The sequence below is a fragment of the Neltuma alba genome, unplaced genomic scaffold (genome assembly GCF_004799145.2).
Source record: "Neltuma alba isolate B1F8T4 unplaced genomic scaffold, ASM479914v2 tig00004504_pilon, whole genome shotgun sequence".
NCBI classification, from domain to species: Eukaryota; Viridiplantae; Streptophyta; class Magnoliopsida; order Fabales; family Fabaceae; genus Neltuma; species Neltuma alba.
The window spans coordinates 1-71691 of NW_021633736.1; the positions used below are offsets into that span (position 1 = coordinate 1).

At 34.9% G+C, this 71691-nt stretch overlaps 6 protein-coding genes and 1 pseudogene across 7 annotated transcripts; 4 read left to right on the plus strand and 3 right to left on the minus strand.

Moving 5' to 3' along the window:
- Nucleotides 1–7977: 7977 nt before the first annotated feature.
- On the plus strand, nucleotides 7978–12794 carry LOC114744972 (lipoamide acyltransferase component of branched-chain alpha-keto acid dehydrogenase complex, mitochondrial-like). 2 transcript variants are annotated; one of them, XM_028933103.1, is made up of 8 exons: nucleotides 7978–8408; nucleotides 8959–9102; nucleotides 9453–9578; nucleotides 10228–10646; nucleotides 10829–11076; nucleotides 11565–11653; nucleotides 12306–12533; nucleotides 12612–12794. In XM_028933103.1, exons 1-8 carry the CDS (start codon nucleotides 8223–8225, stop codon nucleotides 12723–12725), a joined length of 1554 nt encoding a protein of 517 aa, XP_028788936.1. In that variant the 5' UTR covers nucleotides 7978–8222; the 3' UTR covers nucleotides 12726–12794. The 2 variants fall into 2 exon arrangements, with proteins under 2 accessions (XP_028788936.1, XP_028788937.1); XM_028933104.1 differs by lacking the exon at nucleotides 7978–8408 and adding an exon at nucleotides 8598–8725.
- Nucleotides 12795–14416: 1622 nt separating this feature from the next.
- LOC114744965 (protein GAMETE EXPRESSED 2) lies at nucleotides 14417–21731 on the plus strand. Its single transcript, XM_028933098.1, has 17 exons — nucleotides 14417–14504; nucleotides 14608–14928; nucleotides 15308–15646; nucleotides 15908–16234; nucleotides 16500–16706; nucleotides 16793–16878; nucleotides 16951–17095; nucleotides 17463–17771; nucleotides 18193–18317; nucleotides 18678–18895; nucleotides 18982–19209; nucleotides 19582–19811; nucleotides 20050–20288; nucleotides 20527–20683; nucleotides 21089–21252; nucleotides 21420–21520; nucleotides 21590–21731. The coding sequence occupies exons 1-17, from the start codon at nucleotides 14417–14419 to the stop codon at nucleotides 21729–21731; spliced, it is 3426 nt and encodes a 1141-aa protein (XP_028788931.1).
- A 418-nt stretch (nucleotides 21732–22149) lies between these two features.
- Nucleotides 22150–24920, plus strand: LOC114744964 (probable acylpyruvase FAHD1, mitochondrial). The gene is made up of 7 exons (XM_028933097.1): nucleotides 22150–22396; nucleotides 22599–22764; nucleotides 22993–23045; nucleotides 23644–23706; nucleotides 24095–24145; nucleotides 24263–24380; nucleotides 24558–24920. The coding sequence occupies exons 1-7, from the start codon at nucleotides 22157–22159 to the stop codon at nucleotides 24671–24673; spliced, it is 807 nt and encodes a 268-aa protein (XP_028788930.1). The 5' UTR covers nucleotides 22150–22156; the 3' UTR covers nucleotides 24674–24920.
- A 1506-nt stretch (nucleotides 24921–26426) lies between these two features.
- LOC114744971 (RING-H2 finger protein ATL2) lies at nucleotides 26427–27630 on the plus strand. The gene has a single exon (XM_028933102.1). The coding sequence runs from the start codon at nucleotides 26572–26574 to the stop codon at nucleotides 27388–27390; it is 819 nt and encodes a 272-aa protein (XP_028788935.1). The 5' UTR covers nucleotides 26427–26571; the 3' UTR covers nucleotides 27391–27630.
- Nucleotides 27631–29793: 2163 nt separating this feature from the next.
- On the minus strand, nucleotides 29794–34240 carry LOC114744969 (condensin-2 complex subunit H2-like). Its single transcript, XM_028933101.1, has 11 exons — nucleotides 33884–34240; nucleotides 33701–33800; nucleotides 32863–32975; nucleotides 32342–32484; nucleotides 31827–32256; nucleotides 31570–31742; nucleotides 31336–31494; nucleotides 31153–31251; nucleotides 30841–30942; nucleotides 30552–30710; nucleotides 29794–30424 (listed from the first exon to the last, which is right to left on the minus strand). Exons 1-11 carry the CDS (start codon nucleotides 34071–34073, stop codon nucleotides 30053–30055), a joined length of 2040 nt encoding a protein of 679 aa, XP_028788934.1. The 5' UTR covers nucleotides 34074–34240; the 3' UTR covers nucleotides 29794–30052.
- Nucleotides 34241–36461: 2221 nt separating this feature from the next.
- Nucleotides 36462–38521, minus strand: LOC114744966 (pectinesterase/pectinesterase inhibitor-like). Its single transcript, XM_028933099.1, has 4 exons — nucleotides 38144–38521; nucleotides 37744–38038; nucleotides 37291–37662; nucleotides 36462–37189 (listed from the first exon to the last, which is right to left on the minus strand). Exons 1-4 carry the CDS (start codon nucleotides 38519–38521, stop codon nucleotides 36462–36464), a joined length of 1773 nt encoding a protein of 590 aa, XP_028788932.1.
- Nucleotides 38522–47231: 8710 nt separating this feature from the next.
- LOC114744967 (IRK-interacting protein-like) lies at nucleotides 47232–51659 on the minus strand (annotated as a pseudogene).
- Nucleotides 51660–71691: the final 20032 nt, after the last annotated feature.

The following is a 71691-nucleotide window of genomic DNA, read 5'->3' on the forward strand; positions in this document are numbered from 1 at the left end:
GCATCTTTTTGATTAAAAAAGGGGAATTTCTTTTGGTCAACAATTCAGGGGTGAAAAGTGTATATTCCATCATCATCATCAAACACAAACACAGAAAAATTGGCTAGCTACCACCATATTGTTGTGATACTACTATTTATATTCAAATGCTTCCTGGTTGTGGTCAACTCGTTGGTTTGAACGTTGCTTGCTTTGTGTAAATTAGAGTCTCTAGCAGCTAGCTATTTTGAAAAATGAGTCATATTCATTGAATTAACCATTCTAGTATGGTATATAGAGCACATATATAAATATATAATCATATAGATAATATCTACGGTTTTTAATATAAAAGCTATTTAACTTTAATTTAGTTTTAAATATAAAATCTTAATCTATTTTGTCTCTCATATTTATTTATTTTTTAAGTAGTCCCTATAATAATTACACATATTAAAGGTTTCATGTTATAGTTAATATATATAATTAGTAATGGTTATTTTAAAGATGATATTACATATTATTACAAATAAACTAATAATAAATCTTCTTAATCTACAAACTAGTCAACTAGTTTTATATATTAAGAACCAGATGAAATATAAACAATTAATTAATGTTTGATGGCTTCCGAAGCCAAAAGATGAGTATTGAAATTGGCAAACACTGTTGATGCATGAAGAGAAACAGTGGGTGTTAGGTTCAGCAACATCAATAGGGTATCAGGGTCCATATGACTGTGACACACACAAACACACACAATTTATATACACACACTACCTCTTCTGGTCTTATATAAGATTTTTATTGCAGTTTACAAATAAGTTTTTAAAATTAGGACCGGAAGTAGTATATATATATAATATATATAGCATGTTAACTCACCGTCGTAATTGGTTTAATTTGGGATTAGTCAAAATTCTTTAATGTAATGAGGACTGGCTAGCTGTGAATATATGCCTTACGAATGTATGGTCCTAATTAATTACGAGATGGAAATCACAAGGAAGGGAATACGCTGTGAAATCAAAAGATTATCCACAATAATGATCGAGGGCCTTTCATCCTCTTCTCACGAGGTGGCTAACCATAATAGAAACCATTTGTTCAGTCAAAAGATTATTATTATTATTACTGAAATTAAAGCACCGTCATCGTATCTTTTGATTTTCAATTCACATCATATTTGAAGAGATGTCGATATTGCAGAATTTGGAGTAATGATTTGAAAAGGAAAGGTGTGTATGTTAACATGCAAGCACGCATGTTAATAATTAATGATTTTTGTTTAATGCTAAAATAAGATTTTAATTCACTTGTGTTATAAATTTATAATTCTTTTCCTAGACGCGTCCTATTGAGTGTGTATATATATTAAGAAAGTTTGCACTTTTCATTAAGGAAAGGGGACATTTGTCGCAAACTTTAAAAACTAATTAGTCTTCTAACTCTTATATTTAGAATCAGTGGAAGTAATATATGTAGGTAGATGATGTGATTTCAAGGGGCAAAATGGTTCAAGATTGACGGCAACAAAATTCTCAGTTTCCATGGATCAAGACAGAATCAACGGCTTTAATTTGTCAAAGGTGCTACTGGGATCACTGTTTTCTCACGTTCTCTTGGTTGGCCACAACGTTGTACATTCAATCTCGTGGCCAGCTGGGGACTATCGGCACAATTAGAGGTGGGAACAAGTCAGGCCAGGCCAGGCCAGGCTTTCCTTTTAATAGGCTAGGCCTGTCTTGTAACAAACCAGCTTGAGCCTGGCCTGTGGCCTGTTTAAAGGCTTTTTTCAGTCTAAGCTTGACCTGTATAAAGACCTGGCCTGGCCTGAAGCCTGTTAAAAAGCTTTTTTTTTTTTCAAAAATATTAACAAGCTAAAAATAGGCCATAGAACATAAATAAATTTCAAAATTATCTAAAATACAACACAAAATCTAATAATATCTAATTAATCAACAATATAATACCAAATGAAACAAGGGACCAAGGTTCATCACAATTACAATAATCTTGACCAAATAAAAGTATAGCCGTCCGTCCAGTTTCTTCTTGTTTTTTTTCCCCTGACCAGCGTAGTTGCTTCTTGTTTGAACACCTTGAAAAGAAGAAATGAAATGTATAATATATTGACAATGAATCATAAACTAGCAATGAATCATAAAGCACATATTAGCAATTTAGCATATATCAGTTGAATGACTAAAAATGCTTCCAACCTTCTAGGAAAATGAGTAAGAAACCTGATAATCAAAAGTTAACAAAATACCAACAACACTAAAATTCCTAATTTTCTGTAGAAAAATTCTGATAAAATCTGATCCAGTGGCACAATACAAGTACTGTAGAATCTATAAACAAGGCACGCCTTAAAAAAACAAGAAGAAGAACAATGAAAAATTATAAAACATAAGCACAGCACTGTATGATTAAAATTTTGATAAAATCTGTACTCTCCATATATATTATACATATATTCATGGCGGTGACTTCAGATTTCTCCCACGACTATATATATATATATGTGGGGGAATATACACATGGGACCTTGTGTGTGTGTTCATGGCGGTGACTTCTAATTTCAACGATTTCTTCCATGAATATAATAATCACATTCAGATTTCAAATTTCTGCCATGAATAATGAAATCATGTCACCAGTCGATCGCTTTTATTTATTGGAATACGATGGACGAGAGAAAGTAGTGGTCTAGTTAGGGGTGTTCATGATGCCCAATAGCCCGGATGCCCGCCAGGCCCGCCAAAAAAACCGCCCTGCCCAGCCCAAAAAAAAGTGGCCGAAGAAAAAATGGGCATGTTGGACAGGGCTAATCACGGGCAGGGCTGGGCCACGGCACGGCATGCGGCCTTGCCCATTTGGCCCTGCCCAAAAAAATATATGTATTTGTGATTATTTATATTATAATATGTATTTTTTTTGCTAGAATTATAATAAAATAGTGCAATATTAAGATATTATATTCAATACAAAGGAAATTGCTTCATAAGACTCTAGATTTTTGAAAGTTTTAGTTATTTTAGAAAATACCACCTTTTTTTTAACTTTTCTAAATTACTTGCTAGTGTACTATAATTGTCTTTTAAATTTTTCATGTTGATATTACTTCATATATCATGAAATTATACTAATTTGAATGTGACATATAGAACACTATAGATTATATTGAATCATAAGTTAATAATATAATTGAATATGTTAACGTAGCTTGTATCGTGGAGATTGATGCAAATCATTGAACTTTAAGGCTTTAATTTATAATTTTTATTGTCTTGTTTTTAAAAAATAAGGATTTATTTAATTCCTGGAGTGAGTATAGATTTGTTAAAACATATGGTAGTATTTTAAATTTCAAGACTTGAATTGTTAACATTGGGCAAAAAAGCCCGCCTGCCCAGCCCGCATTAGCCCTGCCCAAAAAGTTCTAGGGCTTCTAGTGGGCAGGGCCGGGCAGCGGGCTGCATTTACAGCCCGCATATCTTTCGGGCTGGGCATCGGGCAGGGTCCTGCCCTGCCCAGCCCTGCCCATGCACACCCCTAGTTCTAGTTATCAAAGTTTAGTTTGTAACAAAAAGCTTACCCATTGACGACGTACGAGCTAAATGAGGAGTGAAGAGAGGAGAGATTAGGTCTAGAAATTGGGATAGTGTGCGAATGGCCGACCGCGGGAGCTCGGGCTGGAGATGAACGACGGCAATGCTGTGGCTTGTGAGGTCTGACCGTGTGAGTTGGAACTGGAGATTGTGAACGACACTGGTGAGACTTGGAGAATGGAGAGCTCGACTGCTCGAGTGGCGGCTAGAATGAGCTAAGGAGTTAAAAGATAGATAAGGAAAACCTAACGGACTAGGGCAAAGTAAATGTATGAGTTTTTTACTTTTTTTTTTGGCGAACTTTGGGTTTAAAATAGTAAATCTTGCACGACACTTCACAAAAACACGCGGCGAGGCAGCGGCAAGGTGACACCATCTCACCTCCAGGTCACGGGTTCAAGGCGTCTTTTGACAAACCTGAACATAAATACAAAATATTACAAAGGCATAACAAACCTGAACATAAATACAAAATATTACAAAGGCATAACAGGCTCAGGCCGCCTGACAGGCTTTATAGCCTTTTTATAAGGCCTGAGCCTGGCCTATTAAGTGAAATAGGCTATGAAAGAGGCCTAAGCCTGTGTCTATATATTACAGGCCTAGCCTGATTAGGCCCAAAACAGGTCAGGTCAGAGGCCTCTGACAGGTCACCTGGCCTATTTCCACCTCTAGGCACAATAACGAAGACAAGCTCGAAGGCTGTATATGGATGAAAAATCTAACTTGGATCGTTCCAAACAGAAAAGAAAAACAATTGGGTCTTTAATTCAAGGCCCACATGCTCAAAGCCCAAAATGCATCATATTATCATCATCGTTGTCCAAGTCGGCTAGACCGCATTTTTTGCGTGCGAGGCAATTGGATAGCTTGCGACTTCTGGTAAGTTTCATATTATGTATAGAATATTGATATAATCATAGTTATATCTTGTCTTATTTTTTTTTTTTTTTGCCCTAGTCTTATCAATTAGATTTTTTTCCCAAAAAAAAACTCCAAATTAAGATTTCAAAATTGTAAATTGTAGTATCAATATACTACCTTTGGTACTTAATATAAGAGCTAGTTGACTAACTTAAATAAATTGAGAAAATCAGTTATGTTAGTTATTTGTAATCAATAGATATTTTTTTTAAAAATATCTTTACTAATCAAGTGTATTAGTTAGAACTATTACTATTACAAAAATTATCTTGAAAAAATGAATAAATATGAGAAATAAAGCAGATTAGGATTTTGTATTCATGACCAAAATCAAAGTTAAAGAATTCTTATATCACTTTGTATTTTTGCCTTCCAAATTAATTATCACGAACTTCATTAGTAACATCCTTTCTTATTTTATTTTTTTAAGATACTAATACTTGTTTATTGCTACACCCACACCCTATCTCTTTGGTGCCCGATTGTGGTGGCCTTTCTTGAAACAAAAATGCTGTAGGCTCTATTGGCTTTCCTTGACACAGATTTAAAATTCCCAAAACAAAGTTTAGATCTTGTTCAATAATCTGATCAAAAAAAGATCTTGTTCAATAATATTTTTGCTAAAAAAAAAAAAGATCTTGTTCAATAATAATAATAACAATAACAAAAATTTTTTTTTTAAAAAAATCTTGTGTACGTGACGAAGCCATTGATAGGAGATAAGAGTGATGACTGATTGACAGACAAGCAGTCGTGATTCTTGTTCTTGGCCTGGCCCCACATCCATTGTTTTCAGGGAGAATTACAATGAGTTCTGGACAAACAAAGAAAATAATTAAAAAATAAGTACTAAAAATGGTTATTTTTATAATAAAATTTGTCATTATAAACTGTTTAAAATTTTATTAAAATTTTTAATAATTATTTTTTTGTGGGATTTGATTGTATTCTCTTTTATTTTTATAACTGCTAGGATCCGGTACATCCGCGAACCAAGCGTGTTATTAAACCACTGCCAATATAATATTATAGGCTCTTTCTTTTTAATGAAAAATGTTTGAATCAGCGTAAATAGATATTACTATATCTGATTTCTAATATAAGAACTCATTTAATTTTTATTTTAATCTTAAATAGAAAATCCCAATTACTTTTTTTTTGTTAAAGTATATGTATCTTCTTATTGGAGGCAATCCTATTCGAGGTGTACTATCAGGTACTAAATATGAGTACCTCTCCCTGCAGGGATTCAAACTTTAGTTCATTATGTTGTAAGGGACTAGTCCCTTGTGTTAGACCTGGCCCCCTTAGTAAATCCTAATTTATTTTATCTCTCATCTTTATTTATTTTTTCTGAACATAGTCTTTATAGTAATGGTAGTTCTAATTAATATACTTGATTAGTGAAAGTATTTTAGAAAAAACAACACCTATTTATTATAAATAACTAATTTAATTATTTTTTTAATATACTCAAATTAATTAATTAGTTCCGGACTGAAGGTAGTATATCAATTACGTGAGGTTGTTGGCCAGGAAAAAAAAAAAAAAAACCTTGCGTGAGAACGTGAACAAGCATGCACAGTAGCGTGGTCTAAACGGCTTCATCGTTTTGCATGCCATTTGCGTTTCCCCAATTTAACACCTGTCTCACGTGTTGTCTCATTTTATCGGTACCCTTTTCACCAAACACAAACAAATTAATGCGATGGGTTTTGTTAAAATATTTCATCTAACTAATATTATTATCTACAATATAAAATTAATAAACACCAAAGCTATTGATAAATCTTGAATTATATTGGTCTGGTTCTATTATAAGTCACTTTTAGTATATTATACAAATAAACAAAAAGTAAATTTTATTAACTCTCATTTAAACTTCAACAATTTATTAACTTTATCTCTATTTAATATACATTATACCTTATAAAACAAAATCAACACACTAATAAATGAGAAGTAAAATTATATATTCATATAAAAATTTCTCTAATATCGTATAAAATAGAACAAAAAATGTCTTTTTTTTTTGGTCTTATCAATAGGATTAGAGGAGTATATGCGACTAACCACACTACCGAGAGAATAAAAAAAATTGAATAATAAACGAAATTTAAATTCTCACTCTGTGCAAAATATAGCTCATATATTTATTTTTTTAAAAAACGCTTATGGCTGGACTAAAATAATAACCTAAGATGGTTGCCAAAAAAAAAAAAAAGAATAATAACAAAAGATGAATTTCTATCCTTAACTAAGATAAAGTAAACTTTTATTTTATTCATGAAAAATTAATTTTGATGTTGGAAAACAGAATTAAAACAATAAAAAAGGAAAATATTTCAAATTAAAATAAAAAGAAAAGAAAAGACTAATTAAAGATTATTTTGACACACAAAAAGTTAATTTTAAAGATCCCACTACAAGGTAACTCGATGAAATGGTTGTTGGTTTGATCCAGACTTTAGGGTGTGTTTGGTTGGAGGGGAGGGGAGGGGAGGGAAAAATGAACCCCTCCCCTCATTGGTTAAAAATTTAGAGGGGAGGGGAGCTAAAATGTCCCCCTCCCTCCCCTCCCTTCCCCATTTTGGCTCCCCTCTAAATTGGGGGTTTTTGGAGGGGAGCCAAAATTTTGGACCATTATGCCCTTATGGTTTTTTTAATATTCTACTTTACCTATAAATAATTATTATAATATTTATTTCAAATAAAAAATATATTATCCTAAGTAAAAAAATAAAAAATAAATACATTATTATAATTAAAAAATATATATAAAAATTATTTATAAATAAAAAATTATTTAAATAAAAAATTATAATATATAAAATTAATTGTTTTTTATAAATATATTATTTATAAATATATTTTAAAGCTGGAAAAAAAGATAGCCTAAAGAAAATAAAATTTCATTTTTCTTAGAGCATATAAAATTTGTTAATTTGATTATTTTAAATATATTATTATATTAATTAGAATAAAAAAATTACTATACCAATTTTTAATACACATATAACATGATAAGACTGAATTTTTATTAAATTATATAATTTAAATTAAGTGTAAATTAATTTATATAATATATCAATAAAAAACATAAACTAATATGGTAAAGGTAAAATGGTAAATTGATTATTACTATCCCCCCCTCCCCTTCTTGAACCAAACAAGGGATCATAAATACCTTTCCTCCCCTCTTTTTAATCAAATCAAACAAGGTGAGGATAAAACCTCCCCTCCCCTCTCCTCCTCTCAAACCAAACAGGCCCTTGGAGTAGAGCCTTGTGTCTGGTCAAAAAAGATAGATTAGAGCCTCGCGGGGTACACGGAATTTGCCATTTTGATGATTTTTTTTTGGCCATTGGCGATATATTGTTGAGAAAACATTTTTTAACATCTCTCTCGATCTGAAACTTTAGACGTCGAGCATTTGGATTTCTCTAGCGAAGTGACCATATGATCCTTCATCCTAGTTTGGATTAGTATCTATCCACGGGTGTGTTGCTTGTTTAGTTCATACTCTCTTGCTAAAATCGATCATCTAGTTATTGCTTCAATTTGCAACAGTTCCTCGGTCCTCTTCCACCAATAATTTCCATTCTACGCATTACAGATAATCAAGAACGAACGAAATTCTTACCTTTGATTAGATTTCCTCTTCATTGATCCGCAAGACACCACCGTACGTATTGCCGGAGAAGGATGCTGGGCAGCCGGATATGGCAGAGGACGGTTTGGGGCTTCCGCCGGCGATGCTTCTGTCCTTACATCTCCCTTAGCTCATCTCCGCCGAAGCAAAACACTCCGTTTCGGAAGCTCTTCTCTGGGTCTTCTTTTGGCTCCGCTCCAGCGTCATTTACGCGGCCCAGAGCTCTAGATAACATAAATGTGAGTTCTTGATATTGATGTGCTTGTTTCTTCAACTAGATTCCTCGCCCTTGATATACGGCGTCGTTTAAATGCTCACTGTTATCCCCATACTTTCCCAATTTCCACTAAAAAGCTGTTGGAAATCTTACAAGAATCAAAATACTATCTTTTTAGCTTTCTGATTTTCATAAAGTATCACTGCATGAATATTTCCGATGTATCTAATCCATTGGTATCCTTCTCATGTCATACTATTTAAAATCTCGATGTCAGGGTATTCTGTGCTTTGTGAGTTGCTTAAAGTTTCTTTTGACCTGAGTTAAAACTGATGTGTGGTAAAGTTGAACCTTTCTTTTTCTTGGCCGATAAAGTTGATGTGATTAATTACTCGTTAGTTTTGTCAATTACCACCCGACCAACGTTCGGACTAATTTCACTATTCGATTGGTGTTATGCTGTCCTTGTTGAAATTGCTTGTGTTCATTTAATCATGTCACTAAATTCCAACTTTTATTGGCTGCAACTAATGTTTGACTGCATCACTGTTTGTCAAATCTCCACTCTGCAGTTCAATGTTTTGTATATGAAGACATGCTACTTTTCCACTGAAGCCGTGGCAGTTCTTCCTGCGGGTGAGATGGTTGACGTTCCCCTGGCACAAACAGGTGAAGGTATTGCAGAATGTGAGCTTCTCAAGTGGTTTGTTCAAGAGGTGAGTAACCGGTTGGTTCCTTATATCCTCGCTGCTTTGTACAAATGAGCATATTCTCTCATGACTTCTGTCCTCGATTCTATGCTTTTTCAAAAAAAAAAAGAACTCCTTTCCGTTTTCCAATACGCACAACGTATTTTGTAGGTGGAAGGTAACCTTCAATAAGTTGAAATTTGCGAGCTCCAGTTTCAATTTGGACTTTTAAACTTCCTCTTCCCATGTGTGGGTGGGGAGTGGGGAGGAAGAGTTGGGGGTGAATGCCAACAACAGAGACTTGCTTCATGTCACCATTCGAGGTTGCCACTTTTTTAAACAAGTTATCTCAAGATTTATTTTTTTCATTTTGGCAGGGGGATCATGTTGAAGAATTTCAACCACTTTGTGAAGTTCAAAGCGATAAAGCAACCATAGAAATTACAAGTCGTTACAAGGGGAAAGTTGCTCATCTTCTCTTTGTTCCTGGTAATATTGTCAAGGTGGGACTTCAGACCTTAAAAGCAGATGATATGATTCGCTAAAATGATGCTTCTAAACGTAGACATTGATTCATGTTAACATTATAAAAACCACCAGTTTGAGAATATTACCCTCAGAAGATTGCTTGAAACTATAGGCCTTGTTATGCAATCTCCTTGTCATTTCTCTTTTATGCTTACTCTTTCCGTTGGGCAGGATCAACCAAGAGCCCTAAGAGGGGTACTTGTATTTGTGTACCGCTTTTAGTGGCTAATTTACTGTTTTTCCTCGACATTATAACACAAGGATATGACGTATGAGAATAATGTACAAGTCATATCGACTTTTGCAATTATCTATGAGGCCTATGAAGCGTTGCATTTCCTTTGGGTGAAGATTGCAGGGGCAGCAATGTTTAGAAGATATAACTTCATTTAATTTTAACCAAAAAAAAAATAATTTTTAATTCTGAACAAAAAATTTATCATTTTATATTATGATTGGAGAATGATATTATTAAAGAGTAGGCTGTTTATAAAGCTCAATGGTCATATGATCCATGTAGCCAACTTTCAATTGGTTGTATAAAGCTTCTTGTTGTTGTTGTTGTTGGTGTATTGTGTTTGGAGACTTCAGATGTAATTAAGCTTTTGTTACGCAAAATTGCAGGTTGGGGAAACTCTTGTAAAGTTAATAGTTAATGAGGCTCCACCATCAGGAATCATTTCTAGAAATTCAGAGAATCTAAAGTCACCTAACTCTGATGATGAGAAAGGTAATGAAGGTGGAGTTCTATCAATACCTGACAATGAAAAAGGTAAACGAGGTGGAGTTCTATCAACACCAGCTGTACGGTGCCTAGCAAAAGAACATGGTATAGACATAAATGATGTTTGTGGAACCGGAAAAGATGGTAGGGTTTTAAAAGAGGATGTTCTTAAGTATGCTGTCATGAAAGGAATCATAAAAGATCAATCTGCTTCCTTGAATGCTGATTATGGAAATCAGTCTCAGCCTGTGGCACGAAAGAACTCTGATGCAACAGCTAAATTTGAATGGACTTTTGAAGACAGGATTGTTCCCCTTAGGTAAAATTTTCATGATTTTCAATCATTCTTCTTTTGATCACATGTATCAAATATATTAAACCAGCTAATTCTTACCACCACCATTTATGTTACGTCGAAGAAAAATGTGGTAAACTTAGATGAATTCCAAAGAACTTGCTTAAAAGCTTACTGTTGACTTTGTTTGTTGTCCTCTTTTGCAGGGGATTCCAACGGGCAATGGTGAAAACAATGACTATGGCTTCCAAAGTCCCACATTTCTATTATGTAGATGAGATAACCTGTGATGCCCTAGTGGAGCTTAAAACATCTTTTCAGAATAACAATACTTCTCCTGATGTCAAGCACACTTTCCTTCCCTTATTAATTAAATCTCTCTCAATGGCCATGATAAAATATCCCTTGATGAATAGTTGCTTTAATGAAGAGTCAGTGGAGGTCATACTCAAAGGTTTGTATCATAGACGCTAGTGTGTAAATTATTACTATATTTTTTCTGCTTTTCCTTGAACTTGGAGCTTGATTTTGTTTAGGTTCATATGAGACAAATGTAATGCATTGTTGTTAGGTGGAAGGTATGCATTCAAGGAAATCTATCTGAAGCATTAACTTTTAAATTTAATTAAGATTTATATATAGCAGTGGGTTAGTCTGAGTTTTATCTTGTGCCTTTCTTCTTTGTAAATGAGAATTGTTAAGAGTTTAATTACCAAAATTAAACGAAGAAAAATTGGAGTTATTAAATTTTTATTAACACTTGATCTTTTGCTTGAATATACTTTACAACTTAACCTATTCTCCTCTGATGTTTTGTTAGATATTGTTAAATTTAGGTTAATTCATGAACCTTGCTTGTTTGTCTTCCAGCAACTGATAAGTTCATAATTTAATTTGAGGCAGCGGCATCCCAAAGTTGACACAATGACTTGTTTGCTATAGGTTCGCACAACATTGGAGTTGCCATGGCTACTCCAAATGGTTTAGTTGTACCAAACATAAAAAATGTTCAGTCTCTTTCCATCTTGGAGGTTAGTTTACGCTCTTATGGTTGTTTATGTACGTTAGCAACTCTAAAAGTGGTTTGCACTTGAATTCATATCATGATTGAAGTGAAAGTCTGATGCCTCTTTTCTTTCTTTTTTTCTTGTTAATTCATGACTGAAGTACTTGAACAGAGCACTTCTCAACAACATTTGCGGTATTTCTGTCTTTAATGTTAATTTTTGTTTTGCTAAAGGCGGTTCACATTGGAGGAGGGAAATGTGCTTTTTTGTTAGACTCTGTACTTGAAAATGGAAAAAACATATTTCAAAGGCGGCCAACACTATGTCTTTTGGCTGGCTTCTGTTGCTGTTCTATAGTAGCATTACTTGTGCTTTGCAATACTTGATTTTGTTGAAGTGTATATTTTTTACTTCATTTCTTAGTATAAAAACTGCTAATTACACCGAGAGCAATTGGTGCCCATGGCTTCATTAGGTTTACCATTTACCTCTTTACTGTTGAAAAATCAGCGTTTCAAATTTCAATTGTGTGCAGTTGTAGCTGCAGTCATGAGTGTTCCATTAGTAAAAGAGTCCCTGTGTGCTTGCAGCATGTCGAAGTAATGATGATCTTTGCATTCCAATAAATCCCATTGTTCTGCCTCTTTTGTTTATTTTATTAAATTTGTGTATTTAGATAACCAAAGAACTGTCAAGACTGCAACAATTGGCGTTGGATAACAAGCTTAATCCTGAGGATATATGTGGGGGGACAATTACTTTAAGCAACATTGGAGCAATTGGTGGGAAGTTTGGTTCCCCACTTCTCAATCTGCCTGAAGTATCCATTATTGCAATTGGTCGCATTCAGAAAGTTCCGCAATTGGCAGATGACGGGAGTGTGTATCCTTCATCACTCATGACTGTAAGTCCTCCTCTGATTTCCTCAAACATATGCATTTGAAATCTGACTATACAAACTGAGATATTGCTGTGGTTTCAGGTTAATATTGGTGCGGATCATAGAGTGCTGGATGGAGCAACCGTTGCCAGATTTTGCAATGAATGGAAAAACTTAATTGAAAATCCAGAGCTTCTCTTGTTGCACTTAAGATGATACATTATTGAATATTTTTCTCTGCCGTTTGTCTTAAGATCAAGAGTAAGATGATGTTGTTGACATAAAGGAGCGCCGACACTTTTCAGTTACGCAGTTCTGATTAGTTTATAAATATTATGGCCTCTTCTCTCTTTCTCTTTCGCCTTTTCCCCCTCTTAGTAAAAGGGCAGTTCAGTTCTATTTGTCACTCGAGTGGTGGCTCAGAGAATTGCTCGCTGAACAGATCTGTGAGATTCCTAGTCCATTGAAGAGAATAAATTTAATCATTCCGTTTGTAAATGTGGCTAAAAACCGTTGGTATGTTAGGCATATAAAATAGGGAGAATCACAGTTCTAAGAAAAGAAAATAATTACTAAAAAGTCTTAATAACAATCTAAGTAACTTGTAATAATACGTTTTATAATAGCAAATGACAACTTCTTAAACTTGTTTGTAATTATTTTTTTTTTCTTAAGATTTAATTGTAATCATATCAAACAAACTCATGATGATTAACATAACTTTCACTTTTTTGTGGCTAATCTTTGTGCTTTTAAAAGAATTAAAAGAAAGAATATTGAATTCCAAAAATGAATTGCATTGCTCATAAGTTATAATATAAAATAATAAAGTTTGTTACAAATTTTATATTTTACATTTACCTTGAAAAGAAAAGGAACAATGGCAAATAAAGACACCCTAATATGTGAAATTATGATTTGGGATTCTCAATTTGGAAAATGGCAGATAAAAACCTGGTTCCTTATTGCAAATATGAAATCTTAGTAAAATGTCTGAAATGCTCTTTAGCCAAGTTGTGATTTGGTTTATGAAATTGTCATTCGCTAAAGTAACTTGTCATTTGGCATACCTTTAATTAAATTATGATTTGGTCTATTGAAGTTATCATTAAGTGAATTTGTCATTTCTTATAATTCACTTGTCATTTGGCCGAGGGACATTTTAGACATTTCATCAAGATTTTATATTTGTAATATGGGACTGAGTCTTTATTTACTATTTTCCAAATTGAGAGTCTCAAATTGCAATTTTACATATTAGGGGTCTTTATTTGTTGTTTTTCCAAAAGAAAATATACAAATGATTTTTATCAAGCGTTTCTTAAAACAGTGAAACAAAAAAAAAAGGAGTAAAAACTTTATATATTTTCCTTTTTTCCCCTTGAATTTCGAAGATATTTTACATGTCTTGATATTGATAAATTCAATTTTTATATATATAATACTACTTCCGGTCCTAATTATAAGATCTAGTTGACTAATTTGAAGAGATTAAGAAAAGAAGTTAAGTTAGTTATTTGTAATCAATAGATTTTTTTTCTTTTAAAATATCCTTACTAATCAAATATATTAGTCAGAACTATTATTGTTAGAAGAACTATATTAGGAAAAAATACATAAATATGAGAGAAAAAGTTGATTGGAGCTTTATATTTAAGATCAAAATAAAAATTAAACAAGGTCTTATATTAACGACCGGAGGTAGTACAACATATTATATCGAATGGAACGTCTAGTTTAATACATATGGTTGACAGGCGGGTTAAGTTTGTTGATGCGTGCATGACAATAACCGCTTCCCGAGGTAACCGTTAAAACAGCCATCAACCGCCACAATTCAAAACTTTCGTGAACTGCAACTTCCATATGGGCATAACTCAACACCAGCCTCTGGAAGCCTCACAAAAATGGCAGTCCTAACGCTCAGCCACATTGCTCTTTCACTCTCTGCTTTCTCTCTAATCGCAATATGTCGTTCTGAATCTCCATCTTCAGGTTAGCAAAAACCCCGCATTCTTTCATCTGTTCGAACAAAAATTAAGCACACTTTTTGGGCTTTTCTTTTCTATTACCAGTTTGTTGTTCTCATTCGTGACAGATGGAGCCCCTTTGCCTAAATTTGCTTTCAGTTGGTGGGATGATAAGGACACATTTCGGGCCGGTGATACTGCAGCGATCAAGGTCATAGTACTTGAAAATGCTGACAAGATTGACAGAATTGCTTTTAAGCCCAGGCTCACTGTGAACGGAAAGTCAGGGAATAGCTCCTACGTATCTACGGTGTTGACAAATTTCGAAGGTGACCCAAATAATTGGAGCATTATGTTTACTCCTATCAGGATTGGAGTATTTAATGTGCTCATCGACGAGGGCCATTATCAAGTTTATGATTCATCCTTGCATTTCCGGGTTGATCCAGGTATTGATGAAACTCTCTTCCATTAAGTGAGTTGATTAATGCATAAGTGATGAGTGTTACTAGATTAAGAACCACAATCATTTTGAAGCAACCATGAGATTGTTATCTGAAACTGAATGATTTTATGCATTCTCCATTCTATATTGATCTTATAATTAGTAAAACCGGATTTTGGTCTTCCCAAGATAACTCTTGCATGAATTGGTTCCCTCAGATTATTTTGGCATGACTTTAGTTCAACTGCATAGCACATTGTTCCTCAGTAATATTTTTGGAAGGATAAAATAGGCACAAAAATCAAACTTTCAACTTTGAAGTGGACCAATATGGATTTTACTCTTTCATGTGTCTAACACTAGATGCTATTATATTATTGAAGGGAACATGTATCCATCAGTATGTGCTGCTTCATGGAAGGGCCTGAAAAATGAGTTTGAAGCTGGTGCAAAAGCTACTATTATGATACTCCTCAAAGATGCATTTGGGAACAATATCTCTCGGTCAACAGAAGTTTCCTATTTACCAGACTTTAATTTGTCTGTGCTTTATGAAAATGGTTCCTTTGCTAGCGCACTAAACATCAGCAATATGGGCTGGAACGAGTTTGACTATATGATTTTTGAGTTTATTGTGACAAAAGCTGGTAACTTTTCATTGCTTGTAGAAGGAGGAAATCAAACATTGAACGGTTCTCCATTACCATTGAAGGTGAATCCAGGTTGTGCTCCTTTTGTGCCAATTGTTAGTTTGTGTCATGCATTTGGTAAACCAAACTGTATCAACATGGGATCTTTGTTGCACAAGAGAACATAGTAGTGTTAGAATCTTTGTTACATGTTTGATGCTAAAATAGCTCCTGATAGTTGGCATCTTTTGGATACTAATCCTGTATATAGCTGTAGAGTAATAGTTTATGATGTCCTCATTTTTATTGTCTGTTCTTCAATTATCATTATTCTTTCCCTCTCTACAATACCAGGACCTATAGATGTCTCCAACTGCATGGCCAGATGGAACTTTAAACCAAAAGCATGGCAACTGGCTTCCAAGATGGAAATTCTTATACATCAGCAAGATCAGTATGGCAATCTGGTTCCAGGACTGTACGCATTTGATGCACAAGTTGTTGAAAGGGAGACAAATCTATCAATACCTGTATCAGATCTTCTGTTTGAAGAAGCTGATGCTGGGATTCAATTGTTTTCTTTCAGCAATTCGGAACCGGGGAATTTCTTTCTAACAATATATGATAGCAAGCATAACAAAAGCATTTTTGATATGCCATATGCTTACACCGTTTATGTTGGTAAAATCTACGTGCCAAGTCTCTTTATATAAGTTTTATTTGTTCCACCATCATTTTAGTCCTCTGTCTCTTACTTCTGTTTCTTTAGCTTATCACAGTATGTTTCTCCATACTGTTCAGGTTCTAGTAGAATTTTTCTATCCAGCTTCCACTCTCTTTTATGAAAACAAAACACGAAGAGGATCTGTCTTCTACTTCTTACATAAATTAAACTCTGAGATTGGTTTCTGAATGCAAGTTTCTCTTCATGTTCCTTTCCGAATAGGTTACTGTGATGGGGTGAAGAGTGTTGTCAACGGATCTGGTTTAAATGACTCAGTGGCAGGAGCATTGACAGAATTTTCTGTGTATTTAAATGACATATATCAATATCCTTCCCCTGTTGAAGCAGAATTATTTCAAGTTCTGATTTCAAGAGTAAACGACTCATACAGTATTTCACCAACTATATATCCCGTGCTAAACACCTCTGGTATGTGCCATTATAAACCATCCAATATGTTACTCTATATGTACAATATTTATAATGATGTATTGATGTGTGCATTTTTGTGGTAGGAAGCAGTGCAACTACAAGAGTGAAATATGATAGTGTTAGTCACATTGAAATTGCTCCATCACCGTCAACAGAGCTGAGTAACAATGTAAGAAATACAAATTAAAATTCTCGGTAAAGAGTTAATTGAAACTCTAATGATATTGTGTCTTGGTTTCAGTCTAATCAGGGTGAGACCTCTGTCGTCGCCAGTGCTTTTCGAGTGGACTGTACACCCACAAAAAGTGGCACTTACGAGATTTGTATATATTGCGGAAATATTTTATTAAATGGAGGTCATTCGATCAGAAAAGAAGTCCGAGCAGGTATTCCCGAACTGCATAATATCAAGTTATTTTTGTGTTTTAGCTCTATAAAACCCTAATAGAAGAATAAAATTGGGAAAGGAGTTTCCATTAGAGTAAAGAATAAAAAGATGATAACTTGTAGGATTTTAGTACTTACTCCCAATCTCCCATGCTAAACCTCCTTAATTTTTCATCAACCAGGAAAAGTAAAGAGAGATATAGCCTCTCCAGGATGCAAGAAATTATGTAGAAGATGGATATGTATTTAGTGCTTAGATTAAATGCATAATATCTAGGTTGGTTATGTTGCAATTGTATTGGCAAAGTATATCCTTTTTTATACCATCAATCATTTGAAGCTATACGTGTTCTTTGTCTGCTGCAGGTGAAGTAAATATGTTATTTTCAGGTGTTGTGATGTTTCCTCAAAAGGTACCAAAACTGTCTAAAAATGAAATAGTAGTAAAGCTTGTGGATTCATTTTCAAACCCAGTCCTGTCACAACAATCAAGGTTGAAACTGGAGATTAATTCAATTAATAGTTCTGGATTTTCAACTTGGGACGTTGTGGATTATGAGGATGGTTCATACGGCTGCTATTATATGGCTCAAGATGTTGGCACTTACGAGATCTGTGTTTCCTATGATGACAAGCGTTTCCCTCAATGCCCTTTCAATGTCAATGTTTACAGTAGTAAGTATAAATAGCATGCTTTGGCTTTTGCTTATAGTTTGAAAGCGCACATGCGCCCATGATAAGATTAGTGTTGGATCTTTTAATGCGGACGGGATTTTTGGTTCCTCTATCATGTCAAGTTCTCTCTGTTTCTTTCCTTGTCCTTATAATATTGAAACTTGAACTTCTCGTTGGTTCTTGCCACATTGTTCTGAACTGGAGGAATAGTTACATTTTCTAGTAGATACTACTTTTAGTCCTAAATATAAGATCTCATTTGGTATTTCTGGTTATTTAACTCATTTTGAGATGTTTGGTAACAAATTATGTGTTTTAAACTTGATCATTTGTATATTCAAACAATGAACTTCAAATTTTTAATTTCACTGTGCTATTAAGATTAATAAATTCTGAAGATACTCTTCTGAATTAATTTCAGGTGAATATTTTCCCAAAGCCAACAATGATACAGCATCTCTTTGGGAGGATGAGTCAAGTGTGATTGATGTCTTAGCAAATGATTATTTTGCTGGTGATAATGCAAGTATCGTTGATCTCTCAAAAGTAAGATTAATTACTTACTATAATTAATTCTAAAACACTGATTATCATTTACCTTCTGAGAGGTGATGCAAAGCAGATGAGAAGTTTTTCATATCTCCCGAGCTTAATTATCCTCAATGGTCGATACTCTATCAATTCCGTGCAGAATGAATAATTTACCTGTAACATGCTTACTGAGCAAAATTTCCAACATTTTTAACTTATGATGCTACATAAAATTTTTTAAAATGAGCCAACTGTACTGGTTTTTCATAACGTATGCAACACAATATTGAGATATGTTCGTAATGTATGTAACACTATTAATTTGTTAATAATCTCAATTGATTTTTCTTTTTCTAATATGTGGTGTTTTATCAGCCAGATCATGGTTCACTTATACAGAATGGTGGGATTTTTCGTTATACTCCTTATGAACATTACTATGGAAATGATTATTTTTGGTACACTATATCTGATATAAACGGAAATATAGCTACTGCTTCTGTGTATATATCTGTTCTCAGTGTCCCACCTCAGTTTGCTTCTGTTCCAAGTCAACTGCAGGCAACAGAAGATCTGATTAGTCCTAGATTTGGGTAATTACAGCCTAGTACACTATATTAATTAATAATTCTAAGTTTTTAATCTTCTTTCTTATATATATTCTTGTGGCTTCTTGCAGTGGTTTCACTGGGTTTGAGATAACTTATTCAGATTTAACGGAAAACATTTCTGTCAACTTAAGTGTACGATCCGGAAGTATACTTCTGTCTCCTATGGTAATGCAATTTGGGCAACCAATGTGGAGAGAACTTACCATTAATACAGGAAACGAAACAGCCAACAATTTAGTGTTGGAAGGTTCTGTGGAAATAATCAACTTAGCTCTCCAGTCAATCCAGTATCTGGGGTAATATCCTTTTAGTTGTTTGTCTAAAGTTAATTTGTTTGCCATTTCTTTTTCATTTTCCCATGGCACCCATGATATCTTTAAATGTACAGGCCATATGTTAAAATGAAGACAAACTGCATTCAGTTTCGGATATTCTTTGAATTTTATATTTTATCTGCTTCTGATTTTTGAAACTTTTGTTCACAAAGGCGACTTCTGCGTTTAATGTCATTCCTAAGGTTACCTGTTTGTTGAACGGAGTAACTTCCAGTTTTTATATATGTAGATGATTTCTAGGAATTTATATGCCATAGATTGGTTAGATCATGCCTTTTGGTGTTTGGTTTCACAAAAAATATTTAACTTGGTTTTTCTAATATTTACCTTCAGAAATGAGAATTTTTGTGGCAAGGATGCCATTCGAGTGTCTACCAAGAACAAGTATGGAATGAATGCCTTGGACGTTCCAATTTTTGTGGATCCTATCAATGACCCACCATTTATTAGAGTCCCTTACTTTATCATATTGAAGGGTGACAAAGACGAGTCCCTCATCTTTGACAGAGACTCAGACAACTTTGACTTTTTCATTGGAGATCCTGATCTTCTTACCTTCCCTGGTAGGTTGAAGATATGTGTCTTGGATTGATATTTTGCAGCTTCTTCACGAGCTAAGATTGCACAGAACAGATTTAGTTATATGAAACAGATGAATAATCCATTTATGGACAAGCGAAATAGAAGTCAATCAGTACAAAATATAACATGATTAGATAATAACTTTGTTCTTGGGAGTTGACAGTGCTTGCACAGTGAATTTGGAGGCTTGCGTTCTGCTGATGATGGGTGATATTTCAGGGGAAAAGGCTCAATTTCTGGTGACTTTCTCTATGGAAGTAAACGATGGAATATTAATAACAACTCTTCCTTCTTATTTGGTCAACACAACTGAACTGAAGACGGGAGATAGTAACCAATGGCAGCCTCTTCTTACATATGTCACTATCTCAAAGCATTTCATGGTCAGAGCCAATGGAATCAGATTTCAGGGAACAGTCAACGACTGCAACACAGTTATGCAGCAACTTTTCTATCATGTATGCAATCTTCCTATCCTTGAAGCTATTTCGCTTTAATTATGAACATGGGACTATCTTTGAAATATTAGTCCTATAGCCTACACATATAATGTTTGGAACTCGGAAGCATGCGATCAAGTTCTATTCTTCACATTTTAGAAGCATCATTGCTTTATCATCTCTTCCCTCTACGAATACTGGAATGAATACCAAACAAAACGCCACAGTAAACCTTTTTTTGTTTATATCTGCACAGGGAGGAGAGCATGGAGCTGCTTTAACATTGAAATTAAATGATATGGGAAATTATGGATGTTATCCTGATTGTTCTGAAGGGATGTCATTGCCCTTATATGCTGAGGCTATGGTCAACTTGATGAGAGGACGACCCATGACTCCATTCCTTGCTCACAGTAAGTAACGGTTTTTCTTATTTTTATTTCACCTTTTTTGCCCTTGTTTTTAAACATTGGGTAATAACAAGCAACGCATTTTATATGTTGAGTTAGGTGGGATCATCCAACTTCATAGAAGTTGAGCAAAGCGCTGTCGTTTTACCATTGTTAGCTTTCTGTGCTATAATGGCATGCCATTTTATTACCTTTGCTGTCCAAACTTGATTTTGAGCTTTGAACTAGTTATTACAGTCTCAACTGGAAACATGGCTATTTCTCATGCATGTTTTGCAGGTTTAGTTAGTTTTCAATTCATGGATCTCACTTGATTAGAATATTTTGTTTTCTCAAGCATTAGAGCAACCACAATTTATGAATAAAGAATGAGAAAACTTTACCGATATATTGTAAATGTGTTTACAGTCTTGGGATCAGCCATCGTCATGGAGTTTGTTATAATCTTTTCTCTTGGGGTGTCGCTTCTATACTTCACTTGCAAATGTGCAGTTCTTCTGGTAAATGAAAGAAGAAACAGAGGAGAAAGACCTCCTGAGGTATCTGCTGCGCAAGGATCGCAGAAGCAAACAGTAAGTATGCATGCTGCAAAACAGTTATAACACCATTGTCTATTGCTCAAGAAAACATTGGATGTTCTTAAATGGCTCAAACATATCCTCCTCCTACATACAATGGCATTACTTCATGTTCATGACTCATTCATTTTCGTTTTTGTTTTCTTGGAAATGAAATGCAGTCAAGCGCTGAAATTTCTGAGAATGTTACTCACTTCACTGGTTGCTGTTCAAGTCCTTCGCTGCTTGGTTTTGGCAGGCGATCCTCCAGTGTTCGCCAACGGTCAGTAGTTTGATTGAGAAAATGTTTGGTTTCACAGATTCAGCAATAAGTGACAGGTTAAAGTTGCAGGTCGCGTCGTGCATCTGAAATTGGAGAGTCAAGTATGGCAGCGAATCGGCCATCTCCTTCAACAAGCCAACCCCAACAGAATGCCCTTGTGCCTAGTTTTACTCCGCTCGCCATTGACAAAGATCAGACCTCAGTTGTCTGAACTCTGAACTGGACTGCAAACCATTTGTTTCGTTCCTATGAGGGAGGGACTAGGATCATACAAAATCCTTTCTTGCTTTTTCTAGTTTTTGCATTTTTGGTCAAGGATGAAAGCATAGAGACACGCAAGTTATTGAAACTCCCTGAATATGTAAAATTTATTACTTTGGATCCGGGCGCCATCTCTTTTAACATACTGTATATAATGGGTATTAGTACTTTGAACCTGGGTTTTGTCGCTTAATTATGCAATGTTTTTTTAGTGATATAATTTTTTTCCCCCTTTTCAAAAGCATTTCATGACAAAAACATGATTTTGTAACTATATCAGGTAGCCAGACGAGCAATAAAAAATTCTTTTGTATATACGTACATTCATGCACATTTCTATTTTGTGAAGGAACTCAAAACGACATGTCGCTTGTAATGATCCATAACGGCGGCCCCGTCCCCGTCCCCGTCCCCGTCCCCGTCGTCTCCTACAGGATACGATCAGCGCAGCCAAAACTGAAATTCCTGAAGGCAAAAGCTTCAGAACAGCAGGTCCAGTTCAGAGCGATGGCAACGACAGCTTACCAGAAGCTGCTGCAAGTTGGCACTAAGATCGTCGCTGTTGGTAGAAACTACGCTGCTCACGCTAAGGAACTCGGCAACGCCGTTCCCAAGGTATCTCGCCCTCCGTTTTCCGTTTGGTTCCTCGGTAAATTCCTGGAACTGGACGCAGTCCCTCCAACTTTTGACCTTCGATCTTCATGTTTTAGACTGTTAATTTCTCTCGATATTCAATCATTCGGTTGTGACTCTTCGCATTTAGAGCTAAATGGCTGGGGCTACTCTGTCAGAAATCTAAGTCCTAATGTTTTTTCAGGAGCCCGTCTTGTTTCTGAAACCAACGTCGTCCTACTTGGAAAATGGAGGAACAATCGAAGTCCCACACAACGTGGATTCTCTGCATCATGAGGTCGAGTTGGCGGTGGTGATCGGGAAGAAGGCTCGTGATGTACCCGAGTCTTCTGCTATGGATTATGTCGGAGGTAATGCTCTTTGGCCCGTGAAATGCCACTTACATTCTTATAACCTTCGGTGTTGGTGTTTTAGAGAGAATTCTGAGGTCATCACTTGTGATCGGGTTCTTTGTCATCAAAGACATCCCTGATGAAAAGGGGAATGGGATTGTTAGTGTTATTCTACACGGCCATGTATGCTTGTTCTTTATCTGTTTGCTATTATATAACAAATCAAATTACATTTTGGTGTATCAGGTTATGCCCTCGCACTAGATATGACAGCGAGGGACCTCCAAGATGTAGCAAAGGTGAGTTTTTTCTTTCTTTCTTTCTTGTTGGGTTTAAATAAAAGTTGTAGATAATGAACTGAGTGGATACCAATTACTTTTTCCAATGTATGAGCATGAGAGAGAGAGAGAGAGAGAGATTGGTTATAAGCCCATCTCATTGAAGCTTGAAGTGAATATCAATATGAAAGAATGTTGATTAAGACATCTTGTGGAATTTATCACGCAATAAATTGTTCGTTTGAGTTCTGCAACTTTACAAATCAGTCTTAACATTGATGAATTTTACCCTATTATTTATCAACGAACAAATATAGTTTTCTAGTCTATGATTTTGCGTGACTTTCTTTCTAATTGGTGACATGGTGAGGTTGATGGAGGAAATCATTGTACCAAGCTTGTATTTAAGCCAAGAAGATTGCATTGGACAATGGGAAATTTTTCTATCCATCTTATCCTCTTTTCCCTTTTGCACCCCAAATGTATACATATTCACTTGGCTAGATGCAAAATCTGTTGTTATCTTTATCACCATATAAGATTTACTGAAATATGAAAGTTTGTTGTTCTTTTTATTTAATTATTTATGTGGTTTCTTTTTCTTTTGGCAATTTGTTAGTCTGCAGGTCTTCCATGGAGTTTGGCTAAAGGGCAGGATACTTTCACACCAATTAGTTCTGTTGTAAGAAATAGTATCCTTTTAATGCTTCTTTTATGCCAAAAAGCAGGCAAATAGCAAAAGTTAGTTCGCTTTAGAAGTTTGAGAGTAGGCAGCTTCAAATCTGACAATACGAGATTCAGCCATAAATGGCCTTTATAGTTTAATATACACCTGCACGTGACTTGAGAGTAGCAGATCACTTGTAATGGAGGCTTCCGTGAAAGAAGTAGAATAACTTGCATGCAAGTATTCCATTTAGTTATACACAGCCAATTTCTAGGGGAATCAAAGTAAACTAAAATGCTTCTAATACCCATAGACCTTTTATCTTAGCTCATCTACTTGTATATTTAAGCCATATTCTTAAAGCATATCACTGCCCCTCTGATTTGACATATGTTGTATGCAGTTGCCCAAGACTGCAGTGCCAGACCCCCATGATATAGAATTATGGTTAAAGGTTTGAGCTATTTATAATTTATCCGCTCATATTGCTGAATTCTGATCCTTTTACTGTGCAATGGTTACATGACGCATTGGCAACTTCGAAGTGACTGCAGAAAAATGGTTGCTGCAGGTAGATGATGAAATACGGCAGAAAGGCTCAACCAAGGACATGATTTTTAAGATACCATTTCTAATTAGCCACATAAGCTCCATCTTTACCCTCTTTGAAGGAGATGTGATACTTACGGGTACTTCATCTGCCATAGTAATTTTGTGCGATGCATTAGATTATGAAACAGAACAGTGTCTTGAATAGTTTTATAACCCTTGAGGCCATCGGTCGCTTTGTTATGGCCTTGTGGGCGCACCATTGGCCAAATCTTTGAAACCTTAGCTTCGTTAACATAGTTTTGGTCATTTTGCAGGCACTCCCCCCGGTGTTGGTCCTGTGAAGCCAGGTCAGAAGATCACTGCAGGCATTACAGGCCTTTTGGACACAAACTTCAATGTTGAGAAAAGAAAAGGGCCTGGTAATCCTTGATCTGGGGTCATCATTATTCATTAACCCCTTGTGGTTTTGTTTTAGGCTTAGCGCAGCAGGAGTTCTGGTGCTTAGAATAAGAAAAAGAATAGAAAAGCAACCTACAAACTCTTGCATTATTAGGAATTTGTAAGGCAATAAGCCACTTGTCAGTTTGTGTTCTGTTTGGGGATATTGAATCAGTGCAATCAATCGAAGTGGCACTGTTGTTTCCAGTCCAACTTATTTGCATATCTTTCTCTACAAACCGTCTACAGATTAAATTGATGAAAAACTTCTTTTTAGATTTAAATGTAAAATTAAAATATCATTCTGTGTTATTTACACAAAAGAAGGATAAATACACACTCAGATTGTCAGGTATTTGTGAGTGTTTGGATTAGCGTTTTTTACGGTGTTTGAGGTAAATATATAAGAAGAGCTTTGTTTCAATTTGTGGAAAAATATATTTTTTTAATTGTTTCTGGTGTTTTGCCAACGCCCTCTATTTGTCATAAAGCACTTCGTATGATAATGGCAATGACAACTCCTTGAACAGGGAATCCAAGTTGGCCCTCGATACAGGTGTTTCACGAATGATACTCAAAAAGTATTTTTCAAAATCACTTTTCCACAATAACAACAACAAGCCTTATCTAACTAAGTGGGGTTAGCTACATAAATCATATGATGTTACCGTGTTCTGTCAACAATCCAGTCCTTAGATATGTCGTTTGACTAGGAGGTCTCGTTAAAATCATTTTTTTACAAAATGAGACAAATTTCTCCATATATTTATTTCGTATATCGTAAAAACACTTTTAAAACTATAGTTTAGTTTCTATCTAAACACCATCTACTATGATAGCAAATCATGCTTTATAATGTACCAGCGTCAATATTGGTTTAGGCCTTCAGGTTAAGGAATTTACTGAATCAAGAAGTACTAGTATGATTTAGTGGGTATTGGTCAAATAAAAAGAACACTATTATCAAAGTTCCTTCGAACTAGCTGGGAATATACGATATCCGTGGAAGAAAAATGTGTTCACGCTCCAACCCACTTCGACGCTGATATATAATCCCTGCTTCTACACGGTGTTGGCTCCATGAAGGCTTCGTACTGTCGATTTGAACTGGTCAAAACGCGTTGCAATTCTATAACATCCCCCCCCCCCCCCAAAAAAAAAGAGATCATCCCCCCGGGGGCCTACTCCTATGGGGACTTGTTAGTTTTTCCAGATATAATCTTATAATTGGTAGGACTTGAGGCTGGCAAACTTTTTTATTTATTTAAAATAAGAATCATATTTGACAATAAACAAATAATATTAATCATAAGAAAGATATATTTAAAAAGAGGACGCAATGATGAGACGAGAGGAAGAAAAAGAGAAGTATGAGAAGACTAGACTTACAAAAGAAACGACATCCCCGTGAATACTTCCCTTGTTTGACGCAATGAAGTATTTGTTAGATCAAAGTCATCCTGCCGTGACGCTGACGCACACAGCAAAATCCTACCAAGCCACTGCATAAACAATTTTTTCTTTTCTTTTTTGTAAATAGATTTAGCATTTAAGATGTCATTAATATTGAAGAGAATCACACGAGTTTTAAAGGAAAAAGTTAATTATTAATAAATTTTAATGACAAGTTATTATTTTGATAATTAAATCTCTTTGTTTTTTGAGACCTAATTATAATTCTTTCTTCTTAATTTCCAATTAGTATTGCTTTGACTCTTGCCTTTCCACATTTGAGAGGTTGCAAAGACAAATTAGGTCATTTGAAGCAAACCGCGTTCCTACAGCGTGACCGTGGCAGAGAATCATGTTCATTAAAATCTGCAGAAGTTTCTCCTTCCCCATATAGCTTAACCCCTCACCTCCTTCCCCACATTCCCTTCGAACTCAACAATGGCGCTCGATGACCATGCCAATCCCAATTCCCATCCCTTCGACGCCAAAGGCTACGCTCTCACCACCAACATCCTCCTCACCATCACCTTCTTCTTGTTGTTCCTCATCATCCTACTGATTTTCCTTCACTTCTACGCCCGCTGGTACCTCCGCCGTGCCCGCCTCCGTCACCGCCAGCGTCGCCGTTCATATCTTGTCTTCTACGTCGACGACTCCGTCCCCTCTGACGCCCCAACATCCGTCGGTCTTGACCCCTCAGTGATTCAGTCTCTTCCTGTCTTCGTTTATTCCGCCCACTCCGACCCAGTGGAATGCGCTGTGTGCTTGTCTGATTTCGAAGAGAACGAATCGGGTAGGGTTTTGCCCAGATGCAGCCACACTTTTCACGTCGAATGCATCGACATGTGGTTCCAGTCTCACTCGACCTGCCCTCTCTGTAGATCTTTGGTTGAACCTGTTCCGGCCGGTGACCGACCCGGACCGGAGGTGGTGATCAATGTGTGCGAACAGGGTTCGAGTTCAGGATGTCGTCAGGATGGACAAGAAGAGAACCGAAGCGGCCGGACGCTCTGTTCTTCGTCGTCTTCAGTTGGGTTGAGGCGGAAGCCGTCGTCCGTTGGTGTAGCAATTGAGGTGAGCAGAAGCTTCGGGAAAGAGGCGGAGGGGTCGACGACGTCGTTTAGGTCACCGGGGGGACGTTTGCTATCGTTCCAGCGAGTACTGAGCAGAGAGAAGAAGCCGAGTCCTTCGTCCCCATCGTCGGAAAAGAGTGCCGCTGGATGCGGCTCGATGACCGAGATAGAGACGAGTCAGTGAGTTAACTCGGATACGCAGTGTAATTATGGAGTGATTATGTTTAGCGGGGGCCGACTCCATAAGTTGTCTGGTGGGACGTATACAAATTTATGCCGCTCACCAAACCTCATGTAAAATTATGAATTTTGTTGGCAAAAAAAAAAAAAAAATCAGGAATTTTGGAGATGTGGATATGGTATTAGAAAAATAATATTTTTTAGGTTTTAAAATGAAATAAGTTTATTTACTTTTTTTTTTTTTGAAAAGTAGACTATTCTGGGAACATTAAATTGATTGTACTGTTTTCGTTAATGTGTATGAAGTATTAATCCTTCAAGGAGCAACATTCTCTGAAGGAACAAAGTTGGGGTTCAAATTCCACTCTGATAATGTATAAATAGACATTGAAATTGATGAAAGGCACGTGTTTGTGAATTGTAAATTGTGATCATAAAATGGAGGAAGGTGGGAAGGAACGACGCTCCGACCAAATGGGGATATACGGTCCACACCATACGGTCTCAAACTCGCCACGCCGCAAATATTCCACGCGCCACTCCACTTTCCTTTCTTTCAGTAATCACATCATTTACGTCCCATCAACTTTTCAGCTCATCAAATGGACCATATGAGCATTCTCACATTTTAACCTATTTACATGTGAGATCTTCATGTTCCACCTCGCACCGTACATCCTGTCAAATCTGGACATAAAACTATTAACTGCAATACCATGCTGCAGCAGGCCCTCAAGTCTTTGGGTGTTTGGGTGATGAACCAAGCCATGATTTGAAAAAAATCACCCGAACACTATAAAAAAAAAAGTGAAAATCATGATTTTGGCTTAAAATTCATAGTTTTGGTAGAAACAAAAATTTTCTGTTTTTGGGGGGAAAAAGAAAGTGTGAGAGCCTATAAGATATGTTTTTTTTTTTTTTGCGCAGACGGATATATCCTTCCTAATTATTCATCTCTTTCTCATTGTTTTAGACGCAGTATAAGAGAGCCTGAGAGTAGATCTCAATAAAATATGATCTTAACACCCCTCAATTATTTTTTATAAACATATTTAATCTTATATCTTATAAATATATATACACATATTAATTATTTATTAGTTATATTATCTTATGTGTTATTAATTATGTTGATAAAAAATATATTATTAACAATTTTATTCCTTCAAATTAAAATATATCATAAAATCTATTTTATCATATTAACTTATGTTTTTTTAGTAATTTGTATATACAAAAAGTGCTTCTAATAACAACTATTCAAACACTTTCACTTTTCAGAATCACTTCTTCATAAAATCTATTCTTCCCAGAATCTATTTTTCAGAAGCTATTTTTCAAACCATGATTTAGTTTTATCTAAACACCCCTTTTAACGACATGGCCTTACTTATATTTCATTTCTTTTTTGTATAAAAGACTTCATATTTGATATATTCTAAACATGATTTTCTTTATTCCTAAAGGTTGAACACTTAGGGTCTGTTTGGGTAGCACCCCAAATCATGGTTTGGGGACCCAAACCATGGTTTGGGAAAAATGCTACCCAAACAGCCTCCAATATTTTGAAACCATGGTTTTAACCTCTAAAACCTTGGTTCTGTGGAAAGCAAAATTATCTTGCTTCTGGTGCTGAAGCTTTCGCTGTTGGGTTGTCAGAAATTATTTGGACAAAAAATGCCCCTTGACTCGCTTGCGTTGTTGGCGTGGAGAAATGGTTTACGGTCATTTGGTCCTGACGCAGCAAGAGAGTGAGCATGAAAGAATCATAAAGCGGAAAAGATAATTACTATAATATAATTACTATAATAAAGTAATAAATTGTGTTTAATGTGTGCTTATTTATTTTGTCAAAAAATATCATGATATTTCATATTTATAATCTTTAAAATAAAATAATATTTTTCTGTTGGTAAAAAATATTTATTTTTTCCAGAAACATTTTTAATCTTATATTTTATAAATATATATACACATGTTAATTATTTATTAATTATGTTGGTAAAAAAATATATTATTAACAATTTTGTTCCTTCAAATTAAAATATATTATAAAATCTATATTTTATGTAATTATCATATTAACTTATACCCTTTTTAGTAATTTACACATATAAAAAGTACTTCTGGTAATAACTATCCAAACACTCTCACTTATCAGAATCACTTTTTCACAAAATCTATTCTTCACAAAATCTATTCTCCTCAGAATCTATTCTCCAGAAGCTATTCTCCAAACCATGGTTTGGTTTTATCCAAACACTCCCTTAGTTCTTTTTTTTTTTTTACTTGAACAGTATTGAATCACTCTTCAACCCAATTACCATTTATAAGCATGCTTTGGTGTTGATAATGTAAACATATACCTCTTCTAAAAATGACAGGGGGAAACAAGTTTCTGGCCGAATCAAGCTAGCGAGCAAGCATTATCATTTCATTCAAAAGAATACATATGGGGTTACAACTTACAAGATCGTATCAGTACATAGATATATTAATATTCACAGGGATATAGCAATACAAATTGCAGAACGAGAGCTGTTAGTATTTAGTGAAACCCTGGACTGCAATGATTTCATACGCTAATCTACTAAATGACATCCAGTGGATGTCTTGAATGAAAGTCAATGTTGGCCGTGGGGATAAAACTGCAGGTTTAGAGTGTGTCACCCTGCAGAATGTAAGTTAATTGGCTCCACATATTGAGACCTTCGTCTCCTCTTCCCTTCTGGAGTGCACCTTATGGCACTTGCCTTCGCAAGCTTCACAGAGAACTTACAATTTGATGATGGAGGCGACAACCCCCTCTTAGATGAATTGGTGTTGGGAGAATTCAGCCTTGCAGTTTTGTTCCTGTTCCCTTTCGTCAATGCCTTTTTGGTTGGAGACTTTGCTCGCTTTTTTGTCAAACGCAGCTGTGCGTTATCACGTTTCTTCTCATGATTTAGGAGCCTAACATGAAACGGATTCACGCCTGTGTAACACACAGATTCGCCATCATTTCCACTTCTTTCTAAATGCACGTCTCCATTGTTTACCTGAAATTTCATAAAGTTCGAAAAATTCGGATTGGCTTCAATTTAGACAACTCTCAAGGCATCCAACATCACAAAATAGGTAATAGTCAAAGCACAGTAAGCACTGTTGTCAGGGCAAAAAACATACCAGTTGAAGTAAAGCAGAAAAACTTCGAGCCACATCATACTTCTCTTGCCCCTTGACCACATCAGAAAAGGACAAGATACTGTTTTCTTGCTCTTCAAATGAAAGTTTGTCCAGGATATTCTCCCCATAGTCATGGATATCAAATGGCGGGTGTGATTCCTGTCAGGCAAATTAATTCAAATCAACTTGAAGCACCACAAACTTTGAAGAGGGATGTATGATGTCAAACTATTGACCACCATCAATCCCTCCCACCGCCGCCCCGAGGGCATCAAGGAGGATTATTCACCTGTTCTTCCAAGTTGTGCTCAATTCTTTGTTTCCATGTAGAAACCCGAGCTGCCATTTCAGTTTGCTTCTCGGTCTTAGCTATGCTAGCCAGGAGAGAATCCTGCGTGATGCACTACGGGTTATAGGTTCATCTAAGCAAAAATATTGACCGTTTCAGGAAAACAAGCAACTCAGACTTGACCAGACAGTTTCTCTCAAGCCCTTGCATTATTTCACACAAGTTCTTCAACAGAGCCACAAACAGATAGGATGCAACTTTTTTTGGGGAAGAAAAACTCAATACTGAGTGAAAAATAACTGGCACTCTTACCAAGTGAGAGCGACAGAGATCTTCCAGACTTGACTGAGAATTTGGATATTCATTACCTATAGCCTCATCAACGTCAACATAAGCATCGCCATTGTCATACTGTAAAAAATCAAGTAGATAAGCTTATTCAGAAATTTCCATTTGGTCTGGAGCATGTGACAATAAAATTACTGGTCTCCAAACCTCTTTACTGCAAGCAGGCATATCTTCATCCATATTGACATTCTCTGGAACTTCTAGATCAGGGTTCTCACTATCATATAAGTTGTCATCATTGCAATTTTCAGGGTTCGGAAATGTGCCATTAATTTCATCCCCACCATTAACAAGTGATTGCCTTAGCTGTAATTCATTCATCATATATTATAGGCTGTCATAAGATGAAAAAAGATAAACAGAGAATGCACGAGAAAGTACCTTTTCATACAATGGAGGTGATGAGCTATCCTTCTGTTTGTTGGCATAGCGTCGGCTTTCCCATATATTCATGAGCTCTGGATTGATAGGACCATGCAATTTTGCAGGTGGAAATAAGGAACTTATAGATACACGTCTGTTTAAATTGACTCCTTTGCTCTTAAAAGCTTTCACTGCGTAAAGGTAATAGTAATGAAGGTGTAATCACGTAATAAGGGTAAGGTAAACTAATAAAGGGATAAACGAGGAGAAGAAACCTTTTCTAAAGGGCTTCACTCTCAGATTGCCTGGCTCATGAGGATTTAAAGGTTTCCATGGATCATCTTCATCATCGCTTGAACTGTTTGAGGGATATGCATCACATCCATCATCCACATGAAGTCCATTGTTGCAGTTATCAAAACCAGCAGAAGCAGGAGAATTTATTGGAATGTTATCAGCATCAAATCTGCAATTATGTTGAGGAGTAAAGCTGGGATTAGCATGCTGACTCTTTGCAGCAGAATTTTTGGGTGCACTTCCAGTAGAACGTCCTCTGGGAGAATGAAAGCTTTTACGATTTGAGCTCCCTCTGTAGGCACCATTTTGCTCTGTCCCTACTTTGTTTCCCCTCAGATACTCATTAAGTGCAACAGCATCAGAAGTGTCCAAAAGAATAAAATCATGATACAAGTTTGTGGTGGCCAACTGCAAACACGCATCATATCATCAGTGAACAAAATGAAGTATAGCAATGCTTCCTTTTGTAAACAACTGGAAGCAATCATGGTACCAGATAAGACTCCAATTCCCCACCACGACCGGTAGCATCCAAGCAGTCACCCTCAAGAACAACGAGATTTGCAGGACGCTTTACAAAGTGATTCAAATTGACTTCTTTTCCTGGTGTACTATCCAAGGAAATATTTTCTTCCACTGTAATACAACAATAATTTACAGATGATATAGTAAGACATAGCAACTTCAATATAGAATATAACTGTTTTGATGCTATTGATGCGGGATGTTAAAGATATAGACATCAAAGAATACAGAAAAAGAGATGACAAGAGAGAAGAAGCAGCTTGAATTGTGGACACCCTCAATAATTCTTTGTTCTCAAGAAATTATGAAACCCAAAAGCTATTCAAATCATATACCAGGAATCCCATGTTCAGTTGCAATATCATTTTGTCTACCTCTTGGTTAATGCTACAAATCTGACATAGCAAAAAATTCATCATAAAAATAACAATCCCTTTCTGCCATGTTCACGTTTGATAATTTCTCAATATTCTACATTAAAAAGGTCACCTGGGATGTCATCTAAACACCAAAATTGATCATTTTCTTCATCGCCAACGGCTGGGGCACCACTTTCTTCAGGCTGGACTGATGGCCCTGGCCCATCTAATTGTTCCTGCAATCTGCCCAAAAAGTACATTTGTCAGATCAGATAGTATACATTTTGCACAAAATAAAACATAGTACAGTCAAGCCAATAGGTATAGTGATAGGGATGCAGGATTGGAGGCAATTACTAAGAGGCCTCAGGTTCAAATCTTTATTCAAATATGCACACACAAAAATAAAAAAAAAGACAGCTCGGCCATATAGAAGGGCATAGATATTATCTTATGTCATTTAAAATCTGTTCATGGTTCAATCAAAAGGATATTTTTATTATATCTAAATTAACCAACTGAATACATAACCCAATTTAAACTCAAAATCTCTTTTCCACTGTTATTTCAGCAAAAAATAACTCCACCAAAGGATTTGTTACTGAATAATCAAATGCTTGTTGGCGTTTCAGTAAACTCTTTCACTTTCACTCGTCCGCTTAGTTTTTAATATCCAGAATCCACTTTTCATAGAAGTTTGAAGGAGTCAAGTTCACTTTGCCCATGATTTCAACAAAAGCATCAACTATATGATGTCTAAGCACCACGGATTGACAGAAGAATAGAACGGGACAGAAAAGGAAGGCTAATACAAAATGGTGCTTCTAGAATTTAAATAAGGTCGTAAATTTCCAAGATTGAAGCAATAATTTTCTTTTCTTTTGGCCTTCAGTTAGGGGTATAGGTAAAGCTGAAGTTTAATTAAGAAGCAGGAGCAAACCCGACACTTTAATTAAAAAAAATCAAACCTTTTCTGAGAAAGAAACTCTAAAGCACGTAATACCAATGTGTAAAGATATTCCACCTTCCGACTGTACACCTGTATAGAACCCTGAAGCAGCAGAGCAGCTACAATTACCGAGAAACAACCAATTCAGATGAGCATATGCAAGAAAAGGAGGGAAACAAAATTTGAACGAGATAGGCCAAACCTTCAGCAAAATTTACGGAAATGTGACCTTCCTCTTCTACCCCGGTGATCTCACCGGAGCAAATTTTCAGTAAATACTCCTCAAGTTTCTTGGCGAGGTTGACTTCCCAATTAGATTCAAGGTCACGCTCTGCGTGAACCGAGTGGAACCCACCACCACTACTTCCCGGTTCCAACGTTTCCTTGTTCATATCCTCCTGAATGAAAACCTAGGGTTTCAAATTTCCGGTGAGAAATTGTAGGCACTGATAAAAGTAAAGTCGGGGTTTCGAGTTTCCCAGAAATGGGAAGTGGGTATTGTGTGTTCACAAATCTGAAGCTGCTGTTATCCACGGTGCTCTGCAGCAAGGCAGGAGGAGGGCACGAGAGAGAGGGGGAGAGAGAGGATTCAAAAAGTGCCCATCACCATTTTCCCGCTTGTTTTGATAATATTCAGAAATCAACGAGTCTATTATGAGTTAGGCCGAACACAAGGTCATGGTTTGGGCCTTCTTCTTAATTGGGCCATTTGTTCCCAAGAGCCATTGGGCTTGACCCAAAAGTCTACATTTGTTTTCTTTCGGCCATGAAAAATGAGTAACGCTTCTTATTATTATTGGGAATGTGAGGGATTTGTTATGAATTTTATTATATATCGTAATATTAATGTTGATGGTTACATCAAGCATGGATAATAACCAAGGATGAAAATTCATTTGGGTTCCATAAATTTATATAATTTTTATTTTAAATATTAAAACAATATCGATATAAAATATTAACTTTATATCAAATCACACTATTATAACACTATTCATATAATTCATCAGTAGTTTGAATCATCATGGACCATATGTAGGGTATGTGTGGATTAGCGTTAGGCAAAACTGACTTCTAACTCAATTGAATTTTGTAACTGAAGTTAGAGTAAAAGTCAGTTAGTGTAATGCAATTTATGTTTGGATAGATGCTTTTAAAAAGTCAGTTAAAAAAGTTAAAAGTTATTTGGATGATTAATAGAAAAGTTAGTTTAATTGTAAAATGACTGAAAATGATATGGAGTAGTGTTTGAAATTTTATATTTTTAATGTGATAATAATTAAAAGAAACACGTAAAATTATTATGATAAAATATAAATAGTTTGTTTGTAAAATTATAAAATAAAAATATTTGTTACGGAGAAAAATTTGAAAATATATTGTAGATAATTAATTAAATATACATAATGAACAAACATGAATATAAATTAAAATTTATTTGGTCTCTAATTAAAGTAAATAGAATCACATAACTAATTAGATCGTAAGCTTTGCACAATTTTTCCATAAGTCAGTTAGAAAAGTTGATCCAGATTGCGTTGGATAAGTCAGTTAGAAAAGTTACTTATTTTCATAAGTCAGTTAGAAACGAAGCTCAATACAAACAATCTTCTGAGCTGCAATAAGCTATAAACTTCAATTTTACGCTTTCCTGTGTGCTTTTGGCATTCCATACGGCAATCCAAACGAGTCCGTAATCTTTTTTCAATATTTGTCATACATTTATTAACTTCTATGAAACTTCCTTTTCTTTTTCTTTTTTATGTTTTTCTTCCTAATTTAGAAAGCTTAAATGTTGGGAAAATGGGCACAATTTTTTTAAATTCTGAAAATATCATCTACTTAATTTTCCCCAAAAAGACCCAAAAAAAAAAAAGAAAAGGCTGCGAATGGTGTAAATCAGTTCGACGTCTCCCTCTTATGCTGATGAGTTTTCATAAGAAAGGGATGACCACTATGTTGAATAGGAACAAACAGGAATGGGATTACTAAATACTCCTCCGGTCCTTATTATAAGACCCAATTTGACTTTTTATTTGGTCCTAATTATAAGACCCAATCCATTTTCTCTCTTATATTTATGTATTTTTTTCCAAGATAATCCTTCTAATAATGATAGTTTTAGCCAATATACTTAATTAGCAAGGATATTTTAGGAATAACAACACTTATTTATTATAAATAACCAACTTAACTTACTTCCTTAATCTCCTCAAATAAGTCAATTGGGTCTTATAATTAGGACCGGAGGAGTATTACTACCTCCGGTCCTTATTATAAGACCTCGTTTGACTTTTTGTTTGGTCCTAATTATAAGACCTCAATCCATTTTGTCTCTCATATTTATGCATTTTTTTCCAAAATAATCCTTCTAATAATGATAGTTCTAGCCAATACACTTAATTAGCAAGGATATTTTAGGAATGACAACATTTATTTATTACAAATAACTAACTTAACTTACTTTCTTAATCTCCTCAAATAAGTTAACTGGGTCTTATAATTAGGACCGGAGGTAGTAAGTAGTAACTCATAATAATTTGTAGGTCACCAAAATAATTCCTTTTGATGAAATAATCAGTTACAAAAAAAAAATCCAACAAAATAATGAACTCAAGAATTTAACCAAGGAGCTAGTATGCACCACTAGTCAAATTGGATATCACAGCATAACAGATGGCTCCGACGCCTACTTAGCCTCTAGACACATATATGAATAAAAAGTTGAATATATATTAATTATATGCTTTGAAGATCCCGGCGAAAAGCGATCAGATCAATCAATTTGGTACGGCCATTGGGCCAACGGAGTAGGGAATCCCGGAGGCGGAGATCCAGGAATCGTCATCAGTGGTAGTTGCATTTCGGAATTCATAGAACTTGCGAGGGTAGAAATTTGCGGCTTGAGCGGCAGTGATCACCTTCACGCCGGGCCACTTCACTCTGTGAGAGGTATCGGCGCCAGGACCTTTGTTGTTGTACTCATTGAAGATGCTGGTCAAGTGATAGATGCTACCCATCCACGACATGTAACCTTCGGGAGCGAAGATTCCGTCGATCAGAGAATCCATGATGATCACCTTGGCGTATGCTCTCCATGGACGTCCGAGGTATGCCGGTTTCTTTGCCGGGTCGGAGAGGTAGAGTGGGTCGGCGGTGAAGTGGCAGCTCTGGAACACCATCGCGCTGGGACTGTTGATCACGTTGCGGCCACTGGCGGAGACGATGCAGTTCTGGTTGTTTAAAGGTGGCCTGACGACCAATGTGCAATTCTGGAAGACCATGTCGGCGTCACCGAAGATGAAGTCAATTGTACCGGAGATGACACAGTCGCGGTAGAACTGGCGGTGGGACTGAGCGTAGAGGGTGTCTTGGTACCCATCCATGTGGCAGTTGTAGAAGACGGCTTTATCAGCGGTTACTCGGAGAGCCACGGCCTGGTGCTTAATTGCTCCGGCTGTGTTCTCGAACCCTACGTGCATGGCCGTGAAGTAAGGAGCATTCACGCCTGCAAATTCACAAGTCATCAGTTTTAGATCATTCTAAGCAAGAGTAATTTTATTGGATGACTCGAATCTTGTGGATCAGGAAATTATTAATACAACATACCGAATGTTGCGGTGTTGTAAGTTTGGACGCCGTCAGCAAAGTTGAGACTGCCGGTGAATCTGGTGACGGTGGGACCATCTCCGACGATTGTGATATGACTGGATTGCTTGGGTATGTTCACAGTCTCCTTATATACTCCGGCCTTCACGTAAATCACATAGGGTTTCATGTTATTCTTGGGAACAGTTTTGAGAGCGTCGGTGAGTGTTTTGAACTGCCCGGATCCATCTTGAGCCACAACAGCATTGGGCTTAACGTTGGCGGCACCGGCTGCGGCTGCGGCGAGGAGGTGACGGTGTTGGTTATCACTTACCCAAGACGGCAAGCTCTCGAGAAGCTTCCGACTGGAGGTGTTGTTATTATCACCATGAGCTTGACCGGAGGTGTTGTTATCACCATGGGCTTGATCGGAGATGATGCTATCAGCATGAGCTTGCAGGCTGCCGGCGAGGCCAGCGAAGTCGAAGGTTTGGGCGACGTCAGATAGGCCAGAGATAATATCCAAAGCGTTCATGCTGAGCTCCAGGGAAGTGTTCAACACCCTGGCCATGGTCTCGGCGGCGTGTGTGGTGGTGTTCTCGAAGCCGTCCAAACAGGTCCGTTGGTGGGAGATAGTGCCTCCGAGCCACACCTTAACGTCATAGGCGTATTCACCGAGCTTGTTTATATCGAACTGATCCACGCTATTGATCGAGTTTTTAATGTCGTCAATGGCGTAGTCTAACACCTCGTGGCAGATCTCCATAGCCTGTAGAATTTAAAACACATAAACACACACACACACACATTGATGTTCTAGGATTATTCATTAGTTATATATGTTAAATTACCCAGGAAATATACAATATAGTACCTGTCTGGTCATGTTGTCCTTGGCAAGCTCGTCGAACAGGGTAGAGTTATCAATGAACTTCTTGAACTCCTTGCCGGCGGCGTGGAAGGCCGCTTTGACGAGTTCTTTAACGTCGGTGGTGCCATTGTTCGCTTTTGAGAGGCTGTGCTTGCAGGTTTCCTTGTATTCGGCTGAGCTGCAAAGCACGTCCACGTCCTTTTGAGTCGCAGAAATCTGTTTCTTCTCACCATGATCCTCCCCGGACCCAACCGCATCGTAGGCTGCTTCGCCGGCACCAGATAGACCGACGCCCACGGCGGCCACCATGGCCACCAGGAGGATCCCTGAGACTGAAATAACAGCGATTTTCTTCTTCCTTTCATGATCACCGTTAGCCATATTTATTTTTGCTTATTCTACTATAAAGATGTAGTTTTTTTTTTTTAATTATTATTCGATATGGAAGAGATATACCAACAATAAGAGTAGAAGTTACAATATTATTGTTGGCACTCTCTTTCTGAGCAGCTTGTGAAAGGCCAAAGGTGGTCGTTATTTGTCTGCTGTAGGATCTCGCATTCTGGGGTGATTTATATAAACGCAACGCTTCTCTGAACCTCAGATTTGTTTGTGCAACGAAAGACGAGGAAGGCCTCTTGTGAAACAAGAGTTTCCTCATAATCTGGGAACCTGGTATGTTATATCTAAAGTTAGCACGCAAATAAAACGTTGACTGCACATATATATGGTCATTGACTAATTTTGATCTGTTTGAATGGTTATTCGGGAGATTATATGGTTGTAATAAAATTGAGGGTGACAATTAAATGCACACTTTGAAAAGGTTTTCTATATGTAATTTCTGCGTCCATGTGAAGGCATTTTGCATGTATAATCAGCATATTGAGATGCTAAATTTAGTGATTTACGATCCGTCATCTTTGCGATCATACACTAAAAGCAAATAGAAAACACCAATGAAAAACGACACGTGACGTGAGGAGTGCTATTAAATTTATATTCGCGTGTGTGTCATATAAAAAAATATTGTTGTAATATTATATATTACTTGCTTCGAATTCTTGGTAAAGCATGAACCCAAAATGCTATAACATTTGGAGGGGAAAAATTAAGAACTAACTAACTACTATAAGTGCCAACATTTTTTCCAATATATAGTGTCTTCTTAGGGATTCAATCATTTCTCTATGTATATACACAACCTCAAGCACAGGTGAAAAGAAGAAAAAGACGAGGCATGATGGGCCCCACTGGATATATGAAATTCACTGAAAAAAAACCTTACTTCTTTCTGTCAATATAATTAACCTGTACGGTTTTAAACGTGGAGAAAATCTCCCCCGTTTTTAATACGCACAGGAAGAAATTTGAATGTAGTAAGACTTAATTATTATAACAAATTAATAATGATGACTTACATTGTTGATTACCATTTTGGATATATCTATATATAATTAATTAATGATGTTCTAGCATTGTTATGTCAACTAATACATTTTTGCATCCATCGTATTTGAACAGTCAAGTAAGTGACCAGAATTAGAATGATACTCATATCCAGGTGGAAATCAACTGTTACTCGATAGGTATTATTTAATTATATATTCAATACTCAGCTTTCCATCTTAATTAAATGGCGAATATGGAAATAGAACAGAACCGCTAACTAAATGTTTGAGGAACCTAGTTAAATGCCAACTGTGTTTTAGGCCTCTTGATTTTGAATAATCATATGTGAACAGTCAAGTAAATGTCTAGAATCAGATTGATACTTACCACTACCCCCCCCCCAAAAAAGAAAAAAGAAAAAACAACAGTCTATGTCGGGGGATGGGAGAACTAGCTAGTCATGGCATGGCTCATAAGTCACATAAACAACTTTTATCCAGGTGAAAATCAACAGTTAGTCGCCACAGGTTATTCACTTATATATTTAATATTGGATAAACTAGCTTTCCGTCTTAATTAAATGGAGAATATGGAAATAAAACAGAAGCATAAGCAACGAATCTCCAACGCTGTGCCTTGCCGCCAAATGTATTGGGTACTTGCCAACCCAGCCAAAGTTAGTCAGCCTGGTCTTCATTACTGAAGATCAAAGCTTATATATATACATCCAATCAAGTTCGCCCACGTGTGCCTCTCAGATCAATTAATGAAATGAAGTTCAGATCAATCTTCGTACAATACTGGTTCCCTCTGTATTAACCATAAAAATGCTCTTTCTAGAGGAAGAACCTTAATTATATATTATACGTGTATATATATAGATGTGCGTACATACATATATATATTTTGGGATCCAGGGTATATATAATAAAAAAGCCTAAGAAAGAATCAATGAAAGCAAACCACGTCTTATTCTATACTACTGGTGGGTCCGAGGACAGGCGAAGAGCCACTTCCCGGCTTCACTATAAATAATAGCTAGCGCAGGTTTTTGCAGAACCAAACCAGAAACAAAAAACCAGGTTAATCGTGGTGGCTTGAGATTACTGCCGGGAACATTATGGAATCATCAGATCATCTTGTGAAGATTGGAAGAGAAGGGTTTGATCTGATAGATGCATGTAACAACAACAAGAGACGCTTGGTCCTTCGTGAAAACCTTAATTACTTCACCAAGAATAAGGAAGAGGCTCCTGTAGTGACCATGGATCACAGACAAGCAGCTCTGAAATACCAAGGAGTTACCGTTGAGCAGCGTTATTACTATATGCCTGAGCCAATGCCTGAGCCAAAGCCTAAGCCAAGAGGCCGTTGGAGCGTCTTCTTCCAGGCCTTCAAATTCTGATCCAACCATGTCTTGTTGTAATCGCCCTAAGTAATCACCTCCGCATGCTTCTTGGTGTCGCTTCGTTTCGCTGTTACAGTAAACAGCATATAGTGTCGTTATAGTTGTATACGGTTAACAGCACCGTTAACTACTTTGTGTTAATTAGAGTCTTTGCATGTTATAATGTTTTACTGGTCTAAATACTACTGAGTTATGTACGAATAAGTGAGTAAATCAGTACTCCTTTTAAACGTAAGTGTTATTTGTGAGTTCTATATTCTCTTTCTCATCCTACGTTACATATTTCATAAGCCTGTCTCTAATATTATCGTTCATGCACATGTAAAAATGATCTTAATTAAAAGTAAGTTCGGTTGTTGAAATTGTTTTGTCTCCATTTTTTTTACTAAGCACAGTTATCTTTTTATTGAAAACACTGTTCGGTGGTACCAAAAGTAGGCATTTCTGTCAATAAAAAAATATTTCTTGGTCATTGGTTTTACTTTTTCCTTCTCTTTTTCAAATCAGAATCACAGGTCAGAGATAATCAAGCATTGAATATTGTAGCCGCCGCAGCATGGACAAAGACAATCGCTTCAGACAATAATGGCTTCAAAATTTATTGCAACCGGAGCAAATATTATTATGGCCAGCTCATATACGACGTCGTTGTGTGGGCGGGTGTGTCTGAATATGTAGATATCCTCGCGGCGAAAATGATGGAAAATAGGTTAATCGTTAGTTGTTTTTGTGATGGGTTGTATGATCGATGTTAAATTGTTCAGCTCACTGCGCCCATGCTAGGTTTTTAATCAAGTAAGTAAAGAAAAGCAAAGAAAAACATAAATATCCCAGTGTTTTTAAACTAAAACCCATGTATTTAATGCTTAAAATTTTATTTGGGCTAAGACGTGGTAGTATCTTCTTGTCGTGGAGCCTAATTAAATTCTGATTCATGGATGTGAGAATAGCTTTAATGATTTGATTTTTAAAATTCTGAAAAGTTAAAAATATAAACTGTACATGACACGAAATTTAATGGGATCAATTAGTGCGATTCGAATAAAAACATTAAGTAATAAACAGTGATGCATGGACGATACATGCAGCAAAATACATGTGCTCCTAATTAATTATATGCTTTTCCCTCCATTTCATGTTAGTGCAAACTCTAGGCAAATTTTAAATATATTCATAATATTCATCTCGAATCAAGGATGCTGCTCTTGTGTGTATTTTTTTTTCTTTGCCGACGCTCTTTTTATGTGTATTGAAGAATAGAAGTTCCACATCTAGAATAGTGATAATGAAAATAAAGAGAGTATTTAAGTTTGTAGGAATCTTAATCAGCTAAGATATAACTTGAATTATTTTGATATAATGAACAAGTTGAAGCACAATATTCATGTACATACATATATATATTTATATATATTAACCCGTAGGATATCTAAGTATAGGCGAACTTGAATTGAGGTAAAAAGCTCCTGGGACTCAATTCACCTAAACTTTTTTGTATATAAAAAAAAGCCTTACATTAAATAAAATTAGGCTTAATTAATAAATAGGACATAATAAATTGTAAGAATATATAAACTTTAAAGTACTTAAGATTTTGCGTGAAGATTGATATCAAAAAAAAAAAAAAGATTTTGCGTGAAGATGTGGTCCCCTTCTCGTTGATTAAAATTCGTTTTTCAAGCGCATCTCTACTCGTCTAATTAATTAAAACTTTACAAATGCACTAGAACATAATGAATATAGATTCCATATTCAATTCCTCGATAGATCAAACTTTATTTTTTTTTCCTTGCACAACCAAAAAAAATAGCCGCCTAGCGCCATATCCCTAACAATAGAGAAAAGAGAGGGGCGTATAATCTCATATCGAAGATTCACATTTCATGATCTAATATTTGAATATATTTTTTTATCTTGATTATTACTTTTGCTTGGCTATATATTTTGATCATTCTCTGGTGATAAGTATTTTTTTCCCAATAATAAGATATTTTCCATGCCATCGTGGACGGAGCGATAACACACCCACTATAAAAGTTAGTTAATTATATATAGGTCTCATATTTAAGCAGATGTGTTTAAACAAGCTAATACACACACACACACACACATATCAAATTGCTGGGTGAGCCTTTAATTGGGTGTGAGAGCATTTTGCATTATGATATGCATATCTCTGACCCTGGCGTATTTATTCCAATCAAAAACATTATTATCTTTTTTTTCCATACGATTTGCTCCCCTCTTTTATCTTTTTCTTTATATCAAAGAACAATACATACATCTATATAATATAGAATTTAAGGAGTAGGAATATTTTAGCCCTACGTGGATGAAATATGTGAAGTTAATTAAAGACTCGGTCCGTCCCATGCCTGGTGCAAAATTTTATATCAATTGCACTTTTAAATATTGTGTGCGTCTGTGTGTGTTTTTATATAAATTCTATGTTCTATATAAAATTGGAGTTGAACTAGTTAAGCTGGACTCTCTTCCGTGAGTTACTGTGTCCACTCTCTATTTGTCTCTTGCAAAATTTTTGGTGTTATATTTATCCAGAGATAAAAAAGAGTTTCAAAAAAGGTAAAAGATCAAGTGGTATCCTGCTAATTTAGGCCTTAATATATTTTTAATTATACAAGTGCAACCGCCCCATTTGTTATTGTCCCATATTCTGTGATATGCATAACAAAGAGAAAATTTCCCATGGAAAATTTATATTAAATAAAACAGAATATCAATTATGAGCACTTTTATTAGAATATCTAATAATTATTTGTTCCAATCCTTAATTTATACCAGACTTTTGCCACTGGGCTTAATCAAATCGTTTATATGTTACTTACTTGTGCTTATTAGAAATTAATCATACAACGAAAAGAATAATTAAAAAACACATAGAATACGAATCATATATTAATTTTTAATTAAGAATAACACAACACGTCACTTATTATTTAAGTATATCTGCCTGCCAGTGCGTACTAGTAATTATTAAAAATATTTAAGTATATCTGCCTGCCAGTGCATATCAGTAATGATCCAAAATATTTTTTATTAGACTCATTCAAAAGGATGGAGGTTGATAATCATCAAATTGCTTTGTTTAAGAACCTTCTCTTTATTGTGATACCCTCACACATATGTATATTGGACAACTTGCTAAGGAATTCCCCATTATACGATATGTTGTCTAAATTATCTAAAATTTGTTTAAGAAACCAAATATAATTAACCTATCTTTAGCTAGTGTAATTATTCTTCAATTGTGTGTAACTTATTTAAGCAAAATGAAAAATATTTATATATAACTAAAGATATATTGCTCACGTCTAAAGACAAATTGCACCCATCGAATGATTTAAGTCCGAAGTACCTTGATGCAATAAGTATTGTTATGATGGCACTTTCAGCAAATTTTCACACACACACACACATCCTCAACAATTCTTCATACAAGTCACGTCACGGTTGGTAAAGATGGCCGTGGGTCGGCTCGACAAGTTCATTGGAATTTTTTATTTGCATAACTCAGAGTATCTTCACTTTACTTTTAGCTCGAGACTAATTTTTGTCGGGTCGGAAAGGTTATGGTTCAAACTCGCCCAACAAGTATGTTTTTGGGAATTCAAACTTGTATTCTCCTCTTTATGGGAAGAGACTATTTACCATTTTAACTAACAAGCTTGTTAGTAGTTCGTTGGAATCTTTATTTTAATGTCACCAATATATCAAATTATATACCAATGCCAATATTATAAATTTCAACATCAACACGTTACATTGGACACAATTTATTGATCGAGCATTTCATTTTCTAAATTTGATCCAATGCCCAGGGCATTGTATATTTGGAACGACTTGGAATCAATTTATAAGAAAAGCCCCTTGTTGTGATGATCTTTCTTCTGCCTTTAAAACTCAGAAAATTCGAGTTGATGACAAGAAATAAATAAAATAAAATAAAATGATTTCTATCATCGCGGAATATATTTTAACCAGTAAACCACGTAAAATCAAATCTAATTGCCGTTGGGAATTGAAGACGTAGTAAAGCAAATTATAAACTAAACAGAACTTGTATAAATAAATTGATCCATAGAACTTGATCAGGAAAACAAAAATCATCCATATAACATTATTTGGACCATAACACAGGAGTCTCAATCGTACCAGTCCCAACAATTCCATATCTATATATATATTTAAAGGGGGGGGGGGAGAGAGAGAGATACATTTGCAAATATTTTCCTTTAGCTTGCTTAATTTTGCTACAACTCGAAAGTTATAGAATTCTTTGCAATTTAGTTCTTTGACTTTTTATTTTAATCCCTTGAAATTTTGGGCCGTTAATTACAAGTTACAACATCTCTCTTAATAATTCTATAATGTGTGCATTCCAGATTATTGTTTCTGCAAATTTAAAGTTTTCTATCTGGTTTAACACCATGGCAACAAGTACTATTTGTCTACGATCCATTTCTCTGTTTGTGTAGTTAATTAATTAGTTTTCCCCTTCAATAAATAGCAAATAAACTGAGTTAAATCCAATAGTACTCATGAAAAATACCACATAGTGCTCCGTATATTAATTCTTTTAATAAAAAATATGGTTGCATTATTTGTTCTTATATTTATTATTGTAAGTGCGTTTTATCCAAATGCCAAAAGTTACATCACTGTGTTTACCTCAGCAAGAAATCGTCACGCTCGAGAGGAAACGTTTATATATGTTAACATTAGGCATAATTAATAATATTCTAAAGTAGGCCAACCAACTTGATAACTATAAAAGTTAAGATTCTAGAGAGGAGAAAGTGATAAAATAATGCATATAGTGAATCATATTCGTCACCAAAACGAGGCCGATTCAACGTAAATTTTGGAAAGAATCATATTCTCACTCATTGTTGATTTATTTTTTAATTTGGTTAGAGTGAACTACACTAAAGTTCACAAACCACCTAATTGATTCCAACCCATAAAAAATATTCTTGTGTTTCATAGAGGACCCCATAATAGTAAAAATAATTAACAAAGAGAATGCTATAAAATTAACTCGTTGGCCAGAAAAAAAAGTATACTTAACACTATATTGGAAATTTTTTGGGTTAAAAATTTAGTTTTTGTTATTAAATTTTTATACAACAAGTATAAATTCTTTTAAAAATAGTTATTTTTACATGAAGAGTAAAATCATAATTTTGCTTTTTTAGAGTTTAAAGTAAATATAATCTTTTATTGACACATTTAAAATCCATATATAATGTAAAATCTAAACAAATTTGTATTATCTATAAATCACAGATGTTGAATTAAAAATTATGATGTATGTATGTATGTATGTATGTATGTATGTATGTATGTATGTATGTATGTATGTTAAGAATTGAACTTTTTGGACAAACAATATATATATAAATATATAAAGGTAGGTTACATTATATTGACGAAGTCTCGAGAACAATATTGAAATAGGAAAGGTGTCGCATGTGATTAAATATTATATTTGAAGACGTTGTAGTATAATTTACTTCTTTAACTAAAATTAATTATCAGCTACGGGTAAATTAAGAGTAATCATGTGAGGATTGATTAGAGGACTGAAATAGGCACCAGACTAGCACCTCTCATTTAAGTTAGAAGCTTAATAAAAGAGCTTTATGAGACTACCTTAATTTATATCCAACTCCGGCCATTTTGGTGATAAACACGAATATATTCCGTCCCTTATTAATCATGCTTATCAATTAATAGAGAACATAAAAGAATAAAGGGGCTTCTATAAATGGGGCTTCATCTTCTTCGTCCTTCTCAAGCAAAGAAACTACCACGTAAGAGAGGGGGAGAAAACTAAAAATCTCAGGCTTAGGCCTTGATCAGCTAGATATCTGCCTAGCCATTAAGATCTCTGCTTCATAGATCGAGCATCGATGGCAGACCTGAGAGAGATTGGTTTAGAAGGGTTCTATCTGATAGAGAAGTGCTACGGGGGCCAAGGTGGTCGGCGAGGACGACGGGGGATTCAAGCAGAAGCAACAGCTCCGAGGAGGCATGGACGGAACAGGGCGGATGAAATGGAAGCAGATCCTTCTTGTATTAACAGCAGAGATGCTGCTTCTATCTATGGCGGTATCAACGTCGTCAACTACACTACTGCTTCTTCTCGCAGAGGCAAATCACATCACTGAAACAAAAACTACGAAACCCTAGCTAGCTTGTGAAACTAAGTGAGTGTGTTTCAACCAGCCGCTCTCATGTAGTTCTATCTACTCTTTGTATTATATGTTATCATGTAGCGAGTAGCTCGAAGACCTGCAAAAATATTTATGTGCCAAAGGTCTTCTGCAGCTTAATTATAGGTTTGATATGTATGTATGCAGTGTACTGTTTGCTAGTTTATGAACGACCTGGAAACTGGGAATAAAGCTTATTTCATCTTTTAGCATATGGTGTTCTCATTCGCACCAATTCCTACTGTTTAATTCTCTACAAACTCCGTTCCTCTAATACACACCTGTGCATACACGAACCTTGCCCATTTTCCAATGCCTGACCCTGCCCCGGGAATAAGCTTTATCCAAAAATGTTCATTTTTATTCGGGCCTCTGTTTTTTAGGCTGGGCTATGCATTTTTTATGGGCCCGGGCAACTGCCCAACAGGGTAGCCTAGCCTCATGCACATCCTCACTGTCATTTGTACCAGCCGATTCCTCTCGATAATCAGAAGAAGTACCCTGCCTGTGTATGCGATAATTTGATTTGCAATCAAGTCAAGGTAAAAACTAATAATTAACCTCGGTGCTCATCACAACAAGTGCTATATACTTATCACTGTAATGCAATTTACACTGTCTAAGATTTGATATGGATAATTTAGATTTAAAATTTACTGTTCATAATCAACTTTACGTCAAAATTCACTATTGAGTATGGCTTCCACAATTTTGTCCATCAAGCTCAAAGAACACAATTTGTCGGACATATGTTTATATTTGGCAACAAAAAAATTAATGAAAGCTTGCAAAATAAAAGGGACGACAACAAATATTTAGGATATACGTGTATCGAATCTAAAACTAAATTGCAAAGTCGAAAGTTTATTTATGCATTAATTAAAGGAAAATAGAAAAAAGTTATTTGAAGCACGAAAATGTTAATTTCCTTAGCCTTATGTTTGATTTTGATACTCATCATTGTAATTAGACTAATTTTGTTGCCTGAGTATTCTGTTCTCTTCATTATATAGCGAGGAAGCATACAGAGCCACATGGAGTTACCTTAACGAGAGATTACAATTAAGGTCTCATTAGTCTCGTAGCAAAAAGACAAAATCTCAAATAAAAATTGGAGCTTCTAATTGATTAACTAGCTAGTCATTTGGTTCTTTTGTGTTAGACTTATTTTCGTAACGTTAATATTTTTATTAACAAGGAAAACATATGCGGTTGCGATGGATATTTTAATCTTGGGTATTATCTCCAAACTAAATTAAACCAATATAATCATATGCGGGTATTCAAAAGCGAATAATGTAGTTTATTTCATAGAAAATATGATTAAGCTATTTATAACAACAAATTAATAAAGTTTAGCTAATATGTTGAGACAATCTAGCTATATAAAATTAACTACATTGGAACTCGAAAATAAATCTACTGAGATTTGAGACACTTTTCTTTTACTAGAACTAATAAAAGAAAACTATAAGAATTGGTAACTTGCAAAGAAAGAATTGGATTCTCTTGCGAATCAGATTCTTTAGTTCATCTTTTTCCTGGTTGAAGACTCGAACAAATTTGAGTTGAAAAGGATTGACATGGAAAGATCAAAGATGGTTCAATAATTGGCAGAATTCATGAATGATGATTATCCTAACCCAAAATTATTGGACCCCTCATTACTGTGTGACACAGGAACTTAACCGTTAATTTTGGCAGTTAGGCATATTTCCCCAAAAGGAACCTTCATCTTCAGCCTAATTTAGAAAAAGATAATGTTTTGGGGCATGAATATGAATGCGTTCTTTCTCCTCATCAAGCTTACAATTAGCCTATTGAGAAAACCAAAGGTGTGGTAATTAAAAAAAAGGTCGCTACGGACGTATTAATTGATTTTATCTTCCCTTTCTCTGATCAAAATTCTGCACAAAAATATTTGATATCTTATACTATATCTCTACTTATAAAATTGATCAGTTAAGAGTTAATTATTCCAGCATGATCTTAATTGCTTTCATTAATTAATATATGTAATGATCCTATGATTGTGAGCTTTAGGGGAAAAAATTCATATTTTCAGTCATCAATACAAGCATAGGGAAATCAGGGGAACAATGACAACTCCTTTAATTGATAGTACGTTAAATTGAATTAAGTGCATTTTGTGATAACTTTAGAATTTTAAACCTTCAAAAATAATTATTTCTTAATTTTTAGAAACTTGGAAAATGAGTATTTTGAGTGAAAGTAAAGTATTATTTTTCTTTAATCTTAAAAACTTTGAGTGAGGAAATTTAAAAGGTTTTGAGGGACAATGATAAGATTCAAGAATTATTTGGAGCCAGACTACAGCTTTAAAAATATATATAGGAGGGTTTAAAATACAATTTCAAACATTTATTTGAATACAAATTTAATTTGATTCAGAAACGATAAGTACCATCCAAAATTAGAGACAATTTTTTTCGCTCAAATAATTTGTAGTACAGATTGCTTAACGAACAGAATCTATCATTTTGTTAAGGTATAAGGGTGTGTTTGGATGAAACCAAACCGTGGTTTGGAGAATAGCTTCTGGAAAATAGATTTTAGAAAAAATAGATTTTGTGAAGAATAGATTTTATAAAAAAGTGATTCTGAGAAGTGAAAGTGTTTGGATGACATTTTACCAGAAGCACTTTTTATATGAAAATTACCAAAAAAGGTATAAGTTAATATAATAATTATATAAGGGATATTTTTATAATATATTTTGATTTGAAGAAGTAAAATTGTTAATGAAATAATTTTTACTCACATAATTAATAATTTATAAGATAATATAATTAATAAATAATTAATATGTGTATATATATTTATAAAACATAATATTAAATATATTTATAGAAAAAATGATTTTTTTTGGCTAACAAAAAATAAATAAATTTTTTTTAAGATTTTAAACATGAAATCCCATAACATTTTTTCACAACTAATTTTTGTAATAACAAAGTACCTCCGATGTTTAATATAATTAATTAATTAATTGTCACCACATGTATATATATTCATAAAACATAATAGTAACAATATTTTTGGAGAAGATGAATTATTAAAATAAGTAATAATTGGCGTGAGAATATAAGATTTAATGTTAATAAAAGGAATATAAATAAAGAAGTGTCATAATAATTAAGATGATGTATCTATACAAAGTATTTGTAACAGGTTTTTTTTAACTACATATTACAATCTATGATAAAAGAATATAAATAAGACATGACTACTCTTTTTTTTTTAATGTCACTCATTTTTCTATCGCAGAATCTGCTAAACTCTTCACTGAAATGCCTCGTTCCTTTGTTCAATACTTCCTCCCAGGTTAATCCATGAAGCATGTTATAAGATGTGAAGTTCGCCTAGCATCATTCCATTGGGTTCAGTATGCGATTTGATGAGTTCTTTTGGAACCCCACAGATTCAAAGTCCTCAAACAAAGTTTTGTTCAAGAGTGCTTCTAGGTAGAAAAGCAGGCTTCTGGGGTTCTTGGCGGATGAGATTTTTATATCGTAAGGTTGAAGAAGAACGGAGACTCTCTCGTGAACTTTAGCTCCCATGTGCCGGAGCTGCATAGTGAGAGAACGGCTGAGGAGCCGGACTGAAGACCGAGATTCAGAGACAGAGCACAAGAAACGTTCGACAACGGTGTTTTGGTGGCTGATTTGACGGGAGTTTTGAGGATTCTCCATTCTGTAAGGCGACGAGTTGCTGCATTCTTCAAGTCCAGATTTCAAATTCAGGCAATACAGCTCTAGTTTGTTGAGTTTCTTCTCTAATTCAAGCACGGAGTGTTTGAGCGTCAAAGCTTCTAGAAGAGCCTCGTCCCTCTTTCGAGTTGCCTGAATCAGTTTGTGAGATAGCTCCGCCACCGCGATTTTCCACTGCTCTTCTCTCGTCGTCGCCGTCGTCGTCGACGGAGCCCCCATGGGCTTGGGACTCTTCCGCGTCAACGTGAAGAGAATGGACTTGAAAATCCCATTCGGACTTGCCAACAACGACGAGTGCTTGTTTGGTCCGTTGTTATCGAAAGGAATGACGGAGATTTTCTCCCGCCCGTGGGGCCGGCACTTGTTGCACAAAACGGAGCCATCTTCTCCGTCGACGGAACCTTCAGACTCAGATCGTTTCCGGTGATTGGATTTCCTACTACTCTTTTCTTATAGCATCCGTAAAACGGGTTTATTATCTCTCCCTCTCTCCCTCTCTTTTCTCTTCTTTTCTTATAGCAGAAGAGTGATCGCGACGCGAGCAGAGCACAGCGAAGAGAATCGCGAGCACAGCAGAGCGAAGAGAATGCGCGAGCAAAGTAGTGAAATGCCGTTGCCTTCAATTATTGGGTGTCGGCCAGCTGCAGATTTCAAGGGTATTTTTGGGTCAAATGCCGTTGCCTTCAGTTATTTAGCCAGAAGCGAGAATTTCTTGCTTCTGATGAAACCATGGTTTCACCGGTGGAAACCATGGTTTCAAGCAGGACCACGGTTTATGCAAAATGTCTGCTTGTTTGGATGACATTTTGTGCAAACCATGGTTTGACCTTCCAAACCATGGTTTCCAGTGTCATTCAAACAGGGCCTAAGTCAGAGTATCTTCAAGGCACTTTTAGCTTGAGAACAACCTCTACCTGGCTAGAAGTGTTAAAGTTAAAGGCTTCCCAATAAGTGTATTTTTTTAAATTCAAATTTTTGTTTTCCTCTTTACGGGGGTAAGACCGCTTACCATCTCAATTATCAACTAATAGCTTGTTGACAAAATCTATCATCTTATTGATACTAAAATGCACTAACAATTGAAAGAGTCAAATTTTACTTAGCAAAAAGAATGTGTAAAGAAAACAAACATATATAGAATTCCCTTAAACATTATATAGGTTGTATCAAAACTATTGTTATATGCATGTTTTTCTTTTCTTTTTTCAAATGTCACAGAGGGCCAATAATTGAAATTGAAATTACACTTTCGTCCTCTGTTCAATAATTAATATAATGAAAAAGGGCAGGACTTGGAGAACTAATTACTGAATTAATTAGAATCACACCTTTAATACAGTTTGAGTTGAAAAGAACCTCTGACCACACGATTAGTAATAATAATCCACAAGAATCAAGGCTAGCTGAGGATGACCAAACTTGGCCAAGCATAATTGGAAGCTTTCTAGAGGACTAATTAGCTCTTCGTTATGTAATACCCACATTAATTATTTCTATCCACGTTACTTCTACTCTGAAGATAAATGTGAATTAGCGAATATATTCCTTGGGTTAATTAACCTTAATAAGAGCTTCATGTATCAATAAACCAAACAAATTAACCGAGAGAATAACTAAGATCACCCCACCACGAGCCAAATAAGATTCTGTTACTTCATAAGAATCTTCCTTCTCAAATTCCAATTGATTATGACAATATTATTCAAACAAATAATAATTAACTCTACCGTGATCTCTGATTGAGTTGGCACTGAAGAATTGGTTTTTTATAAAGGGGACTTAACCAAGCAAGAAGCAAGCACATAAGAAACAGAGCAAGTTAGATAGATATTCGTCTATTGTGTCTCAGTGCCTGTGTGTGTGAATTATCTCTTCTGGTCTATCTTCCATATACATACTTTTTAACCAATACTTAAAAGAAATAAAACTAAAGAGAATAGAACATTCTACCCAAAAGCCTGGGGTCACTACATAAAAGCACGCTTGGATGGAATAATCATGTTCTAATTTTAAATTAAATATATAGACGCACAAACGAAGCATAAGACCACACCAAGAAAAGGCTGAAGTGCTTCTGTATTCAACGTTATTCCTTTTTCCTTTTGACCACATCGTTTGAACAATTTCACCATCAGTTCTCAAGAATGAAGGGAACCAAAAAATTTCAACGTCCCTACGAAGAAGACTGAACTACCATCTAATTTTGCGCTGTAATCACCCATATTCAAATTTGAGATCACAATAATTGATAATCAAATAAGGACGGTGGATTTGGCTTTCTTTGCCCCCTTTTTCTATTTTGAAAAAATGAGGCAAGATGGTCGCAGAAGTTAGGAACTGATTTCACGTATTGTTCTTTTCTGTTTAATTTGGTGTTTTTTTTTTTTGGGTTATTCCTTTCAGATTGTTTCAAACAAGCATCATTGCTGCGTACGTCATGGGGCTTACGTCAACTATATAAGAGAAAGCACGAAGGTAGAAGAAAATATGAAGTTTCAGAGCGACTTCATCTGTTCTGCCTATAATTAAATTGATTCAACATCCTCGCGGATAAAAATGAATATATTCCGTTCACCGGCCGATCAAGTTTAATTACATATAGGAGTTCAAATAATAATGTTCGATCTTATTTTCTAAATCATTGATATCAAGTCAGGTTACTTTAGATATTTAAATTGCATCCGAAAAGTTCAGACCACTGACATAGAACAGGTATGTGAAAGAAAGAAGAGGAAAATAAAAAAGGGTCAGAGAGATAGAGAGGCTAGAGAGGAGAAAGAAAAACAAGAAAGAGAAGGATGAAACGAATAAAAGGGAATAATAAAAAACTAAAAAATCTGTTTATTTCAATGCATACAGCGTGTTGTGTTAAGAGGGCTCAACATAACCTTGATAATTGCTAAATCATCTCATTAATTTTCAAATATCTTTGGTCATCTTTAAATCTTATAGAATTTTTAATTATTAATTTCTTCTTCCTTTTCTATCTCCTTCAACCGCGTATGTAATAAGACTCACAAGTTACAACATACTCTTTCATTTTTAGATTTTGTATGCGGCATTGGAAAAAGCGATGTATAATATAAATGTGAAATGAGGACTGAGAGTGCGATGGGGCGATATATAGAATCTAATATCGTGTTGGGTTTCACCTCAAAATTAGTTAGCCTTGAGTAAATATTTTTACATGATATTAAACTTAAAAAAGCTAAACATGTATATTATAAGCAGAACTTGGAGTATATAATATTGCTACCTGCCATGACTGATTCCATATGCTTTAAAGAAAAGATTCCTTTAATCCATAATCCAGAAAATCTCGGCCTACCTCCTAGTCCTAAAGAGCTAGTTTCTTCTGTCTATATAAGTGAACTCATACTTCTTCCCTCGAAGCACGAAAAACCAGATAAACACAGACCATATAGCTAGCCCCTTAGCTCTCTTCTCTGTATCACTCCGATATCAGATATGGCGCCACCTTCAGACCTGACGCTGAAAAAGATAGGCGAGGAGGGTTTTGATCTGGTAGACCAGTTCTATGGTACAAAGGGAAGGACCGGTAATGGCAATGATCCTGCGTTCTTCGTCAGTATCAGAGATGGTTTTGCTACCTGTGGCGGAGTCAGTGTTAGGGGTTATCCAAAGCCTAAAACACCAACTCGTTGGTGCAGATTTCACTTCAAACCTAATTAATTAAGCCTACTTCCTGCAAGCACCTTCATCTTCAAGTACGTCTGTAAAAGCTGCTACGTACTCTTGTATTATGGTTTTATAAAAATAAAGTTGTATGTATGAACTATGAAGCTACTAGGGTATATGTAAGCTGTTACTCTTATGTTTTTATAGATATAGTTTGTGTCTGTGTCAAGCAGCTCAGAGACTTCCAAATGTGAAGGTTTTCTGTAGCTGATTTGAGGAACGCTGTTATATTAATATGTGTGTGTGTGTGTGTGTGTGTGATCATCAGTACCTTCTAGTTATATATGTAATGCTTTTGTTATATATGTCAACTAGCTAGCTAATTATATCGCCATGGTGTTCTTATTTTACGTACCTGTTTTTTATGTTATCGTTTGATTAGTCTGGTAAATCATATTTTATCAATTTGTTTGGTAATAAATTGTAATAATTAAATCATATGGACAAGTTAGCATCATGAAAGTTAATAAATTTTCCTACTCCTCCGGTCCTAAAAGTAAGACTCATTATGTAGTGTAAATTACACTATAAAATAAGTCTTATATTTATGACCAGAAGAGTTATATATAGAGAGAGAGAGATCGAACATTGTAACTCAAAACCTTAAAGCAATGAATTTAGGCGGTGTTTCATTTATACATCTCTTCTTTAGCCCAACAATAATTAACGTAGAGTTTCTCAATTTCATCCCACATCAAAACAAGTACATTATTCGCAGACGTTTTTCTAGGTGAATCCATTTCCTCTATTCTGAAGACGCCAACCCGCGTAGTGAAGCCAGAGAAGAGAATAATAATCTCCTAACTTATTAATGAATCCAGTTTCAAGAGTTGGTGCTTGCCAATTTATTTTGTCGATTATGTTTATCCGTTGGTAATATTTTTTCTTTTTTGTGGAAGCCCTGGCATGTACGTGATGGGGCATATATTATGTGTACATATATCTTCCTTCTTCTGTACGATACTTCCAAGTATTTCTAGATTCTAGTATACACATCCGAAAAGAATCAGAATATATAACATGATAAATTGATAATTGATCCGGGGTTGGAATATATAATTTTTTTAAATAGTCATCTAGGATAACATTATTTTTTATAAAAAAAAAACTTGATGCCACCATAAAAGAAATTACAAAGAGCTCAGCTTATAGTACAAGCTTCATTGATTTCGAATTAAAATGATATATAAATAACTTTCGCATATAAACTCTTCTCTAATGCATTAGTATCCTACACTAGATACATAACATACCAAAAAAAAATGTAAAGTAGCATCGTGTAAAAGTTTCCTTATACCACAATAATTGTATGTGGTATATGTTCCAAGTTAAAGGAAAAAAGTACAAAATACCGTCTCAATTCATCCTATTTCATCAGATCCGGGATGTGATATGGTTCCGAAGGATGAACTGGATAGTTCCAATAAGATTTCATTCTTGAACAAAAATCCATTTTTTGATTTATTTCATCTATTCCATGACCGGAACAGAGGTTCAGTTTTTGAATGGACAAGTGGAGAAAAACGATTCTCTTAACCAATGACCAGGAAATATTCTTGATTATATGCTCAAGAAAAACCATTTAATTGGGTTTCCATAGAAGGGGGACTTAATCTTCTTAAATACTTATCGAGCCAAAGAATTAAATCCAACCGGATAAGAAAGCTATCAGATTTATTAGATAAGCTTCATGTATAGCGGGGCCTATTTCTTTTAACTTGTAGGCTACTCTTGTATTGTATTTTTATCTACGTGTAGTTTTATGTGAAGACTAATTAAGAATCTCAGAGACTTCACATGAAGTTTTAATTATATATATATATGCCGCTGAGAACTGTCATATCAGCAGCATCTTGGAGTAGTTATGTGCTATAATCAACTTATTAGGTGAAAGTATAAAGGAAAATTAAATCCGTTTGATGGGTTGGTTCTCTCATTTCATGACTTCTTTTTAGTCATGTATACAATTTTAAATTATCAGTGAGAGAAGCCCTTCTAATTTTGTCATGAACGTAACGCAGGAAGCTAATATAAATAACTACACTTCATTCTCCACTTCGTTTTTACTTCTCATGTATAACAATACCCAGTTTCCAAAGTCATAAATGTCACATAATTATGTGAACATGGAGATTAAGTTTCGGCCGGCGGGCATCAAATCTATTCAGATTAAAATTAATTAGATGATCTAGATTTAATGTTACCTTATATTTTAACAATTTTTTTTAATTTAGTAGGCATAAAATTAAAAATTAAAAATAATATTTTAAGTGTCACTCCCTAAAAAAAATGAATTTTTTTATTTATAAAATTAAAAATTAAAACCTTTGTATCAATAACATCTAAATCTAATTTGAATAGTCAAAGTCTCATTCATGGCGATAAAATGCATACCACCATACCATGTACTATCTCCGGTCTTAATTATAAGACCTTATTTATAGACTAAAAATAAGGCCTTATAATTAGGACCAGAGGAAGCACTATCTTTCATATAAAATATATATATACACTCGTGCAGGTACACCAACTTGGGTATGCATTTCAATAATCATTAGGTGATTTAGTTTACTATTTTCATTTAGGTGCCGGTAATATTATAGCTTAATTAGCACTAGTTACCAACTAACAGTTTTTAACTAGTTGGCAAAAAAAAAAAATCTAACGGTTTTTTTTAATTGTTCCTTACGTTTGAAGCAAATCACTAGTCAAATAAGGAGGGCTGAGACTGGTGACATGGTGGTAAGAGAACTGATTTATTGTTCCTTTTGCTCTTTTATGTTTCAGAAACTTATTCCTTTCAGATTATATCAAACATGCATGCATGCTAACTACTATACGTCATGCCACTAACGTAAGATTAGACAACTCAATAATGATGTTGGATGAAATACACATGATAAATCAACAGAAAGTTATTATACACACACACACACACACATATATATGTGAATGTATGTATGTATGTATGTATATTGCTGCAAATTATCCACTGATTCATTTTGATGTTATATATGTGCCGAAAGAAGGGGCTCGGTCGCCAAGATAAGATTCTTTTTAATCCATAGACTAGGAATATTCTCGGCTCTCTCCTATAAAGAAGCACCTAGATATACATGTCCATATGAGGTGACTCATGCTTCTTGCTTTGAATCAAGAAACCAGATAACACAGATGTTACAGATCAATCCCTTCCCAGATCTCACCTGAAATATAAGGTGAATATATGCATTATTGGACCTCCTGAAATAGAGATTGATCGAGCTTCATATATACAATTTTGAAGCAAAAAATAAACCAAATAAGAAACGGCGCAAAGCTTCAGTTTAGATTGCTCTGTTGGATCAGTGTCTGATCGAACATAGACATATCTATGGCGGTTCTAGCAGACCTGAGGAAGATGGGTTTCGAAGGATTTAGTCTGATAGATAAGTGCTACGGCGGGCGGACAAGAAAGTGCAGAGCCGCCATGAAGGAGGCATTCCCTGAAAGGCAGGGACGTTGGGTGGTTCAAGTGCCAAATGATGAAATGGACGAGCCTCCTGTTATCAGTAGCAGAGACCACGGCGGAGAATCTCACTGTGGAGGGCATATGAATCTGAACTACTCAACTACTAACAGAAAACCACACGGTCTTGGTCGTCGTTGGTGTAGATTCTAAGTATTTCAATTCAGTCAACACGTTGGGCATATACGTTTAAAAGAAAAATGTCGGAGACATGAACATATGTGTAGGTATTCTGCGTCTTGTGTAATTGTTGAGTCGAAATCGCGTTTCATCTTCTAGTCTAGTTTAACTATATATGGTTTTCTTTCTTATTGTCGCCCCTTCTCAAAAGTTCTTCCTCTAATTATATGAATGGAGAAATTTGTAATTATTTGTTCTCATTATATAACGAGTAGCTTTGTTTCCAATTGTTAACTTTAGTATATATGTAGTTTGGATGTTTCATTGGAATAGTCCAATGGATTTGAATGATCAAATGATATGGAAACGGAAAATAAATGATAAATGGAATAGAAAATACTCCTCTGGTTCTATTTATAAGTTACTTCCAACATGTTTCACATAGACCAATAAAAACTTTAAACTTCATCAATTCTCATTTAAAATTGAACAATTTTTCAACTCTATCCCTATTTAATATATATTATTCCTCATGTAAACAAAGTCAATATAATAATAAATGAATAGTAAAATTGTATATTCATACAAAAAATTTCCCTCGGTGCCCTATAAATAGAACAAAAAATGTCTCATTTGTCTGCCTTATAAATAGGATCAGAGAAGTATATATATATTTTTAGTGTGATTCAATATAGAAAGGGATTGCACTTTTAATAGCTTGGTTAGTTGTTCGTATCATTAAAAATGATACAGGAAATAAGTACATGGATAAAAATACCCCTGACGTGAAAAAAAATTATATTTAACTTCTTGTTATTATAAATGCACAAAAATGAAGGGCAATTTTAGCATTTTATTTTTTTCCCGCTTCCCCATTACATGTCAAAACAGATCAACACACACACACACGCCACTCCCTATTTGCCTTATTGCCTATTCCTTTCATGAAAAAGGTCTGAAATATGCCAAACAAAATACTGCAAAAGGATTCTTTACGCAATTCCATTTCCGAGCTATCAAACAAGGCCTAAATTATTCTACCTTGAAGATCAAGCAATACTGTCAAGCTCTTCTGAAATTGGGCTCTATACCAAATCCACATTATTGGGTTTACTCTGGTTTGTTTGTTTTTTTTTTTTTTTTTTCAGTTTATAGATATATTTCTCCTCTATTTAATTATGTGAACTAAAGAAGTGCTCCTTTTTTTTCGCTTTTTTAATTCCATGTAAATGTAACCAAATATACTTTTGTATTATTTCTATTTTATTCTGCTCCAAGTGTATTTTATGTACTCCTCTAATTCTTAATGTAAGACTTAATTAATTAATTTGAGTAGATTAAGGATGTTAGTTAAATTAGTTAATGTGATATGTTTTTTTTAAAACACTCTAATCATTTTTTTTAATTCCCTCCCTTCCTTTCCTATTTGATTACTACTGAGAGAATATCAATAGAGTTAATTTGAGAAAAAATTAATAAACATGTGAAATAAGTCTTATATAAATGATCAATATTAACTTTCAAATTAAGTCTGGAGTATATACTTTAAGATATTGGCACATTTCCTTCCCCACTACTATTTCAAGAATTATTTGGCTCCAAGCTACAGCTTTAAAAATATATAGAGGGGGGGTTTAAAATATGATTTCAAACACTTTTCGACAGACTAATTTCAAACATTTGTTTGAATACAAATTTAATTTGATTCAGAAACGACAAGTACCATCCGAAATTAGAGACAATTTATTTCCCTCAAATAATTTGTAGTACAGATTGCTTAACAAACAGAATCTATCCTTTTTTTAAATATAACTCTGAGTATTCTCAAACCACTTTTGGCTTGAAACTAATCTCCATTTAGAGGGAAGCGTTAAGGTTAAAACCCTCCCAATAAGTGCGCTTCACGGAATTTGAATTCGTGTTTTCCTTCTTACAGGGTGAGATCACTTACCATCTCAACTAACAGCTTGTTAGTAAAATCTATCATCTTATTGATACTGAAATGCACTAACAATTGAAAGAGTCAAATTTTACTTAACAAAAAGAATGTGTAAAGAAAACAAACATATATAGAATTCCCTTAAACATTATATAGATGGGATCAAACCTATTATTATATGCTGGTTTTTCTTTTCTTTTCTTTTTTAAATGTCACAGAGGCCAATAATTTCATCCTCTGTTCAATAATTAATACAATGAAAAAGTGTAGGACATGGAGAATTAATTAGAATTTCACCTTTAAGACTGGACAGTTTGAATATAAAAGAATCTCTGACCACACAATTAGTAATAATAATCCACAAGAATCAAGGCTAGCTGAGGATGACCAAACTTGGCCAAGCATAATTGGAAGCTTTCTAGAGGACTAATTAGCTTGACAAACTCAATTATTTTTATATATTTTGATATCTTTTATATGGGACTTTTGTCAACTTAATTGGTCCCTTTTTGCCTTAATTGATTTAATTTATTTTATTTTGAAATATTATTTTATAGGGGCAAAATTGTCATATTTTGGTTTAATTATGACTAATTGATTTTTTAGGGCAATTAATGCTACCTTATCCTTGAATTTTGCTTGCAGGTTCTTGGAAGATTCTAAAATATAAAAAGAAAAAAATAATAAAGGAAAGAAAAGAAAAAGGAAAGAAAAATAAAAATAATAATAAAATAATATTAGGGGGGCAAAACGTTGTGTTTTGCCCCAACCTAATAATCATCTATTCTTCATCTTCTCCAGGAGGCGGGAGACGCAAGCGAAGGAAACACACACACGAACACGTCGAGAAAAAAAAACAGAGCAAGCTGGGGGCGGCAGAAAAAGCGAAGACCGAAACTGACGGCAAAACCAGCTTGACGGCGCTGGAACAGGAGAGACCGAACGAGCTGGGCGCGGCTGGACAAAGGACCAGAGCCGAACAGAAACGCACGAGCTGAGGGAGAAGACGCTGGGCGGCTTGCGACGGACCTGGAAAAGAACAGAGCACGCCGAACGGAAGCTGGAGGCGCGGCTGGAGTCAACAGAACCAGATCAGAGAACGAACAGCAACGACAGTACGAGCAAGACAGATTCAGCGTGAACAGTATTTTTCCATGGCAGACCGCAACAAAATTCTGAATATGGCATTCCTCATGGCAATCAGTGGCTAAGGTTGTATAATCTTCCAATTCAACAACAATCAATGGCAGGAGCTTGAATCATCAAAGGGGAGTTCTAGTTACTTTAATTTTCTATTCAATAATTGTTTAACAATTCCTAGGATAATTTTTCTGATTATTGGGATAATTGTATTGCTTAATCTGATTATATTTGGGGATTATTGTGACTGGATTATTGTTTACCATTTGACATTGGGCCGTTTATAGCTTTGATTTCAATTATGATGTTGTGGTTATAACATTCATATTGATTTTAGAGTTAATATATTGTGATTTTCTGATGTGGTTTGGAATTTTGGATCATATTGTCTCTTGCTAGCTATAATTTTGTTAATTTGGATTTAAGAATTCTAATTAAGCATTGGCTTTTAGCATCCTTAATCTCATTTTACTATTCTGGTTGCAGTTAGTAAGTTGGGATTTTAGGAAAATATTTTGTGACAACTCGAGATGGCTCGGTTGTTGAATTAAAAGCTTAATTATAATTCTTAATTCATTGTTTTAACTCCCACATCTTTTAGAGTGATGCTTGCCTGCGTTGTTGAATTGGAGGATTGATTTTTATCAGCGTTATTTGTGTGTCTCATTTTCATTTCTTTAATCTTCATTCATTTTAATCACTTTTATATAAAAACAAAAAATAAAAATAAAAGTATTTTAATTTCAATTTGATTCATAGAATTTAATTAACAGTTTTTTTCAAAATCAAAAATCCCTTTTATATAGTTTAGGTTACTTGCATTTATTTACTAGGATTTAATTTCGTTTTCGGCTCCTCAAAGTGAATACGACCCGGGTTGTGCACTATATTGCATTAATTCGGTTAATTTTTAGAGTAACCCCAAAGCGACAATTAAGGGAAGTTAAACTTCATAGCTCTTCATTATGTAATACCCACATTAATTATTTCTGTCCACTTTACTTCTACTTTGAAGATAAATGTGAATTAGCGAATATATTCCCTCGGTTAATTAAGCTTAATAAGAGCTTCATGTATCAATAAACCAAACAAATTAACCGAGAGAATAACTAAGACCACCCCACCACGAGTCAAATAAGAGTCTGTTACTTCATAAGAATCTTCCTTCTCAAATTCCAACAAATAATAATTAACGCTACCTTGATCTCTGATTGGGTTGGCACTGAACAATTGGTTTTCTATAAAGGGGACTTAACCAAGCAAGAAGCAAGCACATAAGAAACAGAGCAAGTTAGACAGATATTCGTCTATTGTGTCTCAGTGCCTGTGTGTGTGAATTATCTCTTCTGGTCTATCTTCCATATACATCCTTTTTAACTAATACTTAAAAAGAAATAAAAGTAAAGAGAATAGAACATTCTACCTAAAAGCCTGGGGTCACTACATAAAAGCACGCTTGGATGGAATAATCATGTTCTGATTTTAAATTAAATATATAGATGCACAAGCGAAAGATAAGACCACACCAAGAAAAGGATGAAGTGCTTCTGTACTCAACGTTATTCCTTTTTTCTTTTGACCATATCGTTTGAACAATTTCACCATCATTTCTCAAGAATGAAAGGAACCAAAAAATTTCAACGTCCCTACGAAGAAGACTGACCTGCCATCTAATTTTGCGCTGGTCCAGCTTAGTTAATCACCCATATTCAAATTTGAGATCACAATAATTGATAATCAAATAAGGATGGTGGATTTGGCTTTCTTTGCCCCCTTTTTTACTTTGAAAAAATGAGGCAAGATGGTCGCAGAAGTTAAAAACTGATTTTACATATTGTTCGTTTCTGTTTAATTTGGTGTTTTTTTTGGGTTATTCCGTTCAGATTGTTTCAAACAAGCATCATTGCTGCGTACGTCATGGGGCTTACGTCAACTAATTCAGAGAAAGCACAAAGGTAGATAAAAATATGAACTTTCAGGGCTACTCCATCTGTTCTGCCTATAATTAAATCGATGCAACATCCTCGAGGAAAAAAATGAATATATATTCCGTTCACCGGTCGATCAAGTTTAATTACACATAGGAGTTCAAATAATAATGTTCGATTTTATTTTCTAAATGATTGACATCAAGTGGGGTTACTTTAGATATTTAAATTGCATTCGAAAGGTTCAGAACGCTGACATAGAACAGCTGTGTGAAAGAAAGAAGAGGAAATTAAAAAAGGATCAGAGAGATAGAGACGCTAGAGAGGAGAAAGAAAAACAAGAAAGAGGAGGATGAGACGAATAAAAGGGAATAATAAAAAACTCAATAAGCTGTTTATTTCATTGCGTACAGCCTATTGTGTTAAGAGGGCTCAACATAACCTTAAGAATTAAACGCGAAATATCCTTAAAATCCTAAAATTAAATACGAATAATAATTAATTGATGATAAAAGATAACAATCAAATCAAAATTAAATTAAAACAAATTATTGCCAAATCATCTCATTAATTTTCAAATATATTTGGTCATCTTTAAATCTTATAGAATTTTTAATTATTCATTTCTTCTTCCTTTTCTATCTCCTTCAACCACGTATGCAATAAGACTCACATGTTACAACATATTTCATTTTTAGAGTTTGTACGGGGACAATGGAAAAAGCAATGTATAATATAAATGTGAAATGAGGACTGAGAGTGCGATAGGGCGTTATATAAAATCTAATACCGTGTTGGGTTTCACTTCGAAATTAGTTAGCCTTGAGTAAATCTTGTTACATGATATTAAAACTTAAAAAAGCTAAACATGTATATTATAGCTAGGTAGAACTTGGAATATGTAATATTGCTACCTACCATGACTGATTCCATATGCTTTAAAGAAAAGATTCCTTTAATCCATAATCCAGAAAATCTTGGCCTACCTCATAGTCCTAAAGAACCAGTTTCTTCTGTCTATATAAGTAAACTCTTGCTTCTTCCCTCGAAGCACGAAAAACCGGATAAAACACAGATCATATAGCTAACCCCTTAGCTCTCTTCTGTTTTACTCTGATATCAGATATGGCGCCACCTTCAGACCAGAGGCTGAAAAAGATAGGCAAGGAGGGTTTTGATCTGGTGGACGAGTTCTTTGGTACAAACGGAAGGAACAGTAATGGCAATGATCCTGCGTTCTTCGTCAGTATCAGAGATGGCGTTGCTTCCTGTGGCGGAGTCAGTGTTGGAGGTTATCCAAAGCCTAAAGCACCAACTCGTTGGTGCAGATTTCACTTCAAACCTAATTAATGAAGCCTACCTCCTGCAGGCACCTTTATCTTCAACTAGGTCTGTATAAGCTGCTACGTACTCTTGTATTATGGTTTTATAAAAATAAAGTTGTATGTACGAACTATGAGGCTACTAGCTAGGTCGTCTGCTTCATATATATGTAAGCTGTTACCCTCGTGTTTTTATAGATGTAGTCTGTGTCTGTGTCAAGCAGCTCAGAGACTTCCAAATGTGAAGGTTTTCTGTAGCTGATTTGAGGAACGCTGTTGTGCGCGCGCGCGCGCACACACATATGGAATGCTTTTGTTATATATGTCAACTAGCTAGTTAATTATATCCCCATGGTGTTCTTATTTTATGTACCTGTTTTTTATGTTATCGTCTGATTAGTCAGGTAAATTATATTTGATCAATAATTGTAATAATTAAATCATATGGACAAGTTAGCATCATGGAAGTTAATAAATTTTACTACTCCTCGAATCCTAAAAGTAAGACTCATTATGTAGCATAAATTACACTATAAAATAGGTCTTATATTTATGATTAAAGGAGATATATATATATATATATATATAGCGAGAGATATTGAACATTGTAACTCAAAACCTTAAAGCAATGAATTTAGGTGGTGTTTCATTTATGCATCTGTTCTTTAGCCCAACAGTAATAATTAACGTAGAGTTTCTCAATTTCTTCCCATATCAAAACAAGTACATTATTCACATGTTTTTCTAGGTGAATCCATTTCCCCTGTTCTGAAGACGCCAACCTGCGTACGTAGTGAAGCCAGGGAAGAGAATAATAATCTCCTAACTTATGAATGAATCCGGTTTCAAGAGTTGATGCTTGCCAATTTATTTTGTCGATTATGTTTATCCGTTGGTAATATTTTTTTCTTTTTTGGGGAAGCCCTGGCATGTGCGTGATGGACTGATGGGGCATATATTATATGTACATATATCTTCCTTCTTCTGTACGATACTTCCAAGTATTTCTAGTATGCCCATCCGAGAAGAATCAGAATATATAACATGATAAATTGATAATTGATGAGAGGTTGGTATATATAATTTTTTTTAAATAGTCATCTAGGATAACATTATTTTTAAAAAATACTTAATGGGCCACCATAAAAATTACAAAGAACTCAGCTTATAGTACAAACTACATTGATTTCTAATTAAAATGATATAAATAAGTTTCGACGTATAAAGTCTTATCTAATGCATTACTATCCCACAGCAGATATACAAAATAACCAAAAAAAAATTGTAAAGTAACATTGTGTAAAAGTTTCCTTATACCACAATAATTGTATGTGGTATATGTTCCTAGTTAAAGGAAAAAAGTCGGTTCAGTTTTTGGATGGACAAGTGGAGAAAAATGATTCTCTTAACCAATAACCAGGAAATATTCTTGATTATATGCTCAAGAAAAACCATTTAATTGGGTTTCCATAGAAGGGGGGCTTAATCTTCTTAAATACTTATCGAGCCAAAGAATTAAATCCAACCGGATAAGAAAGCTATCAGATTTATTAGATAAGCTTCGTGTATAGCGGGGCCTATTTCTTTTAACTTGTAGGCTACTCTTGTATTGTATATTTATCTACGTGTAGTTTTATGTGAAGACTAATTAAGAATCTCAGAGACTTCAAATTATTGTGAAGTTTTAATTTTATATATATGCTGCTGAGAACTGTCATATCAGCAGCATCTTGGAGTAGTTACGTGCTATAATCAACTTATTAGGTGAAAGTAAAGGAAAATTAAATCCTTTTAATGGGTTGGTTCTCTCATTTCATGACTTATTTTTCGTCATGCATATAATTTTAAATTATCAGTGAGAGAAGCCCTTCTAATTTTGTCATGAACGTAACGCAGGAAGCTAATATAAATAACTACACTTCATTCTCCACTTCGTTTTTACTTCTCATATATAATAATACCCAGTTTCCAAAGTTATAAATGTCACATAATTATGTGAACATGGAGATTAAGTTTCGGCCGGCGGGCATCAAATCTATTCAGATTAAAATTAATTAGATGTCCTAGATTTAGTGTTAACAATTTTTTTATTTTAGTAGGCATAAAATTAAAAATTAAAAATAGTATTTTAAGCGTCACTCCCTAAAAAAGGTTTATTTATAAAATTAAAAATTAAAGACTTTGTATCTATAACGTCTAAATCTAATTCTTATTCGACTAATCAAAGTCTCATCCCATGGCAATAAAATGAATACCACCATACCATGTACTATCTTTCATATAAACACACACACACATATGCGCGCTCAGGTACACCAACTTGGGTATGCATTTCCATAATCATTAGGTGATTTAATTTACTATTTTCATTTAGGTGCTGGTAATATTATAGCTTAATTAGCACTAGTTACCAACTAACAGTTTTTAACTAGTTGGCAAAAAAAATCTAACGGTTTTTTTTCAGTTGTTTCTTATATGTGAAGCAAAGACACCAGTCAAATAAGGAGGGCTGAGACTGGTGACATGGTGGTAAGAGAACTGATTTGTTGTTCCTTCTGCTCTTTTATGTTTCTGAAACTTATTCCTTTCAGATTATATCAAACATGCATGCATGCTGACTACCATACGTCATGCCACTAACGTAAGATTGGACAACTCAACAATAATGTTGGATGAAATACACATGATAAATCAGAAGGAAGTTGATATATGTATGTATGTATGTATGTTGCTACAAATTATCTACTGATTCATTTTGATGTTATGTAAGTGCCGAAAGAAGGGGCTCGGTCGCCACGATAAGATTCTTTTTAATCCACAGACTAGGAATATTATTGGCTTTCCCCGATAAAGAAGCACTTCTATGTTCATATAAGGTGACTCATGCTTCTTGCTTTGAATCAAGAAACCAGATAACACGAATGTTACAGATCAATCCTTTCCCAGATCTCACCCGAAGTAAGAGGTGAATACATGCATTATTGGACTGCCTGAACTAGATAGAGATCGATCGAGCTTCATATATACAATTTTGAAGCGAAAAACAAAACAAATAAGAAACAACGCAAGCTTCAATTTAGATTGCTCTGTTGGATCAGTATCTGATCCAACATATATATATATATAATATATATATATATATATATCTATGGCAATTCTAGCAGACCTCAGGAAGATGGGTGACATATATGCATTTTTATATATTTTTGGTGGGTTTTTGTCATTATTATTGGTCCTTAATTGCATTATTTGAGTTTAATTCACATTAGAGTGCTTTAACTTGAATTAGTGCATAATAAAGATAAAATTGTCATAATTATGATTGATTGATTTTTAAGGACAATTAATGCTACCTTATTCTTGAATTTTGGTTGCAGGTTTGTTGAAGAATTAAAAATAAAAGGAAAAAAGGGAAAGAAATATATGAAAAAATAAATAAATAAATAAAATAATAATAAGAGGGTCAGGTAGTAAAACTGTGCGTTTTACTACCTGCCCTAAATTATTATATTCATCATCATTGTATCCATTAAAGAGAACGAAGGAGGCGAGCTGGCGGCAAAAAAGAAAAGAGCGAGAAACAGAGGCATAGTGGTGTGAACTGAGATGCACACGAGCAAACAGCGAACCAGAGGGAGAAAATGAACAGCTCGATGGCGTTCTCTCCATTCACCATTCATCTTCTCTGCGTCTTCTCACTAGTGGCAGAGAGAAGACGGCGAGAAGGATAGCAAGCAGAGGTGGCCGACGGCGCAAAACAGAGGCGAGTGTTCTCCCAGCGTGAACAGTGTTGTTCCATGGCAACCTGCAGCAGAGCATTATTTATGGCATTCCTCATGGCAAACCGTGGCTAAGACTTAATAATTCTCTAATTCAGCAACAATGGCAGGAGTTCGGATCGTCAAAGAGGAGTTTAGTCACTTTAATTTCCTGTCCAATAATTGTTTAACAATTTCTATGTCTTAGGATAGTTATTCTAATTATTAAAAAAATTTTATTGTTAAATCTGATTATATTTGGAGATTATTGTTTAGGATTTGACATTGGGTTGTTTATAGCTTTGATTTCAATTATGATGTTGTGGTTATGACATTTGTATTGATTTTGGAGTTAATATATTGTGATTTTCTGAGGTGGCTTGGAATCTTGGATCATATTGTCTCTTACTAACTTTAATTCTGTTGTTTTAGATTTAAGAGTTCTAATTAAGCATTAGGTTTTAGCATCTTTAATCTCATTTTACTATTCTGGTTGCAGTTAGTAAGTTAAGATTTTAGAAAAGTATTTTGTGACAATTCAAGATGGCTCGGTTGTTGGATTAAAAGCTTAATTATAATTCTAAATTCATTGTTTTAACTCTCGTATCTTTTGAAGTGAGAATTGCCCGCGTTGTTGAATTGGAGGATTAATTATTATCATTGTTATTCATGTGTTTCATTTCTATTTCTTTCATCTTCATTCATTTTAATCATTTCTTATATTAAAAAGAAAAAAGAAAATATTTTAATTTCAATTTAATTCATGGCATTTAATTAGCAATTTTCAAATTAAAAATCCTTTTTATAGTTTAGGTTACTTGCATTTATTTACTAGGATTTAATTTCGTTTTCGGCTCCTCAAAGTGAATACGACTTGGATTGTGCACTATATTGTATTAATTCGGTTAATTTTTGGAGTAACCCCAAAGCGACAAATCAAGGGCATAACTTCAATGGGTTTCGAAGGATTTAGTCTGATAGATAAGTGCTACGGCGGGCAGACAAGAAAGTGCAGATCCGCCATGAAGGAGGCATTCCCTAAAAGGCAAGGACCTTGGGTGGTTCAAGTAGTGCCAAACGATGAATGGACGAGCCTCCTATTATCAGTAGCAGAGAGCCCGACGCAGCATCTCACTGTGGTGGGCTAATGAACCTGAGCTACTCAACTACTAGCAGAAAACCACACGATCTTCGTCGTGGTTGGTGTAGATTTTAAGTACTATCTTCGATCCTAATTATAAGAGCTAGTTGACTAATTCGAGAAGATTAAAGAAATAAATTAAACTCATTATTTGTAACAAATAAGTGTTGTCTTTCCTAAAATATTATTGTTAATCAAGTATATTAGGTAGAACTATCATTATTAAAAGGACTATCTTAGGGTTTTATGTTTAAGACCAAAATAAAGATCAAACGAGTTCTTATATTAAGAACCAGAGGTAGTATTTTAATTCAATAAACACGTTGGGCATATATGGGGCAAAAAAAAAGTCGGAGACTCGAAAATACGTGTAGGTCTTCTGCGGCTTATGTATAACTGGGCTATTATTGAGTCGAAATTGCGTTTCATCTTCTAGTCTAATTTAAATATATATCGTTTTCTGTCTTAGTGTCGCCCCTTCTCAAAAGCTCTTCCTTTAATTATATGAATGGAGACGAGTAGCTTTGTTTCCAATTGTTGCCTTTAGTATCTATGTAGTTTGGATGTTTCATTTCAAGGTTGTGGAATAGTCCAATTGATTTGAATAAACAAATGATATGGAAACGGAAAAGAAATGATAAATGGAATAGAAAATATATTTTTTTGGTGTGGTTCAATATAGAAAGGGAGTGCATTTTTAATAGTTTGGTTAGTTGGTCGTATCATTAAAAACGATGCAGGAAATAAGTACATAGATAAAAATACACCTGACATAGAAAAATTATATTTAACTTCTTGTAAATAACTTCTTTTTTTTGGGTTATTCCTTTCAGATTGTTTCAAACAAGCATCTATCATTGCAACGTCCGTCATGGGGCTTACGTCAGCTAATTAAGAAAAAGCACAAACATAGATAAATATATGAAGTTTCAGAGCTATTCCATCTGTTCTGCCGATAATTAATTTGATTCAACATCCTCGCGGATAAAATGAACATATTCCGTTCACCGGTCGATCAAGTTTAATTTCATATAGGAGTTCAAATAAAATGTTTGATTTTATTTTCTAAATGATTGATATCAAGTGAGGTTACTTTAGATATTTAAATTCCATTCGAAAGAATAAAAAAGGGATAAGAGAGATAGAGAGGCTAGAGAGGAGGAAGAAAAACAAGAAAAAGGAGAATGAGACCAATAAAAGGGGATAAAAAAAAACTCAATAATCTGTTTATTTCAATTCATACAGCGTATTGTGTTAAGATATTATTTATAAGCCTTAACCTAATCTTAAGAATTCGACGCGGAAAATCCTAAAATTAAATGTGAATAATTAATTGATGATAAAAGATAACATTCAAATCAAAATTAAAACAAATTATTGCTAAATCATCTCATTAATTTTCAAATACCTTTGGTCATCCTTAAATCTTATAGAATTTTTAATTATTCATTTCTTCTTCCTTTTCTATCTCCTTCAACCGCGTATGGAACAGTTACAATATATTTCATTTTTCGGTTTTGTACGTGGCATTGGAAAAAGCGATGTATAATATAGATGTGAAATGAGTACTGAGAGTGCAATGGGGCGATAAATAGAATCTAATAGTGTTAGGTTTCACCTCAAAATAAGTTAGCCTTGAGTAAATCTTTTTACACGATATTAAAACTTAAAAAGGCTAGCTAAATATATACATTATAGGTAGAACTTGGAGTATATAACATTGCTACGTACCATGACTGATTCCATATGATTTAAAGAAAAGATTCCTTTAGTCCATAATCCAAAAAATCTTGGCCCGCCTCCTAGTCCTGAAGAACCAGTTTCTTCTGTCTATAAAAGTGAACTCATACTTCTTCCCTTGAAGCACAAAATACCAGATAAACACAGACCATATAGCTAGCCCCTTAGCTCTCTCCCCTGTTTCACTCCGATATCAGATATGGCGCCACCTTCAGACCCGAGGCTGAAAAAGATAGGCGAGGAGGGTTTTGATCTGGTAGACCAGTTCTATGGTACAAAGGGAAGGACCGGTAATGGCAATGATCCTGCGTTCTTCGTCAGTATCAGAAATGGTGTTGCTACCTGTGGCGGAGTCAGTGTTAGGGGTTATCCAAAGCCTAAAACACCAACGACAAAGCCTAAAACACCAACTCGTTGGTGCAGATTTCACTTCAAACCTAATTAATGAAGCCTACTTCCTGCAGGCACCTTCACCTTCAACTAGGTCTG

Coding starts and splice junctions, on each gene's coding strand:
- LOC114744972 (XM_028933103.1), top strand. CDS start 8,223: ATGCTGGGCAGCCGGATATGGCAGAGGACGGTTTGGGGCTTCCGCCGG. Junction 9,579..10,227: donor TTCCTGGTAATATTGTCAAG/GTGGGACTTCAG, acceptor GCAAAATTGCAG/GTTGGGGAAACTCTTGTAAA. Junction 11,654..12,305: donor AGTCTCTTTCCATCTTGGAG/GTTAGTTTACGC, acceptor TTGTGTATTTAG/ATAACCAAAGAACTGTCAAG.
- LOC114744965 (XM_028933098.1), top strand. CDS start 14,417: ATGGCAGTCCTAACGCTCAGCCACATTGCTCTTTCACTCTCTGCTTTC. Junction 15,647..15,907: donor ACCATTGAAGGTGAATCCAG/GTTGTGCTCCTT, acceptor CTACAATACCAG/GACCTATAGATGTCTCCAAC. Junction 16,235..16,499: donor TGCTTACACCGTTTATGTTG/GTAAAATCTACG, acceptor CTTTCCGAATAG/GTTACTGTGATGGGGTGAAG.
- LOC114744964 (XM_028933097.1), top strand. CDS start 22,157: ATGATCCATAACGGCGGCCCCGTCCCCGTCCCCGTCCCCGTCCCCGTC. Junction 23,707..24,094: donor TCACACCAATTAGTTCTGTT/GTAAGAAATAGT, acceptor TGTTGTATGCAG/TTGCCCAAGACTGCAGTGCC. Junction 24,146..24,262: donor ATATAGAATTATGGTTAAAG/GTTTGAGCTATT, acceptor TGGTTGCTGCAG/GTAGATGATGAAATACGGCA.
- LOC114744971 (XM_028933102.1), top strand. CDS start 26,572: ATGGCGCTCGATGACCATGCCAATCCCAATTCCCATCCCTTCGACGCC.
- LOC114744969 (XM_028933101.1), bottom strand. CDS start 34,073: ATGAACAAGGAAACGTTGGAACCGGGAAGTAGTGGTGGTGGGTTCCAC. Junction 31,495..31,569: donor CACCTCCATTGTATGAAAAG/GTACTTTCTCGT, acceptor AATGAATTACAG/CTAAGGCAATCACTTGTTAA. Junction 30,711..30,840: donor AGCACAACTTGGAAGAACAG/GTGAATAATCCT, acceptor TTTGCCTGACAG/GAATCACACCCGCCATTTGA.
- LOC114744966 (XM_028933099.1), bottom strand. CDS start 38,521: ATGGCTAACGGTGATCATGAAAGGAAGAAGAAAATCGCTGTTATTTCA. Junction 38,039..38,143: donor AGGACAACATGACCAGACAG/GTACTATATTGT, acceptor TAAATTCTACAG/GCTATGGAGATCTGCCACGA. Junction 37,663..37,743: donor CCAAACCTTCGACTTCGCTG/GCCTCGCCGGCA, acceptor CCTCCGGTCAAG/CTCATGGTGATAATAACAAC.